The following is a 72,089-nucleotide window of genomic DNA, read 5'->3' on the forward strand; positions in this document are numbered from 1 at the left end:
CACATCTGCACGCCTTCTCCATGCTGTCCTCAGCCTTGTTATAAAGCTCCAGGACCTCCTGGGATGGCCCACTTTCTAAATCAATCTTGCTCCCAATTGCATGGTACCAGCAAAGCTTTGAAGATGGTACGCGAGAATCCATACTTGTTCTGGTTAACACTGCCTACGAGTGGGCAAAAAATGAGTACATTAAGGCAGGAATCAGGTATGAAGAAGCTCTGAAGATGAAACCAGACTTCTATGAAGGTCTTCTTGCACTTGGGCAACAACAGTTTGAGCAAGCAAAGCTTTGCTGGTACCATGCAATTGGGAGCAAGATTGATTTAGAGAGTGGGCCATCCCAAATTTGACAAATACAAAGATCAGTTGCAGAAATTGGGTTTGGATGGATTGCTTAAAGATGCATCTCCAGAAGAAGCTGCAGAGCTGGCTCATCAGTTAACGACGCCCGTCCACAAGCTGTGGACGGCCGTCCAAAGTGTTTTTTAATTTTCATATTTACATTATGGATGGCATCCCTTATTTGCGGACGTCTGTCCAAAATTAAGGGACATTCATCTATAACTGATAACCGGTCGTCCATAAATATTTTTTAATTTTTTAAAAAGACGTCAATTAAAATATGAACATCCGTCCAATATTTAGAGACAGTCGTCCATAATCTATGAACGATCGTCTCTAATTTTTATAAAAAAAAATTTTATTTTACTAATGGACGGACGTCCTTTAAATGGGGACATCCGTCTATAGTAAATAAACCCCTATCCATATAATATGAACAAAAGTTCATATAAGTAAATAGTCTGATGTGAATCAAAGGACACGTAGACTAGTATAAGATTTTGGTGTAAAAATACCCGTGTTGGTAGCATTATTGGTAGGAAAAACTACCCATCCAAATTGCTCTCTTTTTAATAACCAATATGTACCGTCCATTCTTCCACGTCTTTGATCCGCCTCCTCTTCAATCCAACGCCCCACATCTCAGCAACAATTCACACACGCACTGACAGATACCACTTAGCCTGACCACTGCCATCATTGATCGACGTGCCCGCAGCTCGTCCCGACTCACACCCCCCGCCCCCAATTAAAACAAGAGAGAAAAGCAAGAGAAACAGTTGGACCCAAAAAAAAAAAAAGAGAAAATTAAATCAGGTTTAATAACATTTTAACCCCCTATAATTATATACTTAATTATTTGAAACAGTTACAAATACAAATATACCTTGTATTATATTAATGATAAGTGGCGGAGTCGGTATTAACCAGGGGGGGCCAATACTATTCTTGAAATTTTAAAAAACCTAAGGGTCGTTTAAGAGTTTCGTAGTAACGGCTATTAGATCTAGCAAAACAGGTGAGTGGATCGGGTTGGGGTCAAGTCAAAACGGGTACGATCCCACGGGAATGGGCTCAAAACGGGTTGATTTATATGGGTTTAAAAAATTTAAACCTAAACCCTATCCTATGGGAGTACGGGTGGACCGTGGATGCCCATTTTTTCTCTCTTCAGTTTTTAATTTTTGTAATTACACCCCTAAAATTTCCTAAAGTTTTTAGTTTTTGTAGTTAACCACCACAATTTTTTACATTATTTTTTATATGCCGTCATGTTTCTGGCAACACCCGACACATCATTTGACTGGATAGGTCCTTGTTGTATATATAATATTAGAATATTATATTAATTATAATTTCTTTATGTAATTATAATAGCTTTCAAGTTCTTTTATTACTTAGAATTGGGTTTTGGTAATTTTTGTTAACTAAAAATGAGTGTTTAAAACAAGTAACAGTGAACCACACATAACAATAAACATGTGAACATTGTTTCCAATTAATTCATCTTCATCTGCACTTTCCTTCAACAATACAATACAATATACAAAATACATACACAACTTCATCTCAAACTATGACACATCCTGATTTTGCCCTCCATTTTTAATAAATAAAAGGGAGAACGACTTACACGTATCCAAGGTTTATCGTAACGACAAGTTGGTATCCAAAAGGTTTTGAAATGACAAATAGGTACTTTCCGTCATGTTCTGTTAGTGATTTCTGTTTATTACTGTTTATTAACAGTGAAAAGACTAAAATGCCCTTAAAAGTTTGAATTTTAGTTTTTTATAAATTTAAAAACTTTTAAAAAACCCCCTAAGTTTACAAATTTAACTAAATACCCCAATATATAAAAATTTTGTAAAATAACAAAAACACCCCCGCCACCTGCAGTGCCAGATTCCGGCCATCACCGCCGGAATCTGGCCGAAAAGTTGCGTTACGACACAGACCCTTCGGATCTGTGTCGTAACGCGTCGATCTGGCCTTTTTCGGCCAGATCCGTGGCTGATCTGGCCGGAAAAGGCCAGATCTACGGCCAGATCTGACTGTTGCTTCGACGGCCAGATCCGTGGCGGATCTGACCGGAAAAGGTCAGATCGGCACGTTACGACACAGATCCGATGGATCTGTGTCATAATGCAGTTTTCCGGCCAGATTCCGGCGATGGTGGCCGGAATCTGGCACTGGGGTGGTGGGGGTATTTTTGTAATTTAACAAACCTTTTATATATGGGGGTGTTTAATTAAATTAGCAAACTTAGGGGGTTTTTTAGAAATTTTTAAATTTATAAAAAACTAAAATTGAAACTTTGAAGGGCATTTTAGTCTTTTCACTATTAATAAACAAAAATCACTAACAGAACATGACGGAAGGTATCTATTTGTCGTTTCAAAACCTTTTAGGTACCAACTTGTCATTACGGTAAACCTTGGGTATGCACAAGTCGTTCGGCCTAAATAAAAATATCTTCTAGTGGGTCATTGGCAAAGTCATGTTTTAAACAAACATGTTCAACTTGGACTGAATTATACCAATACCTGTACTAGAGCAAAAGGAAAAACTAAAGAAGTAAAACAAATAGAACAGCCCTAGAGCAAGCTGACGAACAAGCTCTGCTTTCTACCGAGATCCTTTGAAACCATAAAACAAATAGAATTTTACAAGGCAAAAACTTCAGTACAATAATAAAAACCCACATATATTTCAAGATATTCAAGTTGCCCACCAATCGTTTGTTGTTTCGTTGCTATGGAACTCGTCATGCCTATCTAATCCATTCATATTATAGTTGTTATCATCATACCAGTATACCACTACACTAAGCAAAAAAGCAACCCCAAAAATCATCAAAGAGGGAAACAAAATGAGTCAACTAGTAATCAAGAATCAAAACACCCCAAAAATCATCAAAGTAAACCAACCTCCATCAAGGGAAACAAGAATAATCAGCAAAAGACCAAAGACGAAAACATTGCTCAGGTAGTGTGAGAGAGGAGATGTCGACGGCAAAGATGATGATGTGAGGGAGGAGAGTTGCATCTGTGTGGGAGGGAGGACGGCCGCGACGATATGACTATGTGAAAAAGGAGATGGCGACGGCGATGACGTGGGAGAAGAGAGTTGCGTCTATGTTGGAGCCTGGGAGGGAGGAGAGTCGAGATGAGTGCGAGTCTTTTAGGATTAGGGATTTCAATTTTCAAACTTTAATTTAGTTTTTTTAAAAAATAAAAAAATAAACGGGCACTCGCGAGTTTACCCGTGTAACCCACATGAAATACTGGTCGAGTATGGGTAGAGTCCAAAACACTAGACCCATACCCTATATTTTTTACTCGAGTACAAACTGACCCACTAGTCTAAACTTGTTTTTTCAGGTCTAGCAATTATGAGGGTAAACCACCGTAGCATTTTGAGGACAAATCATCATAGCAGTTTTGAAGAGTTTTTAGTAACGGTTTTTAAAACACCCAACTTGTATTTGAGAGTTTATTTTCTAGCGGTTTTGATAATTTTTTTAAATGATAAATTTACATATATGGCCATAAAAATATCCCATCTTCCACTAGTACTTGTGATTTTTGTTTTTTTTTTTTCAATTACAAGGTAAGAGTTATTTATTTGTTTTCTATTTATTAATAGTTTATAACATCAAATGTGATAAAGTCTCTTTATCCTTCTTCGCCATTTGTTTTAGAATTTGAAATGATTGAAAAATTGTAGCTCTACTTCTTCGAGAAAGCATCTAGAAATGAGATTTTAATAAATTTTTTTTTATGATTGCTTAAAATTATTTTATATTGAATATGGTTGGAGACGGGCATAATATGGTTAATTTTTTTTTTTTATATATATATATAATTGGGATAGTTTCGTAGTGGATAGGATATTTGTGGAATAAAATTTTAAAACCAACCAAAATCTTTAAAAATACACTACACTAGTTTTGGGGGGTTTTTGAGCCAGTCAAAACCGATGCATAAAAATCTGCTAAGTAATGGTTTTAGAACACCTCAAAATCAGTTTAATTAAAAACCCCTCAAAACCAGTGGAAAAAAAGCTCCTAAGCATACCCTAATTTTTTTTTTTAAACTTACAATTACACCCTAAATAGTGCATATCTTTTCTAAATTACCCAATCCAATAATAACGTTTGAAAACAAAATAAAGAAGGTAGTTAGATTATAAAAAAATAGGGTCCATGTTATAGAAATTTAATTGAACTTATTACATGTAAAAGAAATTGTTGAGCGAATATTCTTTACTAAACTTAATAGATTATGGGTTTGATGTAGCTGTGGGACAAATCCCTTATTATCTTATGAATTATATTCTAAATGATTTTTAATTTAGTTTACTTTTAAGAATATAGGATTTTTATGTGTGTTTTTTATGTTAGTATAATTTTTTTTATTTGATTTATTTATAAGTGTTGCAATAATGGTTTTCAAAATATTAAAACACGTTGAAAACAATTGTAATTATATGGAATAAAAAAGGTAATAATAATGATTAAAATTTTAATGTTTATCGTTACGTTGAAAATAATAAATTATATCATTTTTTGAAAATTCTCCCTCCCTCACTTGAATTCTTAGCTCCGCTGTTTATGATATTGAAGATTATTTTGAGATTTTAGAAACAAAATAGGACTATTGTTTTGTAATTTTTTTTTTTTTGAAAAAAATACCGGTAAAGGGAAAATGTTCCTTTTATTCATTTTTTTTTAGTATAAGGAAAATTTTCTCCTATATGGCAGTTTATTGGAATTGTTCGAACAATCAAATCAAAATAAAATCTTATTTATTCATATATTAACCTAGAAATTTAGCTTTTCAACTGCCAACTATCATATTACTACTCATCAACATTAAATCTTTAAACTAATCTACAAACCATTAACATACTGCTAAAAGAGATGGGCGCCCGTCTATTATTTTATTTTAAAAATTTTATAGACGAGCATCCATATGAGGTAGATGTCCGCCAATAATAAATGGACTCTGGTCCAAATAGTATAGACGAAAGTCTATTGTTATTTTCGTAGATGCTTATCTATTCGTGATGAAAGGTCGTCCATCAAATATGGACGAGCGTCCATAATTGTTGGACGGTTGTTCATTCACGAAAGACGTATGTTATTTCGACGTGGGCGCATCTGACTGGATGCTACATTGTCGGTACCAAATTCGGTGTAAATTGTGGTGTCCGTAGATATATATAATATATCATAATATATATATATATATATATAGTAAAATCTCTCTATAATCATAATGGTGAGACTAACTAATTTTATTACTATGAGGAAGTTATAACTTAATAGAGGTGTTGTTAAAAAATTTTTTTATTTCATAATTCATGTTTTAGTAGTACAATAGTAGGATTTCAATTCATGTTTTAGGAGTACAATAGTAGGATTTCAATTCATGTTTTAGTAGTACAATAGTATGATTTCAATTCATGTTTTAATAATATTAAGGTTTCAATTCAGCGCTTCAATTGCCTACTTTTGAAACGGATGGAAGATTGTGTTTTGAAACCAACAAAGATAACCGTCCTTGATGAAATTGTAAATGTAGCATGTCAACTGATGTGAAGCTACAGACAATTGCTAATTATTTTTAGCATGTCAACTGATGTGAAGCTACAGACAATTGCTAATTATTTTAAGTATTACAAAATTAGGACCCCCGATGTCAATGAATTGAAAGTTACAAATGAAGTGGATGAGAAGAATCAAAGAGTCATTGTAGAATTGAGTGATCAGATTCGACAACTTCACTGCACTAATTAATCGAATGAATATTAATGTCTTCCTTAATCATCCAAATGAATAACAAGTCATGTATGTTTTAACAAAAGAAGAAATTATTTCTACAATTAAACAAGAAGAGAACGGAAATAATTATGAGGATGACAGTACGGAAATACAAAAAGTTTCATGTCAATAAACTCTAAACATGCTTGAGAAGCTAGAAATGTTTTGGCTTTAACAAGAAAATGTCCATGTTAGTGAGTAATGTACCCCCAATTTAAAAGATGTAATAACAACTTTAAAGCATAAATTATTGTCCCAAACAACTTCAGATAAATATTTTATTTCATCTTAAACCTTTAATATAACATACCATTTTTTTTTTTTTTTTTGCAATATACAGATAATTATTACTATGTAGAGGCAACTTTCCTTAAGACGAGAATTAGAAAAATTATAACTTATTACAATGTGGAGTTTATTCTTATTTATAACTATCCCAAATTGGGACTATAATTTTTTATGACTATGTAGAGTTTATTCCTTTATAGAGTATCACTATAGAGAGGTTTTACTGTACATATAAATTTGAGATAGTTATAAATAAAAATAAACTTCACATTGTAATAAGTTATAATTTTTCTAATTCCCGTCTTAAGGAAAGTTGCCTCCACAGAGTAATAATTATCTGTATATTACCAAAAAATATATGTTTTGTTACATTAAAGGTTTAAAATGAAATAAAATATTTATCTAAAGTTGTTTGGGACAATAATTTATATTTTATAATTGTTACCACATCTTTTACCTTGCTAGTATGTAATAACTTGCTAGCGTGAACATCTTTTTGTTGAAACCAAAATATTTTTAGCTTTTCAAGCATGTTTAGAGCTTCATGGCACGAAACTTTTTGTATTTCCGTACTATCATCCTTAGAATTATTTCCTTTATCTTCTTGTCTAATTGTAGTAATGATTTCTTCTTCGGTTAAAGCATACACGATTTGTTGTTTATTTGGATGATCGAGGAAGACATTAATATCCATTCAATTAGTGTAGTGAAATTGTCGAATTTGAACACTCAATTTTGCAATGACTCTTTTATTTTCCTTATCCACTTCATTTTTAACTTGCAATTAATCGAAATTGGGGGTCCTAATTTTGCAATGCTTAAAACCATTGGCAATTATTTGTGACTTTACATCAATTGACCATGCATTAACTGTATTTATAGTTTCATCAATGACACTTATCTTTGCTGGTTCCAAGACACGATCTTCTATTTATTTCAAAAGTAGACAATTGAAGGGCTGAATTGAAATCATAATACTACTGAAATATGAATTGAAATCCTAATACTGTACTACTAACACATAAATTAAAAAAAAAAGAAATCAAAACTATAATTTTTGTAACTACACCTCTATTAAGTTATAACCTCATTATAATAATAAAATTAGTTGGTCTCACCATTATGACTATAGAGATGTTTTACTGTATATACATATAATACTTATGATAAGGTATTTAAAAATTACAAACAGATATATACTTATGATAAGGTATTTAAAAATTACAAACAAATATATTATGAATATTCAATTTTGTCTTATTCATCCAGGGTTATTCATTAGTCACCCATATACAATTACAAAACAAGTATCAAACGCTAAATAACTTTTGCCACTTAAGTTATTTTGTATTAAGACTTAAATGTGGTCATTTGTGAAGGAGTTTACTGCAGTTTTTGTTAGAATAATGCTCTGGTCTACAGGGAAAGTCCTGGTCAGTAGGGACATTTGCTTGTAATTGAATTGTTCCAAGTTTCTGTTACCACTTGACTTTATTTCCGCTAAGTAGGCTGCTTTCTCATTTATGTTAAGATTGTGTATTGAATAACTATTTAAGCCTGATAAAACAAGGTCATTCAATTTAACTTGTTGTGTTCTTGTTCTTAGTTTCATTTCATCTCAAAGTTCCCAACAATTTGAAATAATTTTACTTTGGAGACTGGACCTTTAATTTTGTAATTATGTGCATATAGTTATCATTTTATAAATTTTTTGAAGAAATCGTTATATATTTTTTTTAAATATAGTAATTTGAAAAATATTTCACGTGTTTATCTCGCTCTCTTTTTAAGCAAACAACCATTATAAAACACATAAAAAAAATGACTTGTGAAAACGTTCTTAATTGATAAAGTTGGTCTTTTCTTTACCAAAAGACTGGGGGAGTAATGTATTGACTAAATTTAATTAAAAAGTATAATTAATAAATTAAGAAAAAATAATTGAATTTAAAAAAATGGATTTGATCTTCGACTCATTAGATATCCATAGGGTTACGGTGGGCCATTCATTTAAAGATTTGGTAGTTCACACTTTCACAATCACGTGTGAAAACATTATTGAATTGAATAATAAGTCACAACAATTTAAAATAGGAAACTAAAAAGCAGTACGTGGAAGTTTCATTTGAATCCGTGATTCTAGACTTTAGAGGAATCTGATGAAGAGTAGAAGCTTCCTTGTTTGAAGTTTAATAATGAAATACAAAATTGCATTAGTAATTGGGTGACTACTGACTTGTTTCACAAGAAAAAAGCCATCTGGGTTTGTCTTTTTGACAAAGTCGTTATAACCAAGTTTATGTGAGACTCTATTACTAACCAACAAAGACTAACAGCGACACCAGTCGTGACCCTGTCAAATTTATATAATTTCAATATTAACAAAATCTCTTATGCATTATGTATTTTAGGTCTTCTTTTAATTTTTTATTTATTTTGTTATAATTAAGTTTTAAATATTACATCAAATAATATAATAACATTACTATGATATATCTCATAAATATTTTCAATTATTATTATAATATTTCTCCCTTGCACAGAACGTATCAATGTGTTTGCTTAGCCAGTTAACCTATATCCAGCGAAGCAGCAACAAAAGTGATTGCTTAAATTTACCGCTGCCAGGTCTTGCTGACGTCACTCATGATTCTTCCTTAAAAAACATTAAGCATGAAGATTCCCGAAACGCGGTCGTCTCACACATAAAATATGAAATATCCCCTAAACGGGAATGCGTCTCACCTGTTTTAATTGGAAGCCCAAATCAAACCCTACATGGGATGTGCGTGACCTACAAGAATCAAAGCTTAATATAGAAAAATCAAATATTTTTTCAAAAGAAACAGCTCAAACATTTGCGGAGAGTAAAAAAGAGAGAGATAGACAGAGAGGCGGTTGTTGCGATAAAAGCTTGGCGGAGTCGTTTTCCATACTCTTTTGAAGGTCAGAGAAACAGCGAAACAAACCACAATAGAAACAGTCGCGTTGCGTTCTTTATAACATGCTGTTTTATATATACCTGGCCGCTGACTCTTCTCTGATCTCTCCACCAACTTACTGCTTCTAGGGTTTTCTCTCTTTTTTCTTATTTCTCTTATTCAAGGTAACTCTTCATTCTTGCCGATTTCTCTTTATTATTTTTTCTTACATTTCTGTCTCAATTTTTTTTTTTTTTGGTTGTTGAGACTTTTTAAGAAAAGTGACTTATATTTTGAATTTTCTTGAGTTATTGTCGTCTTTAGTTTTCAAGTCGGATAGTCGTATTAACATTTCTCCCCTTTTTTATTTTTATTTTTATTTTGAATGTTACCGTTTGTTTGGTTGCTTTTACACAAGAAAAATGACTAGGAATTTTAATTTTGTTCAGTTTTTTTTTTTTCGTTTTGATTTCTAAAGGCTGTGAATGGAAGAGCTGTGTTAATTTCTTGGCTTTTAGTTTTTATTTATTTATTTGTTTTTCAATCTTTGGATGTTACTGTCTGTTTGATGGCTCAGATTATTTTAGGAAGGTGATTCAGATGTTGAATTTTGTGCAGTTTTTTGTATTCTGGTTTGTAATTAGCTGCTGAGCCAAGTAGCTTTATTAATTTCTCAGTTGAAAATTGGAGTCTTTAGCCATATGTGTATGAATGAAGTTTTAGTTTTAGTTTTGGGTTTCATTTTTTAAAATCGCGAAATCTGGTTAATTTAAATTTTCTTATTTGTTTTAAATCTAGGTTTTTAATAAATAAATTTAAAATTTAGAGTAGCTTGTTTGGTGGCATAATAGTTTTAACTTATACTCCATTTGGGTTATAGGAGGAAATATACTACCATTTGTCATAATTGAACTTTTTTCACCTCTTCCTGGTTAAAAAGGCAACAACATGGTTGAGATGTTTGTTTATCATTTATTTATTTCCAGCTTCCCCCTTTTCGAGCTTTTTCTACTGCCAAACTGACCTGTAACGTATGATTATGCAGAGCCATGCCAACGTTTACTGCTATAGCTTTTGATAGGCTAATAGAACCTAGAGAGTCCAAATCTGTTGACATGCCAGTTCCCAATTCAAAGCCGCCGTTTAAATCAAAACCTGCTCCTCATCCAAATTCGAAGTTGGAGAGGAGAAATAGTACTCCAGTGGTCATTGGAAGGAAAGACAATCGTCCTCCAATAACACCAGCACTCTACACAACTCCTGAGCCGACTCCACTTCCTGATTCACCAACTTCATTCTCTCCTTCACCTTACATTGTCAATCACAAGCGGCGTGGGCCGCGGCTAGTGAAGAGTTTCTCGCAGGCTGATGTGGCCTTATGTGGAAAACCAGAAGATGAAGGAAAGGTCATTAAGAATGCTACAAAAAATGCTGAAACAAAGAGTGTTGATTCAACCAATGATGCTTCTGTCTCTTTCACTATTCCTGTACCGGTTGAAGGGGAACGCAAGAGTAATGTCCAGAGTAGTCCTGCAAAGGAACTTGTGAATGGTTTCCATGATGGTCCTACAGAAAAGGAGCATGTGAATGGTGTGCATGATGGTGAGCCTGGAAGCAGTAATAGGCAACTTGAGAGCAGTAACAGGGGACTCCCAAGCAGTAGTGCGATTAATGCTTTTTCTGGGAAAATTGATGTGCCAAAGCTTATTGGATTCAAGTCAGAGAGTAATAGTGAGTGTGAAGATTTTTTTGATCCACAGGAATCAATGAGTGTTGCAAGTAACACAGATGGAGAAGATAATACCTGGGCAGAAAGTTCTGCAAAGCTTGCTACTCCGAAGGGAGAGTTTTATGATGCTTGGGAAGGTATTTGGGCTTTATTTATCTGTTCATAATTTTAAACTTTATCTTTTTGGATACACATACATGCATTTATATCTTTCTTTTGTGCGTATGGGGATGCTGTCACCACATAAGTTATTTTTTCCTGTTTTTTGTTGATCTTCACATATTTTCTTGTGCCAACACTTGGTATCAAGAGTTGCATTTGATGTAAAATTATGTGTTTCAATTGGTGAAAGAGAATGTTTGGGTTTTACAAGAGCATAATTTTGTTTCACATGTCGGTAATAGCATTTATTACTTGAAGAATTTAAATGCAAGGTCCTCTGCATCATGAGTTTTGATTTGTATACACCTACATGTGGGCATTTTTCATCATTAATTTTGCGTATAAGATGCTCATAGGTAGAATTAAATTTTTTTCAGAATTGTTTTCATATGAGATTGGTAATTCCGAAGATTTGGAAAATATATAATTATTCTTTGTGTATGTAAAGCTTTTAAGTCATTATGCAAACAGCATTGGAGCATCACGGTTTCATAGTTAAACTATATGGCTAAGCATGCTCACTTTTATTAATTCCTCCAGAGTTATCATCTGATGGTGGGTCACAATCTTTTCCTCGGGATATTGAGACTGAACTGCATGAAGTAAGATTGAGTTTACTCATGGAATTAGAGAAGCGAAAGCAAGCAGAAGAAGCTCTGAATGATGTGCGAAGTCAGTGGCAGGGGGTTAGGGAACAGTTAGCTCATGCAGGATTGACACTGCCTGCGGATCCCACTGTTGTAGGGGAGGATGGACAACTGAATATTAATCTTGCAGAAGAGCTTTGCCAAAAACTTCATCTTGCTCGATTTGTATCAGAATCTATTGGGAGGGGCATTGCAAAGGCTGAGATGGAGGCAGAAATGGAAGCTCAGATTGAAGCGAAGAACTTTGAGATTGCCCGATTGTGGGATCGGCTTCACTATTATGAGGCAATGAATCGAGAAATGTCGCAGAGGAACCAGGAAGCTGTTGGTAAGAGTTCTGTACCTTGGATAATCTTCTTTCTATCCAAAAATTAGTTGTTTCAAATTATTTTTCTAGTCATCTTGGTCATAATTAATTTCTGATCTTTACAGTCATGTTTTTGACTTTGATTGCATTATTCTTCTCCTTTTTGTATATTCATATGCTCAGACATGCAAAAGTTGAGGCATAAGATCTGCTGTTTGATTTATGTTGAATGCTTCCCTTCACTTGACTTCGAAAAGGAATTTTATAATGCTTGCCGTGAAGACTTTCTATCTTTTAATTACTCAATTCCTGATATGCCGATGCAAGGATAAGCTTTTTTGTTCTCAGGCCAAGCAATTGAATATCTAAGGGCCCATTCTGAACACAGTGAATCTTCGTTTTATTTTAGCATTTAATCAAATAATATTTGAGTAAACCGTGTGTTTGTACCTGCTTGTATGTATGCTCATGTTACCACATTCGGTCTAGGTCACAATTTCTATCATGGTATGATTATCATGAAATTAAAATTCAATGTTGTTGGATTTGTAAATGAGGAGTTCATCTTTTAATTTTGTTATCTGTTATTGTTTTGCATAGAGATGACACGGCGTAATAGACAAAGAAGGAAAAGAAAGCAGAGGTGGGTTTGGGGCTCAATTGCTGCTGCAATTACCCTTGGCACTGCAGCCTTAGTATGGTCTTACCTCCCAACAGGGAAAGAATCAACTAGCAGTGATCCTGGTGCGCCTGAGCATGATGATGCAGCCAAGTAGTGAATCAAAAATTGAAGTTAGATCTCATGAAAAGAAGTAATGAGAATAAAAAGGTCATACATGCTACTTTGTGAATAGCAAGGATCTCTTGCTTTTATCAGTTGCAATTTTCCTGCTTGCAGAGGATGTATATTACCAATTAAATAATTCAAATATCTCAAGTTATGCCCCTTACTGGCAATCTTGGAGGTGCTGAAATTCGAATTCGATAGCCCCGGTTATCAAATTAATATTTGTTTTGCTTTTGTGCGCTTTAAAGACCGCACATGTTTGTTCACACACCCACATACACTCGAAGCTTGATGATTTTGTTCTATTTAGCCTCAGTGTTGTGGCTGTGACTTGAGGTGGCAATCAGGTTTTGGTTATTTGTGCATTATATGAGAGTTGAATTATTTCATTGGCATATCATATATATATATTTTCCTGTTGCACTTAGCAGTAAGGTGTTTTAATTTTGAATGAAGATAGGCTAAGAAACGTTTTTCACAAACTTTCTTTCACAAATCTCACATGACACTTCACTTGGCAGCCTCTATTTGAATTGTCATAGAATGATTTCAACTAGAACTAAGAAACATGGAGGAATGGTCGTTTCTTGGATGGAACGACCATTCCTTAGGGAATGGCCATTCCAACTCCAAACAACGACTATTCTGTCTTATGGAATGACTATTCCACTTAGAGGGACGGCCATTCTATGATGTAATGGTCATCTTTCTTACGGAACAGTCATTCATTCCTCTTGAAATGGTTTTTCTTTATACGGTGAACAACCGTTCATCCTTAAGGAATGATAATTTCTTATATAGTGAATGACTATTCATCCATAAGGAACGATCGTTCATGTCTAGTTAAAGCCGTGAATTAATGTGGTAATATTAACTCAATGTCATATCGGATTTGTGAGAGGAAGTTTGTGAAATTCGATTCTAATATTACCCGTTAATTTTATCACACCTTTAGTTCTGCACTGTTCTCGGGAAGACAATGCTTTAGAAGCAACGCGGGAATGAGATGAAAGGGTTCTTTTCGGTGTAGACGGAAGTGTGAAGTTGGGTACTACATTCATTTAGATTTTTCATACTATTTCAAGGGAATGATTTTTACCGGTACCAGACTCTGGTTCTATATAACAATATTTAGGTAATTCAAAAAAAATTTTAATGACCGTCTTTTCGGTATCAAATTAGCTGGTTTTAGCTTTTTCTTATGGAAACAAGATGAAATTCACATATGTGGTAATTGTTATAAAAAAAAAAAAAGGAGATTTAAAAAATAATTTTGAGTTGTGTAGAGTAGCCCATTAATCTTAAATATTATGTATATTAGGTTTTAATTTCATTATCATATTGATGCGTATGATCTTGTAATCAATGTTTATATATCTTCGTATTACATCAATGATATATATCTTTAAATGATACAAAGATGTAAAGATTTGGACTTAGGTGCAAGACTTCTGTGCAAACTTGATGGCAAATAATCGAAACGACAACGCATCAATAAACTTCATCCATCAGGCCCAACGCAAAAGATAAGAAGAGACAAATGAAGCAATCTCGAAGCGAAGCTCCAAGCATGGAGCTAACTCTACACATTTGCTCATTTCCTCGCAGTCTCTACCCTTGCAACAATATAATCCCATCTCGGGAAACTCAATTTCGATTAGCAAGGTTACGAAGGAAGAGTAGTTTCAGTTGTAGGAACAGTAACAACTCAAGCCTTCTATTCGCAGAGAAAGAGCAACAACAACTTTGGAGTGGCCAACAACAACTTGAATTAGATGAAGAAGAGGAAGAAGAAGTGTCTGAGGATGATGCGTCGTCGTTTCTGTCTCTTAATGTGAAACCAGACAGGAACATGGCGTTGCTTGACGACTACGAGATGGAAGAACTTGACTATACCTCTGACCCTAACCATAAAAGCGGTTAGCTCCTCTTTTGTTCATAATGTGGCAATTTTATGATTTTTTTTATAATTTTTTTGAAATACTTATGTATATATGGGTGAATTGCAGGGTATGTGGCTGTACTTGGGAAGCCAAATGTTGGTAAGAGTACGTTAGCCAACCAAATGATCGGTCAGAAGCTGTCAATTGTTACAGATAAGCCTCAAACGACTAGACATCGTATTCTTGGTATTTGTTCTGGTCCAGAGTATCAGGTTTGATTTTTAATGGTCAATAATCTTATGTTTCATTCGTTTTACATGTTGATATCAATTGTACTGGTCGTATATGCTATTTGAGTGACTGAGCTGGAAGCAAAATTTCAATCATGTTAGAAAAATGAAACTAACTGGAAATAAATTGATCACTGATATTGGACTTCCTATATTCCATGTAAGTGTATGTCAAATTTATCTTATTTAGTTATGAGTGATGCTGTTTTTTCTTTTAGTCTCTCCTTCTCTCTCTTCTTCCTTCTTTCCTGTGCGTGTATGTGTGTCTTATACTAACATTTAGCGTAACTGTGTTAGATTGTTAACTAGAGCTTTGCTTGCAGATGATACTATATGATACTCCTGGTGTTATTGAGAAGAAAATGCACAAGTTGGATTCTATGATGATGAAGAATGTTCGTAGTGCTGGGATTAATGCTGACTGTGTTGTAGTTCTTGTTGATGCATCTAAAGCTCCCCAAAAGGTATGCTTCCTTCTTCTTCTTTGTTGTTTTCTTTTTCAGTTTTATTGGAATGAGTGTGATATGTTGCATTTTTCTTTTTCTTTTTTTCTTAATAATTTATTTATTAAATGCAGATTGATGAAGTGTTGGAAGAAGGTGGTGGGGACATGAAAGATAAGTTGCCTATTTTGCTGGTATTGAATAAGAAGGATCTGATCAAGCCTGGTGAAATTGCAAAAAAGCTTGAGGTCATAACTTGTGGATAGATGTGTAAACATTTACAATTGCAATCTTTGCTTCTGGTCGCTGAAATTAATAATGTTTTGCTTACAAGTGAGTTATACAATCGGACAAAAATTGCACAAAATTCATGTAAAATGATTACTTTGTCCTTTGATTTTTGTCTAGTTGTATGACTTAGTTGTAAGCATAGTATTGCTCTGCTGAAATTGTGTTTTCTTACTTTTTTTTTTTTTTTTTCAATTGGGTTGTGAGAAAAATCAATAGTTTGTTAATCTTGGCACTAATGTCATCGAGAAAATGAAGGGTGAATTAGCTTATTGTACACATGTTGCTAACATTTTTAAAGTTGTACAGACACCGTATTTGGTTCAATAGACAGTAATGCGAGCCTTCTAGTAAAGGAAGAGGCTTCTACTGAAAGTGCTGTCATTTTTAAATATAGATAGATGATAATGAATCTTACTTGACAACTACCAGGTGGTTGACAACACGTACACTCCTTCTCATTTCTTAAATTGTTTATACATTCCCTTAATTCACCTATGTGGACTCAAGTTGCTCTTCTGTTAACATTCCAATTATGCTTCTGACATTTTTGTTTCTTTTGACAACTTTGCATCCTAATAAAAATCACATGTTTTGCAGTGGTATGAAAAATTTACAGATGTTGATGAGGTCATACCTGTGAGTGCAAAATATGGTCATGGTGTCGAAGATGTCAAAGATTGGATTTTATCGAAACTTCCTGTTGGGCCAGCTTACTATCCAAAGGTATTCAGAAAGATTAGACTCTAGATTTTCTGTTTTTGGTTGTCTTGTTTAATTACTCCTTCAGGCAAAGAGAATTGTTTGTCTGTTCACCGAACTCTTGTTGGTAATCCCTATTGTTTCATATAAGCCTTATCCCAAGTTTTTAAACCGGGTGCATTATTTAGAGACAAGATTATACATGTCTGAAATGCATGTTGTACAAGGAGATAGGCAACAGGTTTTATAAAAGGGAAAAGAAAGATAAAGTTCATTTGACAACTAATTTCCGTTTCTGGTCCTTTCTGATCAACTATCTTGCAGCATCTCTTTTGTTCACATGATTTTCTTTTAATACTTTTAAGGGCATTAGATTAGTTGCTTCTATAACGCAAATGCTTATTTTGTTGTACTGATGAGCTTCAGGACATCGTTAGTGAGCACCCAGAGAGATTCTTTGTAGCTGAGATTATTAGAGAAAAGATCTTTATGCAATATCGTGATGAGGTCCCTTATGCATGTCAGGTGTGTAGCTGGTTTTTTACAATTGCTTTTGCTTATATTCCTTTATTCCTCTTTTAAGTTTTGGGTGTGTATTTTAGAACTTTGGTTTCTGATATCTGAATCCTCCAGGTGAATGTTGTAAACTACAAAACTAGGCCAACTGCGAAAGATTTCATACAGGTGGAGATTGTTGTAGAGAAGAACACACAAAAGATAATCCTTATAGGAAAAGTGAGTACAGTTTTTTTTTTTTTTTTTTTTTTTTTGGTAAATACCCTGCATCATTGCTTTGGTACATAATTCTTTCTTTGTGATGTCTTGAGTTGGCTGGTGCGTAATATATGGGTGGGATGAAATGAGGACCTTGGCTTGGACGGGGACTAGAGCTGTCTAAAGGGAAGACAAAAGATGAAGGGAAGCAATAACAATTTCTCATTTGAAGGATAATATTGTCTTGGCCTCAAAGATCTAGGATCCAGCCCACTTAAAATGAGATTAATAATGCAATTCTATAATAGTTACCAGCGTGCATTAGCCTGCAATAGAATGTGGATGAAGATTTACGTGTTATTTGCTCCCAAACATGTTATCCTGAGCTTAATTTGATGTTTCTCAAATTCAAATTGGTCAAAGATTGATCTGGGGCATAAGCATCTGCACATATGCCCTACCAGTCTCTGATGTGGTGTACATATGCACACTTAATACTATCTTTGATGTGGTTTTCTAATTTTTTTTTATATAACGGAGCACTGTAGGGAGGGAAGGCTCTAAAACTACTGGCAACAGCTGCTCGGCTTGACATTGAAGATTTTTTACAGAAGAAGGTTTACCTTGAGGTGCCTACTTGAACATATCCTTTTATTAATAACAAATGTTCATCTGGGTGGTTTATATGATATTTAATTGTTGGGCTTTCTCCTTCTACAACCACACTCTATTATCCATAAAATCCATTTATTACTTGACTTCTGCATTGGATTTAAGCAATTTTATTAGAAATACTTGTTTTCTGTTTCTGGATTAGAAAATATTAACTTGAGCAGCTGATTTATGAAACAGATTGAAGTTAAAGTAAAGGAGAATTGGCGGCAAGATGAAGGGCTTTTGAAGTACTATGGCTATGGGGGAAAAATCCGGGCACTGTAATATGGAGTTTTGTCAGTTCCGGAATGCTATCAATTTTGATTTGAGATTGTTGATTAATATAGTAATAGAATGGTTTCATCAAATATGGGTTGTAGTTTTCATGTTCTCCGCTGATCTTGGTCTTGGAGGTCTAACATGATAATAAGGTTGTTATGTAGGAGGCATAAAGTGGAGCAAAGGGTTTAAGCTGAAGCCCAGTTCAGCATCTGGGCTACAACTCTTTATAAGGATAGCTGGAGAAAGCCCATAGTTCTCGTATTTAGATATGGAACTAATTTAGAAGTATGCTAAGTACCAATCGGCTATAAGCTCCATGGGCCAGGGCAGTTTGGCTTTTGAGATCCTTTTTCCTATCGTCTTTTGTGAACGAGGAGACATCCCATGCTGCATGTCTCCAAGTAAGTCGATCCATGTATGGTACCAATTTATCCGTCGTCTGCCGGCTATAAAGCTTAAGTGGGACAAATCTCGTGTTTATTAAAGGGTTTTACACACTTTAACAGACAAGCTCCACTCGTTAAATTTTTCTCTTATTTTTTTTCCCCTTCAAATCAAATGGATTCTAAATGTGCAGTTAATTAGTTAAGACAGATCTTTTAGATAAAATATTGTGTTCTTCGAGTGTGTACAAGGATAATGGGGTTGCGTAAGGAGCGAAAGACATAAAAAACAAATACATGAGATTGGGTTTGTGTGAATAAGCATTGATTTGACTGGGAAAGGGGCACATGCACTTCACTATGACATTGAATGAAGAAAATAATGGTGGGACCTCACCTTACCCACAAGACTTTACAACTGATTGGGGCCATAAATTAGGGATTAGATCACAGGTTGCGCCGCGTGTGTTGGGTTAGATTAGATAAAGACATAAAATAAAAGTCACTGGTAAAAGTACTTTTTATTTTATACTCCTATGTTCCATGCCATGACAAAGCTGATTGATAAGCCTTTATGAAGTAGGGTTACCTCTGAAAANACTCTATTACTAACTAACAAAGACTAACAGCGACACCAGTGGTGGCCCTGTCAAATTTATATAATGTCCGACTTACACATACCTAAGGTTTATCGTAACAATAAAGTGGTATCTAAAAGGTTTTAAAACGATAAATAAGTATCTTCCGTTATGTACTATTAGTGATTTCCGTTTGGTAATGGTAAAAAGACTATAATACCCTTGAAAGTTTGATATTTTAGTTTTTTATAAATTTAAAATTTTCTAAAAACTCCTTAGGTTTGCTAATTTAACTAAACATCCCAACATATAAATTTTTTATAAAATATCAAAAACACCCCTGCCACCCACAGTGCCAAATTTCGGCCACTATCGCCAAAATCTGGCCAGCAAATTGCGTTATGACATAGACCTATCAGATCTGTGTCGTAACGCGTTGATCTGGCCTTTTCTGGCTAGATCCGCTACGGATAATGCCGGAAAAGGCCAGATCTACGTCTAGACCTGGCCGTCAAGAGTTTTGCGACGTCGACGGCCAGATCTGGCCGGAAAAGGCTAATATTTCGACCAGATTCGGATGGTGGTGGCCGGAATTTGGCATTGCGGGTGGTGGGGGTGTTTTTATCATTTTACAAAATTTTTATATACTAGGGTGTTTAGTTAAATTAGCAAACCTAGGGGGTTTTTTAAAAAAATTTAAATTTACAAAAACTAAAATATCAAACTTTCAAGGGTATTCTAGTCTTTTTACTATTATCAAACGAAAATCACTAACAACAAATGACGAAAGGTACCTATTTATCATTTCAAAACCTTTTAAATACTAATTTATTATTACGGTAAAAACCTTGGATATGTGTACGTCGTTCTGCCTTCATATAATTTCAATATTAACAAAATCTCTTACGCATTATGTATTTTAGGTCTTCTTTTAATTGAAAATTAAACATTTATTTTTTAACCGTCAATTTGTTAAATGATATCAAAGTGTTTGCTTAGCCAGTTAGCGTAAATCCAGCGAAGCAGCAACAAAAGTGCTTGCTTAAATTTACCGCTGCCAGGTTGCTGACGTCACTCACGATTCTTCCTTAAAAAAACATTAAGCATGAAGATTCCCGAAACGCGGTCGTCTCACACATAAAATATGAAATATCCCCAAACGGGAATGCGTCTCACCTGTTTTAATTGGAAGCCCAAATCAAACCCTACATGGGATTGTGCTGACCTACAAGAATCAAAGCTTAATATAGAAAAATAATATTTTTTCAAAAAACAGCTCAACATTTGCGGAGAGTAAAAAAGGAGAGATAGACAGAGAGGCGTTTTGTGCGATAAAAGCTTGGCGGAGTCGTTTCCCATACTCTTTTGAAGGTCAGAGAAACAGCGAAACAAACCACAATAGAAAGAGTCGCGTTTGCGTTCTTTATAACATGCTGTTTTATATATACCTGGCCGCCGACTCTCTCTTATCTCTCCACCAACTTACTGTTTCTAGGGTTTTCTCTTTTTTTCTTATTTCTCTTATTCAAGGTACTCTTCATTCTTGCCGATTTCTCTTTATTATTTTTCTTCTTTCTGTCCAAATTTTTTTTTTTTTGGTTGTTGAGACTTTTAAGAAAAGTGAATTATATTTTGAATTTTCTTGAGTTATTGCGTCTTTAGTTTCAAGTCGGATAGTCGTATTAACATTTCTCCCCTTTTGTATTTTTATTTTTATTTTGAATGTACCGTTTGTTTGGTTGTTTTACAAGAAAAATGACTAGGAATTTTAATTTTGTTCAGTTTTTTTTTTCGTTTTGATTTCTAAGGCTGGAATGGAAAGCTGTTAGTATTTCTTGGCTTTTAGTTTTTATTATTTATTTGTTTTTCAATCTTTGATGTTACTGTCTGTTTGTGGCTCAGATTTCTAGGAGTGATTCAGATGTTGATTTTGTGCAGTTTTTTGTATTCTGGTTTGTAATTAGCTGCTGACAAGTAGCTTTATTAATTTCTCAGTTGAAAATTGAGTCTTTAGCCATATGTGTATGAATGAAGTTTTAGTTTTAGTTGGGTTTCCATTTTTTAAAATCGCGAAATCTGGTTAATTTAAATTTTCTTATTTGTTTTAATCTAGGTTTTAATAAATAAATTTAAAATTTAGAGTAGCTTGTTTGGTGGCATAATAGTTTAACATTATCTCCATTTGGTTTATAGGAGGAAATATACTACCATTTGTCTAATTGAACTTTTTTCACCTCTTCCTGGTTAAAAAGGCAACAACATGGTTAGATGTTTGTTTATCATTTATTTATTTCCAGCTCTCCCTTTTCGAGCTTTTTCTACTGCCAAACTGACCTGTAACGTATGATTATGCAGAGCCATCCAACGTTACTGCTATGCTTTTGATAGGCTAATAGAACCTAGAGAGTCCAATCTGTTGACATGCCAGTTCCAATTCAAAGCCGCCGTTTAAATCAAAACCTCTCTCATCCAAATTCGAAGTTGGAGAGGAAAATAGTACTCCAGTGGTATTGGAGGAAAGACAATCGTCCCCAATAACACCAGCACTCTACACAACTCCTGAGCCGACTCCACTTCCGGATTCACCAACTTCATTCTCTCCTTCACCTTACATTGTCAATCACAAGCGGCGTGGGCCGCGCTAGGAGAGTTTCTCGCAGGCTGATGTGGCCTTATGTGGAAAACCAGAGATGAAGGAAAGGTCATTAAGAATGCTACAAAAAATGCTGAAACAAGAGTGTTGATCACCATGATGCTTCTGTCTCTTTCCTTTCCTGTACCGGTTGAGGGGAACGCAAGAGTAATGTCCAGGTAGTCCTGCAAGGAACTTGTGAATGGTTTCCATGATGGTCCTACAGAAAAGGGCATGGAATGGTGTCCATGATGGTGAGCCTGAGCATATAGGCAACTTGAGAGCAGTAACAGGGGACTCCCAAGCAGTAGTTGCGATATGCTTTTTCTGGAAATTGATTGCCAAAGCTTATTGGATTCAAGTCAGAGAGTAATAGTGAGTGTGAAGATTTTTTTGATCCACAGGAATCATGAGTGTGCAAGTAACACAGATGGAGAAGATAATACCTGGCAGAAAGTTCTGCAAAGCTTGCTACTCCGAAGGGAGAGTTTTATGATGCTTGGGAAGGTATTTGGGCTTTATTTATCTGTTCATAATTTTAAACTTTATCTTTTTGGATACACATACATGCATTTATATCTTTCTTTTGTGGTATGGATGCTGTCACCACAAAGTTATTTTTTCCTGTTTTTGTTGATCTTCACATATTTTCTTGTGCAACACACTTGGTATCGAGAGTTGCATTTGAAGTAAAATTTGTGTGTTCAATTGGTGAAAGAGAATGTTTGGGTTTTACAAGAGCATAATTTTGTTTCACATGTCGGTAATAGCATTTATTACTTGAAGAATTTAAATGCAGGTCCTCTGCATCATGAGTTTTGATTTGTATACATCGACATGTGGGCATTTTTCATCATTAATTTTGCGTAAGATGCCATAGTAGAATTAAATTTTTTTAGAATTTTCATATGAGATTGGTGATTCCGAAGATTTGGAAAATAATAATTATTCTTTGTGTATGTAAAGCTTTTAAGTCATTATGCAAACAGCATTGGAGCATCACGGTTTCATAGTTAAACTATATGGCTAAGCATGCTCACTTTTATTAATTCCTCCAGATTATCATCTGAGGTGGGTCACAATCTTTTCCTCGATATTGAGACTGAACTGCATGAAGTAAGATTAGTTTACTGAATTAGAGAAGCGAAAGCTAGCAGAAGAAGCTCTGAATGATGTGCGAAGTCAGTGGCAGGGGGTTAGGGAACAGTTGCTCATGCAGGATTGACACTGCCTGTGGATCCCACTGTTGTAGGGGAGGATGGACAACTGAATATTAATCTTGCAGAAGAGCTTTGCCAACAACTTCATCTTGCTCGTTTGTATCAGATCTTGGAGGGGCTTGCAAAGGCTGAGATGGAGCAGAAATGGAAGCTCAGATTGAAGCGAAGAACTTTGAGATTGCCCGATTGTGGGATCGGCTTCACTATTATGAGGCAATGAATCGAGAAATGTCGCAGAGGAACCAGGAAGCTGTTGGTAAAGTTCTGTACCTTGGATAATCTTCTTTCTATCCAAAAATTAGTTGTTCAAATTATTTTTCTAGTCGTCTTGGTCATAATTATCTCTGATCTTTACAGTCATGTTTTTGACTTTGATTGCATTATTCTTCTCTTTTTGTATATTCGTATGCCCGACATGCAAAGTTGAGGCATAAGATCTGCTGTTTGATTTATGTTGAATTCTTCCCTTCACTTGACTTCGAAAAGGAATTTATAATGCTTGCCGTGAGACTTTCTGTCTTTTAATCACTCAATTCCTGATATGCCGATGCAAGGATAAGCTTTTTTGTTCTCAGGCCAAGCAATTGAATATCTAAGGCCATTCTGAACACAGTGAATCTCGTGTTTATTTAGCATTTATCAAATAATATTTGAGTAAACTGTGTGTTTGTACTGCTTGTGTGTATGCATGTTACCACATACGGTCTAGGTCACAATTTCTATCTGGTATGATTATCATGAAATTAAAATTCAATGTTGTTGATTTGTAATGAGGAGTTCATCTTTTAATTTTGTTATCTGTTTGTTTTCATAGAGATGACACGGCGTAAAGACAAAGAAGGAAAAGAAAGCAGAGGGGGGTTTGGGGCTCAATTGCTGCTGCAATTACCCTTGCACTGCAGCCTTAGTAGGGTCTTACCTCCCAACAGGAAAGAATCAGCTAGCAGTGATCCTGGTGCGCCTGAGCATGATGATGCAGCCAAGTAGTGAATCAAAAATTGAGTTAGATCTCATGAAAAGAAGTAATGAATAAAGGTCTACATGCTACTTTGTGAATAGCAAGGATCTCTTGCTTTTATCAGTTGCAATTTCCTGCTTGCAGAGGGGTATTTACCAATTAAATAATTCAAATATCTCAAGTTATGCCCCTTACTGGCAATCTTGGAGGTGCTGAAATTCGAATTCGATAGCCCCGGTTATCAAATTAATATTTGTTTTGCTTTTGTGCCTTTAAAGACCGCCATGTTTGTTCACACACCCCATACACTCAAGCTTGATGATTTTGTTCTATTTAGCCTCAGTGTTGTGGCTGTGACTTGAGGTGGCAATCAGGTTTTGTTATTTGTGCATTATATGAGAGTTGAATTATTTCTTGGCATATCATATATATATTTTCCTGTTGCACTTAGCAGTAAGGTGTTTTAATTTTGAATGAAATAGGCTAAGAAACGTTTTACAAACTTTCTTTCACAAATCTCACTGACACTTCACTTGGCAGCCTCTTTTGAATTGTCAAGAATGATTTCAACTAGACTAAGAAACATGGAGGAATGGTCGTTCTTGGATGGAACACATTCCTTAGGGAATGGCCATTCCAACTCCAACACGACTATTCTGTCTTATGAATCATTCCACTAGAGGACGGCCATTCTATGATGTAATGGTCATCTTTCTTACGGAACAGTCATTCATTCCTCTTGAAATGGTTTTCTTTATACGGTGAACAACCGTTCATCCTTAGAAATGATATTTCTTATATAGTGAATGCATTCATCCATAAGAACGATCGTTCATGTCTGTTAAACCGTAATTAATGTGGTAATTTAACTCAATGTCATATCGGATTTGTGAGAGAATTTGTGAAATTCGATTCTAATTACCCTTAATTTATCACACCTTTAGTTCTGCACTGTTTCGGGAAGACAATCTTTAGAAGCAACGCGGGAATGAGATGAAAGGGTTCTGTTGTTGTAGCGGAACACGGAAGTGTGAAGTTGGGTACTACATTCATTTAGATTTTTCATACTATTTCAAGGGAATGATTTTTACCGACCAGACTCTGGTTCTATATAACAATATTTAGGTAATTCAAAAAAATTTTAATGACCGTCTTTCGTATCAAATTAGCTGGTTTTAGCTTTTCTTATGAAACAGATGAAATTCACATATGTGGTAATATTAAAAAAAAAAAAAAGCGATTTAAAAATAATTTTGAGTTGTTGGAGATAGCCCATTATCTTAAATATTATGTATATTAGGTTTTAATTTCTTATCATATTGATGAGATGATCTTGTAATCAATGGTATATATCTTCGTATTACATCAATGATATATATCTTTAAAGATACAAAGATGTAAAGATTTGGACTTAGGTGCAAAGACTTCTGTGCAACTTGATGGCAAATAATCGAAACGACAACGCATCAATAAACTTCATCCATCAGGCCCACAAAAGATAAAAGAGACAAATGAAGCAATCTCGAAGCGAAGCTCCAAGCATGGAGCTAACTCTACACATTTGCTCATTTCCTCGCAGTCTCTACCCTGCAACAAATAATCCCATCTCGGGAAACTCAATTTCGATTAGCAAGGTTAGAGGAAGAGTAGTTTCAGTTGTAGGAACAGTAACAACTCAAGCCTTCTATTCGCAGAGAAAGAGCAACAACAACTTTGGAGTGGCCAACAACAACTTGAATTAGATGAAGAGAGGAAGAAGAAGTGTCTGAGGATGATGCGTCGTCGTTTCTGTCTCTTATGTGAAACCAGACAGGAACATGGCGTTGCTTGACGACTACGAGATGGAAGAACTTGACTATACCTCTGACCCTAACCATAAAAGCGGTTAGCTCCTCTTTTTTTCATAATGTGCAATTTTATGATTTTTTTTATAATTTTTTTGAAATACTTATGTATATGATGAATTGCAGGGTATGTGGCTGTACTTGGGACGCAAATGTTGGTAAGATACTGTAGCCAACCAAATGATCGGTCAGAAGCTGTCAATTGTTACAGATAAGCCTCAAACGACTAGCATCGTATTCTTGGTATTTGTTCTGGTCCAGAGTATCAGGTTTGATTTTTATGGTCAATAATCTTATGTTTCATTCGTTTTACATGTTGATTCAATTGTACTGGTCGTATATCTATTGAGTGACTGAGCTGGAAGCAAAATTTCAATCATGTTAGAAAAATGAAACTACTGGAATAAAATTGATCACTGATATTGGACTTCCTATATTCCATGTAAGTGTATGTCAATTTATCTTATTTAGTTATGATGTGTTTTTTCTTTTAGTCTCTCCTTCTCTCTCTTCTTCCTTCTTTCCTGTGCGTGTATGTGTGTCTTATACTGACACTTAGCGTAACTGTGTTAGATTGTTAACTAGAGCTTTGCTTGCAGATGATACTATATGATACTCCTGGGTTATTGAGAAGAAAATGCACAAGTTGGATTCTATGATGATGAAGAATGTTCGTAGTGCTGGGATTAATGCTGACTGTGTTGTAGTTCTTGTGATGCATCTAAGCTCCCCAAAAGGTATGCTTCCTTCTTCTTCTTTGTTTGTTTCTTTTTCAGTTTTATTGGAATGATGTGATATGTTGCATTTTTCTTTTCTTTTTTTCTTAATAATTTTTATTAAATGCAGATGATGAAGTGTTGGAAGAAGGTGGTGGGGACATGAAAGATAAGTTGCCTATTTTGCTGGTATTGAATAAGAAGGATCTGATCAAGCCTGGTGAAATTGCAAAAAAGCTTGAGGTCATAACTTGTGGATAGATGTGTAAACATTTACAATTGCAATCTTTGCTTCTGGTCGCTGAAATTAATAATGTTTTGCTTACAAGTGAGTTATACAATCGGACAAAAATTGCACAAAATTCATGTAAATGATTACTTGTCCTTTATTTTTGTCTAGTTGTATGACTTAGTTGTAAGCATAGTATTGCTCTGCTGAAATTGTGTTTTCTTACTTTTTTTTTTTTTTCATTGGGGTGTGAGAAAAATCATGTTTGTTAATCTTGGCACTAATGTCATCAAGAAATGAAGGGTGAATTAGCTTATTGTACACATGTTGCTACCATTTTTAAGTTGACAGACACCGTATTTGGTTCAATAGACAGTAATGCGAGCCTTAGTAAAGGAAGGGTTTCTACTGAAAGTGCTGTCATTTTTAAATATAGATAGATGATAATGAATCTTACTTGACAACTACCAGGTGGTTGACAACATGTACACTCCTTCTCATTCTTAATTGTTTATATCATTCCCTTGATTACCTATGTGGACTCAAGTTGCTCTTCTGTTAACTTCCAATTATGCTTCTGACATTTTTGTTTCTTTTGACAACTTTGCATCCTAATAAATATCCATGTTTTGCAGTGGTTAGAAAATTCACGATGTTGATGAGGTCATACCTTGAGTGCAAATATGGTCATGGTGTCGAAGATGTCAAAGATTGGATTTTATCGAAACTTCCTGTTGGCCAGCTTCTATCCAAAGGTATCAGAAAGATTAGACTCTAGATTTCTGTTTTTGGTTGTCTTGTTTATTACTCCTTCGGCAAGAGAATTGTTTGTCTGTTCACCGAACTCTTGTTGGTAATCCCTATTGTTTCATATAAGCCTTATCCCAAGTTTTTAAACCGGGTGTTATTTAGAGACAAGATTATACATGTCTGAAATGCATGTGTACAAGGAGATAGGCAACAGGTTTTAAAGGGAAAAGAAGATAAAGTTCATTTGACACTAATTTCCGTTTCTGGTCCTTTCTGACGACTATCTTGCAGCATCTCTTTTGTTCATCTGATTTTCTTTTAATACTCTTAAGGGCATTAGATTAGTTGCTTCTATAATGCAAATGCTTATTTTGTTGTACTTATGAGCTTCAGGACATCGTTAGTGAGCACCCAGAGAGATTCTTTGTAGCTGAGATTGTTAGAGAAAAGATCTTATGCAATATCGTGACGAGGTCCTTTGCATGTCAGGTGTGTACGGGTTTTTTACAATTGCTTTTGCTTATATTCCTTATTCCTCTTTTAAGTTTTGGGTGTGTATTTTAGAACTTTGGTTTCTGATATCTGAATCCTCCAGGTGAATGTTGTAACTACAAAACTAGGCCAACTGCGAAGATTTCATACAGGTGGAGATGTTGTAGAGAAGAACACACAAAAGATAATCCTTTAGGAAAGTGAGTACAGTTTTTTTTTTTTTTTTTTTGGTAAATCCCTGCATCATTGCTTTGGTACATAATTCTTTCTTTGTGATGTCCTTGAGTTGGCTGGTGCGTAATATATGGGTGGGATGAAATGAGGACCTTGGCTTGGACGGGGACTAGAGCTGTCTAAAGGGAAGACAAAGATGAAGGAAGCAATAACAATTTCTCTTTGAAGGATAATATTGTCTTGGCCTCAAAGATCTAGGATCCAGCCCACTTGAAATGAGATTATAATGCAATTCTATAATAGTTACCAGCGTGCATTAGCCTGCAAATGAATGCGGATGAAGATTACGTGTTATTTGCTCCCAAACATGTTATCCTGAGCTTAATTTGATGTTTCTCAAATTCAAATTGTCAAAGATTGATCTGGCATAAGCATCTGCACATATGCCCTACCAGTCTCTGATGTGGTGTACATATGCACACTTAATACTACTTTGATGTGGTTTTCTAATTTTTTTTATATAACGGAGCACTGTAGGGAGAAGCTCTAAAACTACTGGCAACAGCTGCTCGGCTTGACATTGAAGATTTTTTGCAGAGAAGGTTTACCTTAGGTGCCTACTTGAACATATCCTTTCATTAATAACAATGTTCATCTGGATGGTTTATATGATATTTAATTGTTGGGCTTTCTCCTTCTACAACCACACTCTATTATCCATAAAATCCATTTATTACTGACTTCTGCATTGGATTTAAGCAATTTTATTAGAAATACTTGTTTTCTGTTTCTGGATTAGAAAATATTAACTTGAGCAGCTGATTATGAAACGATTGAAGTTAAAGTAAAGGAGAATTGGCGGCAAGATGAAGGGCTTTTGAAGTACTATGGCTATGGGGGAAAAATCCGGGCACTGTAATATGGAGTTTTGTCAGTTCCGGAATGCTATCAATTTTGATTTGAGATTGTTGATTAATATAGTAATAGATCGTTTCATCAAATATGGGTTGTGTTTTCATGTTCTCCGCTGATCTTGGTCTTGGAGGTCTAACATGATAATAAGGTTGTTACGGAGGAGTAAAGTGGAGCAAAGGGTTTAAGCTGAAGCCCAGTTCAGCATCTGGGCTACACTCTTTATAAGGAAACTGGAGAAAGCCCATAGTTCTCTAAAATGTCTATCCACCGAAAAGTTGCATCGAAAAATTGCACCGAAACACGTGGAGACCGCCACGTTGGACGATTGAATCCGGACATATGGACGGCCGTCCAATGATTTCGGACGCCGTCCATACATCCTGGACGGTCGTTCGTAGTGGAATGGACGACCGTCCATAAAAAATTGTTTTTTAAAAAAAAAACAAGACACCCGTCAATTCTATGGACGGCGTCCAGTAAATATGGACGGGCGTCCACAAATAAGGGACGCCCGTCCTTAACCCAAATATGAAAAAAAAAAAAAAAAAAAAAAACTTTGGGGACATCCGTCCACAATTTGTGGACGGCGTCCCTTGCGATTGGACGGTGTCCGTAATAAATGGACGCCAGTCCATTATTTTCACTTTATAAAAAAGGGTATATATTAGAAGTCTTTTTCTAGTAGTGTTGCTTTTTGCCTAAAAAAGAACTCCAAATATGTTCTCTCTAACTTCATTTTCTTCAGGTGGCTGAAAGGGCCCTTTTTTGGTGGAGCAACATCAAATTGTCAACTTTGATTGTACATAACCGGCGGGTGGTTCTGCCTGTCATATTTCCAGTTTTAGAGAAAAACGCTCAAAACCATTGGAACCCGCAATGTTAACCTCACTCTGAATGTCAGAAAGATGTTCTCAGAGATGGATGACGTACTGTTCATGTTCTTGCCACTCTCAGTTTAGGGAAAGAAGAATCAAGGCAAAGCTTGGTAGCTGAGAAGCGAAAAGAAGCATGGGAGCGACTAGAAATGCAGCCAGTCACCAGCCTCTAGCGAAAATACAGCTGTTCTAGTTACAGCTTTGCCTGTTAACACCGCTTTCCCTCCAGCGTGAATGCAGAAATGCTCGAAAGCCAGCTTGAAATCGGGAATGTATGGTTTTATTTTCATGTGGAACACTTTTCTTGCTACTAAATTTTTTGAAGGAATCCTTTGCTTTCTCTCTGTAAATTTTTCCTTCTTCTTCAACTATCACCAACAGTGGGAAGAGCCCCATTTCCATTGAAGGAGTTGAAGTTTTCGCCATGTACTTGTCTGAATTCAAGAAGTTGGTTCTTTCCAAGCCCGACGACGACGTTGAAATTTCCCTGGGAAGTCTGTGCAAGAAATTATGCTCAATGGGAAGTTTTGGGCTGTTTGCTTAAGCCATTCTGTGTAGTTAACATAACTCATGTAATCATGAAGAGAAGAAGCACAAGGGAAAATTCATCCCAAAAGGAAAGAGAAATTAGTAATAAGTGTACTTTATTACTTGGACAACAATCTATGTCTTGTACAAAAATGCCACAAACACGATGAACCAGCGCAGATGGAAGAAAGAAGAAGAAGACTGCTGCCCTTTTTTTTTTTTAAACCAAATTTTTTATTTTAATTAGAGGTGGGACGTCCGTCCCTAAGGAATGGACGGCTGTCCATAAGCCGTCCATACTTAAGGGACAGCCGTCCATTCCTTAGGGATGGGCGTCCCTTAAGCATGGACGGATGTCCAAACATTTTTTTTTAAATTTTTATATTTTAAAAAAAGGACGGGCGTCTATTATTTAATGGACACCTGTCCAAAATTAAAGGACGGGCGTTCATCAACAGATGAACGCCCGTCCCTAAGGAATGGACGGCTGTTCATAACCTATGAACGGCCGTCCCTAATTTTTTTTAATATTTTTTATTTGTATTTAGCAATGAACGGGCGTCCTCTAAATTAGGACGCCCGTTCGTAGTAAATGGACCCCCGTCCATATGTTATGGACGGCCGTTCATTAGATAAAGTTTAATAACGCTAAAATACGTTGGATGGTTGAGCCAGCATATACGTCAACCGGTACAAAATTTCGGTGTAAAAACACCGGTGTCTGTGACATTGTTGATTTAGATATGGAACTAATTTAGAAGTATGCTAAGTACCAATCGGCTATAAGCTCCATGGGCCAGGGCAGTTTGGATTTTGAAATCTTTTTTCCTGTCGTCTTTAGTGAACGAGGAGACATCCCATGCTGCATGTCTCCAAGTAAGTCGATCCATATATGGTACCAACTTGTCCGTCGTCTGCCGGCTATAAAGCTTAAGTGGGACAATCTCGTGTTTATTAAAGGGTTTTACGCACTTTTAACAGACAAGCTCCACTCGTTAAATTTTTCTCTTATTTTTTTTCCCCTTCAAATCAAATGGATTCTAAATGTGCAGTTAATCAGTTAAAGACAGATCTTTTAGATAAAATATTGTGTTCTTCGAGTGTGTACAAGGATAATGGGGTTGCGTAAGGAGCGAAAGACATAAAAAACAAATACATGAGATTGGGTTTGTGTGAATAAGCATTGATTTGACTGGGAAAGGGGCACATGCACTTCACTATGACATTGAATGAAGAAAATAATGGTGGGATCTCACCCTGCCCACAACATTTTTCAACTTATTGGGGCCATAAATTAGGGATTAGATCACATCACAGGTTGCGCCGCGTGTGTTGGGTTTGATTAGATAAAGACATAAAATAAAAGTGACACTTCTTTTTATTTTATATGTTCCATGCCATGATAAAGGTGATTGATAAACCTTCATGAAGTAGGGTTACCTCTGATAATTATCATCCCATTTGAACTTTTGAGTGGTCACGAAGCCTAGCACCACCATGGTTTTTTATTTTATTTTATTTTTTTATGATCAAAAATGTCTAAGTCAGCTTACGTGCACATCAACTAATCTTTTAGGATTTTAAAACTGTCGATCGGGTAAGAGCTTTAGTGGTTATCCCTATTAACACTCGAGAAGAGATTCGAACTCAAGCCCTTTTGAATGATATATCAAAAAATTCATATTGAATCATTCGATCACCGAAAGATAGTTACTATCATAGTTCTTACTAAACTTTGAGGTTTTGCTCCTAAACTTGGTTATCAATAATTAATGGAGTTGTCTTGTTGTTGGACTGCACAATACATCCAAACTCACCTTATACCCAAAATATTTATTTTCCTACATCTTTAATACTAACCTTACCCTCACTCTCACACCATCTATATTCTACAACTTTAATAATTTCTTTATTCTTTTATACAATACTGAATCGAAATTATTTGAGTTTTTCACTTATCTCACTTCATCCTTCATCATTTAACTATCTCTTCTAGTTATTATGTAACTACTTTTATTCATTGTTTGAGACCCACAATTTTTTTTTTTTAATTTTCATAATAATTTTGAACTATCATGTCCTAAATCTTCTTTTAAGTTCTAATAAAATAAAATAAAGAACTAAATTTTAAAATCATGGTATAAAGGAACTAAAGTATAAGATCATGATATAAAAGGAAAGCCAATTTCCTAGAAAATCCTAGTTAGAACATATTTAAAATGTTATATTAGGAATTATTTTATGATAAAAATAATTGAGTGTCGGTGTGGCTGACAAATTTGTGAGAGAACCAATACAACAATATTAACTACATTGTTTTTTTTCTCCTTTGCCTAAATTATTACTAATTTTCATTTTCTTTTAATAATTTAGAGTAATAATATCAGGATCTCCGAATAAATAGAGCCAAATGAAAGATATTGCTGTCAATTGCTTGATACCCTGGTGGTTCAAAAGTTGTGTTTTGGGCCTTCAGAACCCGGGTTCGAGGATGACAATTGACACCCTAAAAAAAAAAAAACCGAAAAAAAAAAAAAGAAGAAGAAGGTTGAAGAAGAAGAAACTAGATAACACAAAAAAGAGGTATTCTAAAATACCTCCTTTTTGTAATGGAGTGATTTAAAGAATTTGTGATGATCAATTGGTGTAAAATTAAATATAATTTTAGCAGTTGTATGAAGACAAAATGACTGCTTTAAAGTTTAAAAACCTCATCTTCTAATTTTACTAACGCTTCAAAACACTACCTTTTTCTAAGCCTTATATTTTATCCACACCATTCCTTCCTCAACTCAGACAAACGCATACAAAGAGTTAACACAGATGAGGCATTTGGCTTTGGCTCTTTTGTTGGCCATATTGATCCACCACCTATGTTTTCATATCCATGTTGAAGCGGGAGATGGTTTTGTTAGAAGCAGAGGAGTGCATTTTCTGTTGAATGGTAATCCTTACTATGCAAACGGGTTCAATGCCTACTGGCTCATGTACATAGCTTCTGATCCATCTCAAAGATCCAAAGTATCAACTGCTTTTCATGAAGCTACAAGCCATGGCCTCACAGTGGCTCGAACTTGGGCTTTCAGTGATGGTGGTTACAGACCCTTACAGTATTCTCCTGGCGCCTACAATGAGCAAATGTTTAAGGTCTTTCTCCTACTCACCTTTTTGATTTCTTCTTTCTAATCATAAAACTTGATAATGTTGATTATATGGATTTGTTTTTGGTGATTTGAAGGGATTGGATTTTGTGATAGCTGAGGCCAGAAGGCATGGGATTAAGCTGATATTGAGTTTAGCGAATAACTATGAAAGTTTTGGAGGGAAGAAACAGTATGTGAACTGGGCTAGAAGTCAAGGCCAGTACTTGACATCTGATGATGATTTCTTTAGAAACCCTGTGGTTAAGGGTTATTACAAGAACCATATCAAGGTTAGTAAAAATAATGTTTATATATCTTTCGTTACATTCTTTCAAAGTTTGAGTCTATTTATCATTCAATTTTAGCTTCTCTTTCTGATTGTAGATTCGTTCTTCTTGTTTGTTCCTGTGATTTTTCTGGATAACAACTTTATATTGTTTCTAAAATTGTTGTGGAATCAAAAAAGTAGATAAAAATTTGCTTCTCTAGTTGGATGATGGTTTTGATGGAGGGTTTCAGTTGATCATGATGAAGTTTCTTAGCCTTTTCTTGTGTGCGAGATGGGATATCTTACTTTATCTCTGCTTTCTGCAGACTGTTCTTAATAGATATAATAGCTTTACGGGAATTCATTACAAAGATGACCCTACAATCATGGCCTGGGAACTTATGAATGAGCCCAGGTGCACATCAGATCCTTCTGGAAGGACCATTCAGGTTTGATAAGTGATATCCTCCACTCTTCTTGTTAAGTTTCTTTGGTTATCTAATCTTTACCACGTTAGTTTCACTTTACATTTCATTAGTAGTCTACTTCCTTTTAGCTTGATTTATTCTCAACCTGACTCAAACTTCTTCAAGCTCGATTTGCTTGTAAATCTGGTGTCAGTTCTGTCAATCCCTTAATCAGAAGTCTCAAATCATTACTTGATTAGTTATGAAGGGTTTACATATCCCCACTAATTGGCATTTACCCCCCAATCGCTTGAGGGTTAGACCCCAATACTTATGAATGTTACAGTTGGCGAAAGTTAATTTCTTTTTTCAACAACTATGTCTAAATGCATTATGATTTCGATTTGATTTTTATCATCACATAATTCATGCTTAACTTGTTGCAATTGGTGCTTGTATGATAGGCTTGGATAATGGAAATGGCTTCCTATGTGAAATCCATAGACAGAAATCACTTGCTGGAAGTTGGTTTAGAAGGATTTTATGGACAATCAACACCTCAAAGGAAGAGGCTCAATCCCAATCTTGATATTGGAACAGACTTCATTGCTAATAATCGAATCCCTGGCATTGATTTCGCAACTGTTCATTCATATCCTGATCAATGGTAAATTTGTTATTTATGACTTGACAGTAAGCTGTAATAACTAATTTCAAGGAAAAAGGTCATTTCCTTAACTAAGTGTCTTAAAGCGAACAAATTACAAATGAGATCATAGCAGTGTTAAACATAGAGAAAATTATTTGAGTTTAATATGGCTGTATAAAATATAACAAAGCTTTGCCTTGCTTTTTTAATTGGAAATGTTAACAGTTTTGTTGCATGAGCAGGTTATCTGATTCCAATGATCAATATCAACTTTCTTTCTTGAACAACTGGCTCAACTCTCATATGCAAGATGCACAATACATTCTTCGGAAGCCAATACTAGTGACAGAATTCGGGAAATCCTGGAAAGATCCAGGTTACAACACCTACCAAAGAGACTTACTATTCAAAACTGTCTACTATCATATATACTTATCAGCTAAAAGAGGAGGTGCAGCAGCAGGAGGCCTGTTTTGGCAACTTTTAACAGAAGGCATGGACTCTTTTCGCGATGGATATGATATAGTTTTGACTCAAAGCCCCTCAACTGCCAATGTGATTACTCAACAGTCTCACAAGTTGTATCAAATTGGTAAGATTTTCACAAGAATGAGAAATGTGGAGAGGTGGAAGAGGGCAAGGGCCAGTAGAAGGGCTCAGTGGCATGGCAAAAACAGGGGAAAGCATATTGGGAACTGAAAAGATGCATTTGTGGCATATTTAAGTTTTAGTCAAGAGCTTGTTTGTGTTAAACGTATTAAGGTGACGTTTGGGAAGTGGGTTCTCTCTTAGAGATGATTGTCGTTCGTCCAGGAGGCTTACTGGGACATACACTATACGTTATTTCTATATTTCTTGCACTTTTGTTGTCTACTGAATTGTTTAGAGTACTCTTTGTTGGGGAATTGAAGAACCTTAAACTTATTGTTGGCTTGTTGAGTGATACTAGACCTTGTCCAAACAGATGTTTAAGTTTTATCATAAAAATTAGAGCAGAACGACATTTTCCCACCCAAGCTTTGGCGAAAGGACCCTTTCCCACCCTTTAAGTTTCAAAATGACACTTTTCCACTATTTGTTAAGTTCTATTAATATTTGACTGAAGAAACGAAAATACCCTTTAATATTTGACTTTATGAATTTTTTTATTATATTTTAATTAGCCAAAAAATCAAATATTAAAAAGTCAAAAAAGAAAAAATTGTTAGCTGCAACTAAAAAGTTAGGATTAATGTTATATAATTATTTAAAGTTAAATAACCTTAATGTTTATTTATAATATTATCAATATCCTATCATTATTATTCAATAATCTATTAAATTTATAAATTCTTTTTTATAATATAATGTTTTTTATTTTTACTAATTAACATAGAAAATTAATATTCCTAATTAATTAAATAAACAAAGGAAAAAAATATATCTTTACACTTAAACTAATAAATAATTGAGTAAAAACTTTAACTTAACTAAATTTTAATTTATAATAAATTAATTAAGAAATAAACTATTTAAGGATATTTTCATATTTTTAGTCAAATATTAATAAAAAACATTAACAGAACCTGATAAGGGTGGAAAAATGTTATTTTAAAACTTGACGGGTGGCACTGTTGTTTCACCAAACCTTGGGTGGGGAAAGTCGCTCTCCCTATAAATTACTGGCCTACTGGCTACAGATTTTAATATTGAACAGGGCCACAATAAAATTTCTGGACTTCAGACGTAAGTTCTCCATTTGTCTCATATAATGTATATGAATAATATTTTTCATTAATCAATTCTTAAATGTAATGACCTAATTGAGATTGCTCTGAAAACGGTTTTGACTACAATTTTAAATATGAAAAACACAAAAGAGTATATTTAAGTCTACAATCTAATCTTACAACCTTGATGTGATAGTTCGTAATTGGTTAGCTCATAAATGAGTTTGCCTGTTGTTTGCAAGCTGACCAATATGAATTATCATGTCAGAGGTTGTGGATTAGATAGGCATGACAATGGGGTGGAGATCTCATTCACAAATCCATCCCTGCCCTCAAAATCACTTCACCCCGCCCGATCCCTGTTACGGGGATGACAGGATTCCCTTTCTCGCCCAAAGGGTAATGTTGGAGGTCATCCTAACGCCGTTAATTTTACATAAACATAAATTAATTTGAGCATTACTAAAATATAGTTAATTTCGTCCACATACACAATACTTAAATTAATCGTTTAAACATAATAATTATACATAAATATGAGTTAGGGTTTGTTCTTATTCAATTGTTTAGGGTGGGGAAATTAGGAAAATATGAGTTTATTAAGTAGGATAATTATAATTATGTGAAATAATTATTGAAAAGTGTATAATTATATAATATTATATTATATAATAATATATAATTTGTAATTTATATATTATATATGAGGCCGGACGAGGGGTGCAGGGGAAAGGCATCACCACCCGCCCCATCCTCGAGGACGGGGATTAAAAGCCCCCTGCCCCTATCCAAAAAAAAAACGAGGCTTCCCCGCCCCATATGGGGTGAGGCGGGATGGGTACCAAAATCGGGGAACATTGCCATGCCAGATTGGATTGTGGATCTAGATTACTGTAAAAAAAAAAAAAAAAAAAAAAAACTATTGAAATTTAAAAAAGAAAAAAAAAGAATTAAAAGTTATGGATACCTTTGTAAAGAACGGGCCTCATAGGCCCAGGATAGGTAGCGATGCGGTTTAATTGTTAAACATAAGGGCTTAAAATTGGACTCTGAAATCTCAAATGAACTTTCGAAAATTTCAGTCAAGTGGCATGCATGGCGGCTGCTAACTACACCATGTCCTATCCAGTAGGTCTCGTATTATCAGGAGACTGTTTACAACTAGTCAGCCATTGCATGCACTGAACATGGAGACCTTCTTATCTTGCCTCCAAATACTTACCAAATGTCGGTAAAGTAAAACCCAATTGCCCTGTCATGTAAACATGTTGAAGTCAATTTCAACTGAAGGAACTAGTCAAGGCAGGTCACTTAAAGGATGCGCGCAAAATGTTCGATAAAATGCTCACCGAGACGAGATTTCATGGACCACTGTGATCTCTGGCTATGTCAAGGCCATGGACTCCACTGAAGCTTTGGTGGTGTTTTCAAGAATGTGGGTTGAGCCTGAAATGAACATGGACCCTTTTGTCTTAGCCTTGGAATCAAGGCTTGTGCACAAAATGTTAATGTTAATTTTGGAGAATCATTACATGGGTTTACCGTTAAAACTGGTTTAGTGGAACTCAGTTTTGTTGGTAGTGCCCTTGTGGATATGTACACGAAAATTGGAAAAGTTGAGCTAGGTTGTAGAGTTTTCATGAAATGCCAATGAAAAATGTAGTATCATGGACTGCTGTTATTACGGGGCTTGTTCGTGCTGGTTATAATAGTGAGGGGTTAGTTTACTTCTCTGAGTGTGGAGATCAAAGGTTGAGTGTGATTCATACACTTTGCTATTGCATTGAAGGCATGTGTGATTCAAGTGCTTTGAACTATGGGAGGGAGATTCATAATCAACAATAAAGAGAGGTTTTGATATGAGTCATTTGTAGCCAACTCTCTTGCAACAATGTATAACAAATGTGGAAAATAGACTATGGTTTGTGTTTGTTGAAAGAATGAACACACGTGATGTGGTTTGTGGACAACAATAATAACAACTTATGTTCAGATGGGTCAAGAGGAAAATGCTCTTGACTCATTTTAAGAAGCAAGAATCAGGTGTAAAACCTAACGAGTACACTTTTGCTGCAGTTATCTCTGCACAGCGACCTTGCAAAGATTCTATGGGCGAGCAGTACATGCCCATGTTTTAGTTTAGGTTACAAAATTCTTTGTCAGTGGCCAATTCCATCATGACCATGTATTCAAAATGCGGCAAGTTAACTTCAACTCTATGGTATTTCATGAGATGAGCCGGAGAGATATATTTCATGGAGCACCATAATTGCAGGGTATTCTCAAGGAGTTGTGGAGAACAAGCTTTTGAGTATCTATCATTGATGAGAAGAGAAGGACCAAATCCAAATGAGTTTGCTTTTGCCAGCGTGTGAGTGTGTGCGGAAATATGGCAATTCTTGAGCAGGGGAAGAGTACATGCCCATGTGCTATGCATCGGATTGGAACACACAGCTATGATACACAGTTCTCTAATCAACATGTATCAAAATGTGGGAGTATTATAGAAGCTTCACAATCTTCTATGAAACTGAATGTGTCGATATTGTCTCATGGAGGCCATGATTAATGGGTATGCTGAACACGGCTACAGCAAAGAAGTCATTGATTGTTTAGAGCTTACCAGAGTTGGGTTGAGACCAGACTCTGTGACCTTCATTGGTGTTCTTTCGCTTGTAGTCACGCAGGACTGGTTGATCTTGGTTCCACTACTTCAATCTGATGAGTAAGGAATACCAGATTAACCCTCTAAAGAACACTATGGCTGCATGATGATCTTCTTTGCCGAGCCGGACGACTTAGTGATGCTGAGAACATGATCAAAAGTATGCCGCATCAAAGGGATGATGTTGTTTGGTCAACTCTGCTTCGAGCATGCAGGGTCTATGGTGATGTTGATTGTGGAAAACGTGCTGCAGAGAAGATTCTTGAATTGATCCAAATTGTGCTGGAACACAATTACCCTTGCTAACATTTATGCCATGAGGGGGAGATGGAAGGAAGCAGCAGAAGTAAGGAAGATGATGAGATCAAAGGGGGTTATTAAGGAGCCTGGCTGTTCTTGGATTAAGGTAAGGATCAGGTCTATCCATTTGTTGCTGCTGATAAGCGCCATCCTCAGAATGAAGATATATACCTCGTGTTGGTTACTAGCTTCAAGGGTAGAAGTTGTATCCACGAATTGGATTCTCTTCTACATGATGTTGATGATTAGCAGAAGCGGAGTCATATTGAGGTTTTCTTCATAACAGGGTCGCTTATCAAGGGCTTTTATTACAGTAACATGCCAGCTAGTACATGTTAATAGAAATAACACAACAGCAGTAAGAGCTTGTTTTTGCGTTAAGAATATTATATTGGACGAGTTATGGATTACGAGCGAGAAACTAAAGAATGAGGGCATCCTTGTTGAAGGGAAGGCCTAAGAAATCAAATGAAATAGAGTCTCCATCTGCTTCTTGAACGATTCTTACCTATTCAGGTTTTTTAGTAATCAGAGCAGTGTTTATTTCCTCCAACTGAAGATAGTCTGCCAACTTTGGCTGAAGAGCCTGAATAATCCGTGTTCTGGTGTGCAGCACTCTGATGGGTTCTAAGGCTTTTGGTGCTTTGTACCTAAGAAAATATCGAAGTTAGAGACTGAGTATATTCATGATAGAAAAGATTTACATGGAGCTCATCTTACCATCTGTATTATTATTGTGACAAGTTAATTAGTTTGGAGATGTCGAGGTTTTGTGATCAGAAGTTAGCGTTGACATTACAATACAAGATTTAAACGGGACGACACAATATGGTTGAGTGTGTTGTACAAAGATTGATTTATTTTTGTCTTGGATGGGCGAAAGTTAGATTACTCCATAGCATTCTAACTGTATAACCAGATAATGATTATTACTTTTTTAAATTTCTATTTTGATTTTTTCCATATCCAGATCAAGAAACAATTGTCCAGTTGCAATTTCGTTTACTACTCGATGTTTCTAAATTCATGTGCTCAAGTGTTTTTAAATTGGAACCATTTAATTGGCCACAGCAAAAGTTGTCGGATAATTTAACTTGCTCAAAAACCTTTAACAGTAAAGAATATTGGAAGCTAATGTGAGGTCCTGTCTGGAATTTCATTGGTCTGGCCGCGTTTGATCTGAAAGAATGATATTAAAGCCATTGCTGATGTGTGTACATATACATGCTGACAATCATAAAGTTCAACGTATGAGTTAAGCTCAGTTTCAGAAGCAGAAGATTATACATTTACAAAATTTCATCTTTCATCTCTAAACCAATTGCGAATCACATATACAGCAAAGCCTAGGCAAAAGCCAGCGGCCCTAAAACAACTATATCCGTACCCATAAATTGGAAAGATAAGCTTCCAGCACAAAAGCATGCCATACCAATACACAAACAGTGGAGAAGTAAATCCCACTGCAGCGCCCACGGCCACTTGACTGATTGTATGAAGTGTTGAGAGACTCTAGCCATGACTGCAATCAGAGATGATTAAGTAAGATATAAGCGACTAATTCATTACAGCATGTTAACAGTTGAAGATTGATGAACTTTAAAACGAGTCTATTCTATGGAAATTAATGCATCCATGCATATTGGTTCAACGTGACCTAACAAGTAACCGCTTTAATCATCTCTAGAAACCAGACATGCAGTCTACTTTGAGATTAAAAAAAAAAAAAAAAAGAAAGAAAAGAAAAAAAACGCAAATGCTATGGCCTATGTACTTATTCAAATGGCTCTGTCACCCTTTGATATTGCAAAAAAAAAATATGCACTCTTAGTAATCAAAAGCTAGAGGATTATGAGAAATTAAAAGGAAAAGAAAATAGAGTTATCATTTGATCACACAAGATTTGCTCAACCAGATTTTGCACATGATAAATATTTGAAATTTCACTCACAACATACGAATGGCGATATTCGGGCACTATCTTCTGCCCAGAAAAAATTACATGCATTTAGTGCTGGTATGACTAAAAACCATTCAACTTTGAATCAAGATAAAACTTTTCTAAATTTTACAGTTTTGTCACCACGGAAACAGTTGTTTAGTGGTGCAGTGAATAAATCAAGAATTATACAAATATTCTCCACTTACCAGTTACTTCAAAATTTCATATTTAGTTATGGGCATATATATCTGATGAACTAGTGGATTAATTGTAGTTTATGAACATGAAGAATTTGCAACCATGTACTGACTGGCAAGAAATTCAAATAGCAATAACAATCAAATTTCAAGTTTATATGGACTTAAGTTCACTTGTTAATCATAATGATCTTGAAGAGATTAAATTTTTAGTTTTCACATGATTTGTAGACTTTACAGTTTTCAGCTGATAATAGCAAGGAATCTGCTAAGACTTTTCTTGAACACTGAGACCAGGATCACCATCATATATATACTGCATTAAAGGAGCCAATTATCATATTACCAGATATGAACCACATGCCATGGCAAGCCCACTGATTGCAAATGTAGCTCCACTTAAACCCAGTGCTTCCTCAAAGCAAGATCGTAGAGCAAAATTTTATTACATGTCTAAACAAATCCAGAACAGTGATAATATACTCACTAGTAGCCAACCAGGGATTGACACTCATGCACACACCCTTTCCTCAGAAAGGGGGTCATGGCAGACTCATATAGGAAGAAATAATATCGGATTGCAAAAAATATATTTGATTGTTTCTTATGAATTGAATTGCATTATAAGTCACAATTTTCCACAAACGACAGGAAAAATGAGCCAATGTATTTCTAGAGACTTCATAACTGTAGTTTCTAAATCACAGATAATGTAAGACCAAGTTAAAACACAATGAGTGTGATGAAATTAGTCAGTGTGTAGTTGCAATTTAAACATCAACCAGCTCAATGGTTTAGAATTTTGGAACTTGGCATATGAAGACAATTACATTGCCACCGCTTATGCAGCCAACACTCTTGAAGTTGTCAAATATTATTTCTATTACAGGTGCTAAATTATCCACTGCAATTTGAGGAGCAGGAAGCATACACTTATATAAAGACTACAAGCTTCACACTTAACCAAGCATTTATTAACCCAAAAACATCATTGAACAGAAGACATAAAAGACATATGATTTGATTAATATAAACGCACGAAGCAATTACCTGACAGAATAATGTAAGTGACAATGAAGAAAATAGATTGTGCATGAGAAGATGGCATCCCAGGATGATCTTGAAGTGGAAACAGGTCTCTCTGGTTTAAAATCCGTTTGAGCGTAACTGATAGAATAGCATAACAACAGACCCCATCAAGCCCACAAAGCTTCAGCATCATGCCTCCAAATAATCACTCCACCAAATGATGCAGCCACAATCCACTTGCTCTGTTAATAATCAAATAAACTTATCAATACACTACATAACTTGAATCTACGTCTTTCTAAGTAAAGTTTCTTTGTTTCAAATACACACACATAAATAAGCCGAATCAAAACCTTCCATGATAAAATTGCTCAATCAACAATAATAAAAGATTCAAAGAATGATTGCAAAAATCAATATTGACAAGTTCCAGACAAAAGATCGAACCAGACGATTGAGCGTTGACTCCAGCCGAGCAGCTGCAACTGAGACGACCCATCAATTAAAGTTCTTGTTCAAGCACTCTAACATCTTCCTCGACATCACTGCTACTCCTACTATCTCTAAACGAAGACGTTTTAACCATTTCGGGCATAGTTCTGGAAACAAGTCGACCGCATAAAACGGGCCTTTGGTAGAAATGCAAGAAATAAACTAGGATTCGAAGACTGAAGATTAGAAAAGCGAATTGACAAAGTTGTGTAAGTGGGTTGGTGCAAAATATTGGTGGCTGCTGATGACATCTTTGGTCACTTGAACAAACAAAAGATTTTTAGTGATTTTATTTAATGTGGGATGAATTGTGTAGAATTAATGATTGGTGAGAAGAATCCAAACTGGGTATCTGGATTTTAAGCTTCTGGATTCCCACGCGTAAGCCGATTGGTTTTGTTTTGATTGTCAGGTTGGACATATTTGGTAAGTAAGCCTTTCTCCATTGAATTTATCCAATTCAATCATGTAAAAAAGAGAATTTCGAATGTAAATTAATTGAACTAACTTTGAACTGCACATAATTACAGACAAAAATTCTCAGTCAAGTGGAATAAATACTAAAAGATCAGCTAAAAATATTAAATAAATAAGTTATGTTAATAATTGATACCCATTTTTCCCACACACGTAGTATTGAGAATAAGTTTGGCGTCTAGCAGATTTTGTAATTGAAGTAGGAAAGCCGAAGCAATTTCATGGAATCAAATTTAGGGTGGGTAGGAAGAATTCAATGAAATATGTGGTTTTGGTTTAATTGATTTCTTCAGGGTGGGCTCCAAATCCATGTTGTCCATATGTTCACATATTCCCAGCTAGGTCTAGCATTTAACAGACGATTAAAATAAGTAGTGTAGCATTTGTAAAAGTAAGGAATTATATCAATATATTTTATTAAAAGATAATGAAATTAACTCCTAAGATTTTATAACTATTTATGTCATTTAAATTAAAGAAAATGCTTTCAAGGAGGGAATTTTTATCTAGTTAACAACTACCAAAACAACAATATAATAATCGTTTAATCTATTGGATTATGGTGATGGCATGTTGCTAAGTAAAGTATGTGATTTTGGTTAATAAATTGAGAGTCTATTCATCTCAATTGTTATCATGTGAACATATAAATAATTTGGAAATGACAATTATAATAATAATATATTAAAAGGCCTTACAGTTTACCAACAATTGCTTAATACTTTTAATCAAAATAGAGTTTATAAAGAGTTTTGATTAGCTAACTCTATTATTATTATTTCCAGAAATCTACGGTTTGTACTTTTGCATACGGCCTGTGATTTTTATTTCAAGTGGGGAAGTGATTTTTAGGCCCATCAAATTGATCATCATCCTCTCTATTTTTAATGTATTTTTGTTTTGACAAATTCAACTTAAATAAACTCATTCTCATTTATATTTTTTGTTTAATCATTAACCTTTAATTCACATAAACCCTAAATCTAAATTTTCTAATCATTGAAACATTTTTTTTTTTAATTTCAATTATTCTTTGTTTGAGGTATTCTTAAGCTATAGAAAAAGTAATCCACAATGAGTAAATTTGAATATGAAGAGAAAAGGTAAATTTCAAATTTGAAATTGGGAAAAAAGGAATAAATAAATAAACCTAATTAAAAAATTGGGAAAAAGTTGTGTAAACGAAAACCTAATTAAGTTTGAATTGGGGGAAAAGGAGAGACAATAAACACCCTAATTAAACTTAATTAAGCATGATATTTTCAGTATTAAATGGGGTTTAAAGACAATTTTTAAAATATAATAGAGGAATTTCTAGCAATTGGGGGGGGGGGGGGGGGGGGGGTTGGTAAAAATCACTTCTCTTTCAATAGGCAAAGTTAAATGTTGTCCATATTTGTTGTTGAATGTTGATACAAGAAATCCAACGACAAGTATGTGATTGACAATGTTAAAATCACCATTAGATACTTGCACAATCCTACTGATCAGTGATGAGAAAAACAATTATGTATGAACAACAATTAACATAAAAAACACAAAGAACAAAAGAAGGTATTTAAAGTGGTTCGATTGTTATAATGCAAAACTACGTACACTGTTATGTATTAAATGTATTGCGATTTAAGTGACAAGAGTTATTCAAGTTCTCCTCAAATTCCCTCTTTTCTCAGCATGTTGTTTCTCTATACGTATACCTTGCTGTCCCCCAAGCCATATTAGGGTCTCCCTAAAACACATTAGGGTTTGGTTTATATAGCAATTATTACAAGTTTAAAATATTGGAAATAAACACGGGATCTTTAGAATAGGAAGAAAACTTGATCTTCGGCTTTTGATTCGAGAGTTTGCATCGCATGATATCTCTTTGTCAAAGTTGAGATTATCCTTCTAATTATGAATTATCATTTCTGAATTACCGCATATCATTTGTTAATGGTCCTTGAATCTTTATAAACAAAAGAAGGCGGACTTCAATGTTAAATTATTATTAACTGATTTTCGAATGAGTGATTTTATACAAGAGTGGAACTATTGACTCCTACTATTAAACTAAATAAGCCCCACTTCTAAATATCCCAATCGACACAAAAAAAAAAAAAAAAAAAAAAAAAAATCAATTTATAAAACCCCATATATTTCACAATTATCCTGCATTTACTTCTTTTTCTTTTAAATCTACACCCATAATCTCGTTGTTACTACTACCATTCTTCAGAATTAGTTTAAGATGAATATATAAAAGAAATCAAAAAAAAAAAAATAATCCTATAAATCAAATCCATAAAGTCACCCAATCAACAACACAACCCTAATTGTGAAGCAATTTATTTTTTAACAAAATTCTATCCTTTTTTTTTTTTTTTTGGTAAATGGTAATCTATTAAAAAAAAAAAAAAAAAAAAAATGAAAGAATGAGGCCCCAAATAAGGCGAGCCTTACAAGAGATCATGGGTCCTGGTCCCTGGACAAACCCAGCGACCCAGCAAAAAGTCAAGGATTTACGATCTTCTTGCGTAGGCCTAAATAGCAGACCCGCCGCACAAAAAAAGCAGGTCCAGCAAAATAAAATAAAAACAAGAGCCTGACATATATACACAAATTACATCCAGACACAAAGGAAAGAGACCTCTGCACATCCAAGGACAGCAGTCAGCAGCAAAAGCACCAAGACTGGACTGTAAACGAGCCGGCTCGGCTCGGCTCGGCTCGATAAAAATCGTTTAGAGCTCGGCTCGATAAGGCTCGGTTTGACTCGAACGAACTCGGTTTGTTAACTGAGTCGAGTTGAAATAGTGAAGCTCGGCTCGTGGGCGCGAGCCTGTCTGGCTCGGCTTGATAAGCACTGTACACTTAATAGGGTGTTTTGGTGATTTTTTAACTATTAGGTATTAAACTGATATTTTTTAGTGAAAAAAGTTAAAAAAAATGACAGTTCCCCCCCCCAAAACCAAAGTGCAAATTTGAAATAACACGATACATCAAAACAGAGCATCAATTACTCAATTTCAGTTCCCCATCCCAGTTGCCCTAAATCCCAAATCGCGAACCAGACACTTGAAACAGTAATCTCTTAGGAATGTTATTTGTATATATTCAGAACGTTTTTTGATTTTGTAAGGTAATAGACATTTGTAATGTTCAAAACATATCCTGTTAATTCCACATTGAATGTAAATATGAAATACTGTACGTAGGCAGATTGCTGTAAAAAATGGGAACTTGGCTCGATCAAACCTGGATAAATGGTGGTTTGATCGAGCCTTATCGAGCTCGATAATGAGCTGCGAGCCCTTATCGAGCTTGAGCTCGACAAGGCTCGCGAGCCTGCTCAAGCTCGACTTGAGCTCGAGCTCGAGTCTCAATTTTGAGGCCGCCAGGCTCGAGCTCGAGTCAACATTGTGTAAACGAGCCGAGCCCGATAAGCCAAAAGCTCGACTCGTTTACACCCCTACCCAAGACAGCATCTCAGCAGCTTCAAGCACTAACCCCTAGGAAACCAAGCACCCCAGTTAACTAAAAACAGCACCAAAACTCCCCATGGACAGCAGGACTAAAGACAAGCCAAAACCACATACATCAGCAGTACAGCAGGATTTATGGAACGGCCAGTCAACTTCTCAAGCAACATCGCCCAAGCAGTCTCCCACCACGCAAAATCACACAGAGCAGCAGCTTGCTCACACTTGGGATCACGCCGAAACCAAACCAGAGCCACTCAACGGCCCACAGGCAGCTCACACAAGAAAAAAAACATATAAAACCAACCAACAGCAACTCAGCAAACCATAGACAAAGGCCACATCACAAACGCTAAAAGCCACACCCGAGGAACAAACGGGGCAGAAACAAATTTCTATATTTGCACCACAAATCCATCCACTTAAGCAGCAGAAAAGAATTAAGCATCAGGGTTTAACTCCAAACAATCTATCTTGTTCCATTAATATTTGATAGAATTTGAGGTGGGTTGACTCCTCACCAATAGGCATTTTTCAAATTCTATCATATTGTTAAAAAATTGTCTTCTTCCGTCAAATTTCACTCTCAAAATCCTTATTTTGAAAAATCCAGCTCCTTATCCACAATGCTTGAACCACTTTAAGCCGACACAAGGATTCCCGAGAAACAATTTTCCACAACTAGCTAGGGTTAACTTTACTTCCTAATATTACACACACTTGTGTGCGTGTGTTTTCTATCTTCCGGCTTCGAGATAATATAAATATATGGTACACTGCATATCTTGGATGATTGAAAATAATGTACTGCAAAGAAACAAGGAATTCATGCGAAGGCAAAGAGTATGTGAATACATAATGGAGCCCATGTGCTTGAAATCAAAGGCTTACTATATTCATTAAAATCTCAACCAGTTCCTCCATGATCAGAAGGCTAGCAAGAAAAACAATCAGGTCAACCTTAAATTATGGAGGAATGACAACCAAAATGTATGCCCATTTTCCATTAGAAAATGATACTACTAAACTTTCACTTCGATCCGTAAGTTCAATTATCCTTAAATTAATGCAAGTCTGTACTTAGGTATATTAGCACTTAATTTTGGTCATATAACTTGAGAGAGAAGAGATAAGGAGAAACGCCACAAAAATTCAAAAGAAGACAGCTGAGGAAGTGTAAGGTTGTAGAGTGGGCCGGGGGATTAGGAAGAGGGGCTTTTGACGCGTGTATGTTTGTGGATATAAAGAGGGGAGAGAACCTTTTGAAAAAATCACTTTAAAGAGTAAAGATAGTGGCCAATTGTTCATCAATCAGCCTATCAAACTTCAGTCTAAACGTACGTAAAGAGAAAGGGGTCTACACTCACAATCACGGAGGCCTATTCCAAGAAAAAGTAGGTTGGGCATAAACTAACCGGACACCCCATCATTTGAAAAAAAGATGGGGCCACTGTGTGGTGTCCTCGTTTATTCATGTTGGGTTTCTTTTTCATTATTAACCTGGTGGGGCTGTAGAGCAGTAAACTCTAGTCACATTCAACATTGATGAAGGACTTCTTAGTTTCTGTTCAACGGAAGAGCCATTGTCACTTCGAATCAGCTATCCACCTCCTGCATGACGACATCCAGTTAGCCTTACATGAATATATATGTAACTTTAATCCTGATAACTTTCTGATTTTTCGAGTCTTCTAATCTCTATCCAAATTTCAGTTGTTAAACATGAATCTATGGCCTTCGATTTCATATTTAATTAAAGAAATCATCCACATACAAGTACCAATGCAGTGAGAATCTAGAACTGTTCTTTGGTCGCAGTGGTGTGCTTTCAAACTGTAGGTCTGACTGGCCCATTTTCAAATCTACTTAAATTTTAGATAGTGAAAGGTTTTCAACCGAAAGGATAGTAATAGGCTGAAATCGCCTCACCTCAGAATAAGTTATTAATATTTTACTATAGGGGTTAAGCGTTTGAGATTGGGTTGAATTCTGATATCTTTGGAGTGTATAGAAGCAGAGAGTACTGCATATCAATATGGGCTGGCAGTACTTGTATTAAAAACGAAAGTAAAGCTTGGCCTCCATATCTTACGTAACCATCTCCCGAAGTTTGACAATACTAGGAGCCCTCTTGAGTGTTGAGTCCTAACCAGCTGCTCAACCTCAACCAAACAACATTAATATGTATGTGATCAACACTCTACTTCCATATGACAAAAAGGCTTCTACAGAATTTCGTTAATAGTTTTCCGATCATAACAGTATACCTTTTATATGGGCAGTCATACAATTATATCAAGGATTAGAACATTCTGTTAAAAAAGAGTATCTTTAGCAGAGAAAAATAAAAGCATAATATGTGTTTTTGGATGGAGAAGGGGCTTGAACCAAGGGTAACTAGATTGCCTCATAAAAAAGAGGAAATGAATTCTGCCACACTTGAACTAAGAATCGGTGTCTGACAATCCCATCTGCTTCTCTCTGAACAAAGCATAGTTTTTTTTTTTTTTTAATAAATGCAAAATCTTTCACATATAACCTAACCTAAGCAAAGCAAACACAGGGACTAGTTTATTTTTCAGAAAAGCTGGTCCATACAGTAGTTTCAGGAATCAGGAATGGCCACGTGAACTCACCATAAACACGGCAGAGGTCAGAGTGTACGGCCTTGAACTTGATTACTGATACACAGTAATCTGTGCTTCCATAGTTTCAAATTTGGGCTCTGGTATGGGGTGACTGGTCAACATTGTAGTGTACGCTAATTCAACTTTAAATGAACCTAACAGATCTTTAAGAGCTCAAAATCAACTTCCCTTAACTCCTCGAGTTGCAGAATTAATTAAGCCGTATCTTTCAATAGGGTGCTCAGTAGTTGCTTAAAACAAAAACCAAATAACGTTAATGATATGCACATATTCTAGATTTAATTAATCATTGAATCGCTATACAAAAACTCATAGATAAGTCGAATAGGAAATGTTGGGACCAACAAATAAAAGAAAGTAAATCTCCCCAATTTTTGAGAATTTAGGTTCAAAACTTGGTTATCTATCACAGTAATATTGTGGTTTATCTAATTCTTTGAGTTTGTAGAGTATTCAATGGATATCGGAGATTAGTTGAAGTACGCATAAGCTGGTTCGAACACCCTAACTACCAAAAAAAAAAAAAAAGAAAAAAAAAAAAAGGGGAAGTAAATGGAAAGGGTGGATGATGTCAATCAGTATATCTTTCTCTTGCTCATAATTTCTATCTTTTATTAATCCTAGCGAGATAAAAATTTATGTAAAACCCCACTCTCATGAAATATTTCGAAAGATAGAATTTTAAACCGAATAGGGATGACATTCTGTTCTTTGATCCCATCCAATTCTTTTCTATACAACTTCAGTTTGACAGCAAGGGATTGGTATCCAAGGAATGCGAAACCTGTAAATAGATACATAATGTAAATTTATGAGACTACAATTAAATATAAACTTGTAAGAGCACGAATTATAATAAAAAAATGACAGAATTGTAATATAAAGGGTGAGATTAATAAGTGTTGCCAGTCTAATATTCAAACAAATATTCTAGAGAAGTATATGAGTTTTTAATTAGCCAAGATCGGAATGATGTAGTTTAAACCAACAAGGAGACGTTAGCTTCTTTTAAAATCTGGATTTACGATAGTATATATCTCTACCTTTCTCATTAAATCAAATTAATGATAATTAAGGAAATGTTTCCTTTTCTATAAAAGAAAAATCTATCCACAAGAGTTCTCACTTCTCTCGAACTGCAAAGCTTCTTACTCTAAGAAAAGAAAACAAGTACTTTAAACCTCTTCCTTTTCACTAAACCCCTTAACTACTCTCCTTCTCCTTCTGTGCTAATGGATACAATGATTATACATGGAAGGCCATTACAATCCGAACCAAAAGAGATGGACCGCCAAGAACAACTTGGAGGTCACTTCATTTATCCAAGGAGTTCTTGCTGACTTTATTTTTCTGGTATTTCTCTTGATCCTCTTTTTTTTCCAACACGATGCTTGGCTATTTTGTTCGTCGACTGGTGGCATTGATCATCAACCCACTCTTTCTTTTGACGGTGTTCTGCGTGATCGCATTCTCCTTCCTGGCTGTTGCGAATCCAGCAAAGAGTCCAGGGAAACTATCGCCAACTTCAATGTGGGTGCCCAACTGTATGACGAAGTGGTGAGACCCGTTGAATTTTACGGCCAGCCGATTGCCCTGGAGATGATGCTGCCGAGACAGGCGTTTGTTGGAGAAGTGGTGTACCTGAACCAGGAGGTAATATATGAAACAGGTTCTCACTCACACTCTGTCAACTGGGAAACGAGTATGGTGGTGGTGGGGTGATGATTATAAAGTAGAAATGGAGCAACAAGTGCCGGAAACGGTGCAAGAATGTGAACCAGTCAATGAAGTTGAAGAAGAACAACAGGTAGATGAAGCAGTTAAAGCAGTGCAGGTGGAGCCATCCGAGGAAGCAGAGACAGAGAACAGCGTTGATACCAGCGAGGATATGGAGGAGAATTCTTGTAGTTCCAGGACTGTCCATGATTATATGAAATGGAGGAGTTTAATGGATCATTAGGCTCTACATTTTATACCGGCGGCAGCGGAGTTTTCAGTACGAATATAGGGTTCGAGGGTACCTTGCCATGCTTATTAGAAGAAGGTGAAGATCATTAATGTTTGTATCTTTTTCGGTCTTTTTATTAGCCTCTGTAGTATTGCTGTAGTACTTTTATGATGCTTTATAACAATCAGACTGTGGTGTGTGTTTACTGCTTTTATTTATACTTAGTGTTTAGGTTGTATTAATAATGAATTTAAGAGATGATTTTTTTTTTTTTTTTTTAATCAGAGTACTGTTGGCTGACTTACACATCTAAACTAATTTCTAGAATCTATTAACACTTATAATCCTAATAAACTGTAACTTTAAATTTTTACCTTAGGACCACAAATTAATGGTTAATTTAAGAGATGGTGGTTAACATAAATGATCCTAATTATGTAAAAAAATTTCTTTATGTTCCTATCTATTATTTCATTGGAATTCCCTTAAAGTGATGACATATATATATATATATTTATTTTTTTTTTGCTTTGAACCCTAGCTAGCCTAGTGTCACGGGCTGGGAGTTTCACACCCAAAAGGCTAACTATTAGGTGGAGGGAATCCCCCCATTATAAGCCCAGACCTCCCCAATACGCTTTCAATATGGGATTTGTTACACTAGAGAAGTTCTTCAGAACACCTAAAATATGTGGGAAAGTTCCATACTCAGAATTAATGATTATTACTTCAAAATTCTAAAAAATGGCAACGTGATTGAAACATCGTTGAATAATATAATCTATCCTGGAAAACTAGAATGTAGATGGTGTTGTCGCTAATATGGAAAAAATAATTATGATAATTGAAACTCAAAGAAGCCAAGGTGGTTAAAACATCTGTTCAAGCGTATCTGCAGCTTTTCACCGACATAATCATTATCTAATCATAAACTTGAATCTTAGGTATAAAAAAAAGACTAGTATAGTTTATTTTTAGTACACAAGAGCACCAATTATATAAAAGATGATTTATTTTTTCATTGTTCCTCGGAAAAGTAACTTATAGTTCTCTATCAAGTTAGCGAGACAGAAGTGATGCCGGTTCTTTTTTTGGCCTATCTTTATTTGTTTCTATTCGCTTTACAGTAATGTTAGTTTTATAAAGAAACTTACAAAGGAGGCATACAAAGATAATCTTCATCCTTCATCTTCATCATTTCTCTCTCTCTCTTTCTCTTTTTCCATTTTTTTGTTTTTTTCTTTATTTTGTAAGCTTTCTTTGTAAAGATAGACTTATTCTTCGCTTTATTCCTCTTTCATTTGATCTGTTTCTGTTATAAGTTTTCCACTATGAAGACTATTGGGGTGGTTGAAGCATGTCACCTCTTGTGATTTTAAAAGAGATTTTTCCCAAAATTATGCCACAAGTTTTCCATTGAATAATAGATATGTCAAACGTACGGCATGCATTCTCCTTTCTTTAATTTTCTTTAATCTCTTTTGTGCCACTTACATTCATGGCTAATTGGGTCTTTGTTTTAAGATGTTTATGTTTGTTTTAAATTTTAATTATGGGGTGCTAACAGACAATGTCTTTTAAGAAAGGAATTAAATTATATCTAATTTTTTATATATGAGATTCTATTTTTCTTTAGTATCCAAAAATATGATTCACTAGATCAATTCCGTTGTTTATGTATTGCATGGAGTCTTATGGTGCCATGCCAATCTCAACTTTGGTCATTCTGGTAGAAAAATATTAACACGATCTTCAAGGGTCTATGCTGCATTATTTCAGGATTGAGAATCCACAAAAAAAATAATCAAACATACCAGCAGAAATTAAAGGGACTTGGTAAATTATAGGAATTAATTTTGTGCAGTTTCCTATTTTTTTCTTGATTGCTACACTATCTAGTTTTCTTGTATATTTGTTGTATTCATAAGAACCAAGGCAAATTTATATTTAAACTTTATACAAGCTTTTTCTACCAGCTTGACAAAATCTAGTAAAATGAGGTTCCCATATTCGAGTGAGTTTTTCATAAAAGAAAAAATTCACGAGATGGAGCGCCCAGCACCATTCCCCTAATCAAGTCAGAAGCATCTGCTATAAGTCCGATACTAATAATACTATATAATTAAGGCTCTCTTTGGGGCCTAAATTACAATTGGCCTCAGCCCTAGGTAATAAATTCAGTTTATAAACATAAGAGCAAATGATATATTCCCACCCAAGGTTTGACGAAATCCTAAGTTGGTACCACAAGTTATATTTATTCTAGATTCCTACCCTTAAATTAACACTGTTAGCAATTTTTAGGGTATAAGGCCGCAATTACTACAATGTTGTTAACCATAAAGCCTAGTTAGTAAATACGGGTACGGCAAAAAACGGTACGGGAATTTTACGGGTATAATACGGCAAACAGTGAAAAATACGTTTATAAAAATTCGGTCATAAAATTCGGATACGGAAAAAATACGATACGGGTATATACGGGTTTAATACGGTATATTATCAATAATACGTTTTGAAAAATACGGCAATATTAATCCTAGTTTTGATACTTTTATGGACTAATTATTAATGTATCTTTGCATTGACTTCAATTAAATCTTTTGCTTTTGCTTTTGCCTATGGTAACGTTAATCTTTTCTTTGCCTTAACAAATTCCCAGGCCCATGTCTTGTTCTATCCCACCCCATGTCTTGTTCTATCCCACCAATAGAAAATATATATATATCTTTTTTTTTTTTGTTTATGCAATAGAATTATAAAACGTAATCTACAGTTACAGTGTTGAGTGTTGAAATCCACCACAAACACAAATTAAACACCCATGACCCATCTTGAAAACCCCCCTCCCTCTCTCTTCTTCAATCAAATCATCTCTCAGTGTCTCACGGTCTCACCCACAAAGCCAGCTGCTTCTTCCAGAGTTCCAACAATGGCATCTGCTTTATAGGTTATTTTTTCTGCCAATACTTTCCTTTCTTTAAACTTATTCTTCTCCCCCAAACAAAAACACAAACCCGTTAAAACCCTCAACCAGTTCGCCTTCCACAAATTTATTCTTCTCCCCCAAACACAAACACAAACCCGTTAAAATCTCAACCAGTTCGCCGTCCGAGCTGAGGAAGGAGAAGTATTGGCAGAAAAGCTGAAAACGTCGAAGATCTGAGGAAAAAAAGCTGAAAATGNGAGACTCCTTGCACATCACAGGGACAGCAGTCAGCAGCAAAAGCACCCAAGACTAGGACTGTAAACGAGCCGGCTCGGCTCGGCTCGGCTCGATAAAAGCTCGTTTAGAGCTCGGCTCGATAAGGCTCGGTTTGACTCGACTCGAACTCGGTTTGTTAACTGAGTCGAGTTCGAACATAGTGAAGCTCGGCTCGTGGGCTCGCGAGCCTGTCTCGGCTCGGCTTGATTAAGCACTGTACACTTAATAGGGTGTTTTGGTGATTTTTTAAACTATTAGGTATTAAACTGATATTTTTTAGTGAAAAAAGTTAAAAAAAATGACAGTTCCACCCCCCCAAAACCAAAGTGCAAATTTGAAATAACACGATACATCAAAACAGAGCATCAATTACTCAATTTCAGTTCCCCATCCCAGTTGCCCTAAATCCCAAATCGCGAACCAGACACTTTGAAATCAGTAATCTCTTAGGAATGTTATTTGTATATATTCAGAACTGTTTTTTGATTTTGTAAGGTAATAGACATTTTGTAATGTTCAAAACTATCATGGTTAATTCAACATTGAATGTAAATATGAAATACTGTACGTAGGCAGATTGCTGTAAAAAATGGGAACTTGGCTCGATCAAACCTGGATAAATGGTGGTTTGATCGAGCCTTATCGAGCTCGATAATGAGCTTGCGAGCCCTTATCGAGCTTGAGCTCGACAAGGCTCGCGAGCCTGCTCAAGCTCGACTTGAGCTCGAGCTCGAGTCTCAATTTTGAGGCTCGCCAGGCTCGAGCTCGAGCTCAACATTGTTGTAAACGAGCCGAGCCCGATAAGCCAAAAGCTCGACTCGTTTACACCCCTACCCAAGACCGCATCTCAGCAGCTTCAAGCATAACCCTCTAGGAAACCAAGCACCCCAGTTAACTAAAAACCAGCACCAAAACTCCCCATGGACAGCAGGACTAAAGACAAGCCAAAACCACATATCATCAGCAGCTACAGCAGGATTTATGGAACGGCCAGTCAACTTCTCAAGCAACATCGCCCAAGCAGTCCTCCCACCACACAAAATCACAACAGAGCAGCAGCTTGCCTCACANTTTTTTTGCAATAATACGCGAATAATTCGCGAATTATACGCGAATAATTCACGAATTATACGGGTATTCATATTATACGCGTATAATTTGGAAATTTTTATAACATACGTTAAAACGCGTTTTATACGCGTATTTACTAACTAGGCCATAAAGTAATAAATTATGTTTTAATCCCTAATTTAGTAGAATTATAAAACTTACCATTTTATTTTCAAATTATCTCAATAACACCATCGATCACTGCACACCCTCTCGATTTTTGTCCAATTTGGGCTGTTTCCAATGGCGTCAAACCCCCTGGTCACCTCCATCACCTTCCCCATAGTTTTTTTGTCCAAAACCCCTTTGGTTCCCGACTCATTGGCCCTTCCAATCGTTGATGCCATTAGGCTTAGGGTTTCTCTATTCTTCGCTGGATTTCGATCGATTTTAGCAGCGAAAATCCAATTGGACACCACTACTGCAACCAGTGTCTCCAACTCTATAAAACCCCTATGTCCCCAACAATCGTTTAGTCGTTGTTCGCGGGCCAAGAGTTCGTGTTCATTGATCGTTTTTTGATGAAGTGTAGATGACAAACGGTGAGCTACCGTGGCTGGGAAGGTTAGAGGTTTTGTAGGGAAGGATGCAAGGAGTCAAATGGTGGTGGTGGTTGGGGTTGTCACCATTCAAAACAACTAAAAATCAACAAAAACTAGTAACAATGTTGTAGCTGCTGTGGTTGGTGATCGACGAGTGATGAGGGCTTGTGAAGGGTAAGGTTTTGTAGAGGGGATGATGGGGGTTGAAACGGTGGTGGCAAGGGTGATTTTGGGTGGAAGAATCCCCGGAAAAAGGGCAAAAAACATTGGAGACACCGTTTGCTAACGTGCACTGGAGGACCGTTAAAGGTGATGATCTGCTAACGTGCGTCGTCTATGCAAAATGACCAATTTACCCCTTTACTGTTACATTAAACACTTTTCCATCACTTTAAGGGTGGAAATCTGGAATAAATATAACCAGGGGTGCCAACTTGGGATTTCGTCAAACCTTAGGTGGTGTGGATTAAAGTGTCAAAATTTAGAAGATAAGGGCTTAGTTAATATTTAGCTAAGTAACAACAAAACACTGTCGTTTTGTATCTCTCTTAAAGTGGTCAAATATCTCCTTTGTATCAATTTCCTTCTCTTTACTCTCTGTTTTGCTACTGTTTTCATTTAAGTAGCAAACCCTCATTGTATAATGATTCATTCAATCAAATATAGAAATTGAAGCTTTAATTCCTTTTTAATTTTCTTTCAATTTACGATTTCCACTAGGTATCAGAGCTATCGACTAACATTAATGGCAAATATCTCAAACTCAAATCAGTCTAGCACCAGTCTTAAGAAGATGATTCTCAACTCCTCCAACTCAATCAGCTCGGCATTTCCATCAAGCCTTCAAGTTATTACTTCGAAGCTGACCAGAGGCAACTACCACGACAATTATCGGTTCTGGAAGTCACAAGTTTTGGCAGCGGTGGGAGCTCATGATCTTGAAGATCACCTCACAAGTCTTGTCCCTTGCCCTCAACCTTTAATTAATGCAGATCTTGAACCTTTGAATGAGTTAGGAGAAACTAGATCAAAGGAGAAAGTTAACCCTAACTATATTTCTTGGAAAAGAACTGACAAATTTCTAGTGACTTGGTTGTTAGCGTCGATCTCAGAATGTATGTTTGCTTTTGTGTCGAAATGTCAGGCATCTACATCAATTTGGCTAACCCTAGAAAGTGAGTTCTTAAATGACTCTAAATCTAGAGCACTTCACCTAAAAACCTTACTCCAAGGCACTCAAAAAGGAAACCTAAGTATTAGTGATTATGTTAAAAAGATGAAAGGAATAGCCGAAAGTTTATCAGCTAGTGGCCAAGTGATATCTGATGAAGATTTACTACAGTTTATTTTAGATGGACTAGGTCCTGAGTTTGATGCAGTAATCGTTAATCTTACTTCAAGATTTGGGTCCAAGTTCGACTCAGTAACCTTACAAGAAGCACAATATTGGCTTCAAAAGTATGAAATGCGAATATAGAAGTTTAATTCAGCAGATTTTCTCAATAGCTCTGTTAATAGTTCTGTCAATATGGCTGCTATAAGTACTCCAGGGTCTCACACCTCCACACCTATACCAATGATGTCTACTGGCACCTTTCCTTTGGCACATAATTTTCCCTCTGTCCAAACTACTGCTGGTTCACAAATGTGTAACCAATATCCTGCTTATGTCAGCTATTCAATTCCTCATGTAAATACTTTAAGTGATTAGTTTAATGCCTCAGCCAATATTGGACAGTATGGAGTTCCTATGCAAAACTATAGACCACCTAGTATTCCACCTTTTGGTAGAGGCAGGGGAAGAGGAAATCCTAAAGGAAAACCCATTTGTCGAGTTTGTAACAAAATGGGTCACACTGCTGTGCAGTGTTACCATCGGTATAATTCCACCTACAATGGAACGCCTCCACATTTTGGGAGTACAAATTATGGCAGTAATCAAGTTGGTGTTGGTTCTTCATCATCAAACCAACAAGTTGATTCCCTTGTCTATGGTCCTAACCTGCCTTACCATGGAAATCAAAACCATGAAAACAATGGTGGTTATCAACAACATCGGCTTGCTTCACACTTTACCCATTAGCAACCTGCACCAACCATTATTCGCACACTCTTAGCCTTCAACTTACCTAGCCAACAAACACATACCTCATACAACTTACTTGATCAACACACACCCAATCAGCAAACACATTCCTTAGTTCCTAATCAACAAAAACATTCTTCAGTTCCCAGTCCAACTTATTCTTTAGTTCCCAGTCAAGCTTATTTTGCTGTTCCCCATTCCCTGCCAAATAACATGTCTCATGCTTTTTCCACTCATATCACATCAACTCCCATCCAAGATCCAGCCTGGTATATGGATTCTGGAGTAACATATCATGTTGCTTCAGACTTGAACCGATTAAGTGCAAGTAGGAGCTATGATGGAATATAATAACTTCAGGTTGGCAGTGGTGAGTTCCTTAACATCTCTCATGTTGGGTTTTCCCTTTTCCCTAGTACCTTGTAATCTAAATCCTTATATTTGAAAAATATGTTATGTGTTCCTCGCATTACAAAAAATTTACTTAGCATTTCAAAATTTACCAAGGATAATAATGTTGTGGTTGAATTTTCTACTGAATGCTTTGTGGTTAAGGACAAGGTTACCAATCAAGTGCTGCTGCAGAGAGATCTTAAAGCTGGGCTGTATCAATTGAATTTTCCATCAGCCCTATCTTAACTGTCTCCACCAGTCAATACCTCCTTAGCCTACTCCAAGTCTCCTACTCAAATCACATCTAATAAGTCCACTAATGCAAAGAGTACGTTAGATAGTTTAGATTCTGTTGAAGTTTCTCCCAAAAATAGCACCATCACTAAATTTTCCAATTATGTACAGTCAAAACTCAGTTCTGGTCAATCTCCTTCTATTATATGTGTTGAGAATAAAGATGAATCTAATGTAGCTGATTTCACATCTAATAATTGTACTTCTTTATTGAATAATAAAAATACAGTTCAGTTCAATTTTGTTCCCTTACATTCTACTATCTTGTGTACTGATTCTGATTCTTTGCATTCTTTACATGTTGCTCAACTACATGCTAATAATCTGGATGATACAACTTCTAATAATTCCAAAACAGATGCACTGCATTCTCAATCACTTGCATCACTCTGATTCAATACATGATAGCTTACAAATAGATACATTACACTCTTAGTTGCATGACTCTAGTTTACCATGTTCAGCTGCCCTAGTATCTGCATCTAGTAGAACCAGTAACACTGCCTTAGTTTGGCACAGAAGAGTTGGTCACCCTCATGTTGAGGTGTTTCACAAAATCATGGATCAACTTCCCAAATCACCCTTATCCTTTAAGAACTCCAGTATATCATCTACATTTCCTTTTTGTGATGCTTGTCACCTAGGAAAAATGCATAGGAATAATTTTCCTCTCTCTCACTCAAGAGCCACTTCTCCCTTAGAACTTGTGCACAGTGATGTTTGGGGACCAACCCCTATAATGTTGTTTGAAGGATTCCAATATTATGTTGCATTTATAGATGATTTTAGTAGGTTTACCTGACTTTTCCCTTTAAGGACTAAAGGTGAAGTTAGGTCTAACTTTATTAGATTTCATCACTTAGTTGAGAGACAATTCAACACCAAACTTAAGTGTATACACTCTGATCAAGGAGGAGAACATAAAGGACTTATTTCTTATCTAACCAGTTGTGGAATTCAGTTTAGACACTCTTGTGCTTATGTGCATCAACAAAATGGTAGGAGTGAGAGAAAGCATATACATGTAGTGGAAATTGGTCTAACTTTGCTTACACATGCTTCTATGCCTTTGCAATTTTGGTGGAATGCATTTGATACAACAATATTTTTAATTAACAGAATGCCTTCTTCTATTCTGAATTTTATTTCTCCCTATCAAATTTTATTTCATAATTCCCCTCTTTATTCTACTTTGAAAGTTTTTGGTTGCACTTGCTATCCTTATTTAAGAGATTATCATCAGCATAAGTTCAATTTTCATTCAGAAAAATGTGTATTTTTAGGATATAGCTTGGTTTACAAAGGGTACAAATGTTTAAGCTCTAGTGGTAAAGTTTACATTACACCAAATGTTAAGTTCAATGAGCTAGAATTTCCTTTTGCTCATAAGTTTAATCTATCAACCTCCATTTCCAACACTTCAGTAGAGTCTCATACTATCACACCTATAATTAGCTTTCCTTTTGAGTCTTTTAAAACCGCAAGTTTTTATGATACAACTCCTACTGATGGATCTCTGTCTGCAACTGTATCTTGTGGTCCTTCTAATTCCTGCTCAGTAAGTGATCAGCATGATTCAACCTCAGTAGTTAAATCCTCTTCTCCCATCTCTGATGCATCTCTTGCCTCAAAATCACCTTCATTACAGCCCTTACTTGAAACAGATTATTCTTCTTGTTCAAACTCCCAATCTAAGCCATCAAACTCACTTCAAACTTGTCCTTTAGTTGTGGATTTTACTTCCGACTCAACCTTACCTACTCACAATTCCACAAGTAATCATTCTCTTTCCCACTGCCATTCTGAAACAGTTACTAATCCATCATAGTCTACTGCTGCCCTTCTATTAGTTAGTCACAATAACCATCCAATGACAACAAGAACCAAATCCCAGAGTCTTCCTCCACCAAAAATTGGCTTAATATCTTTCTCTACCTTTGTTGTTGTTCCTGAACCATGCTCTGTCAAAGAGGCATTACAAAGTCTTGAATGGCAAGAAGCATGAATAATGAATTTATAGCCTTACTTAAAAAAAAAAAACCTGGTCTTTAGTGCCTCCTACTGGTGATATGAATATTGTAGGCATCAAATGGGTATTTAGAGTTAAGTATAATCAAGATGGATCTCTACAAAAGTACAAGGCTAGGTTGATTGCTAAAGGGTTTCAATAAACTCCAGGGCTTGATTATTTTGAAACATTCAGCCCCGTTATTAAATCTTATACCATTAGGATAATTGTTACCTTGGCTGTCAAAAATGGGTGGGATATTCAGCAAATAGACATCAATAATGCTTTTCTAAATGGGACTCTAAAAGAAACTGTATTCCTTCGACAACCTAAAGGTTTTGAGCGTCCTGAGTATCCTAGCTTTGTATGTAAGTTAGAAAAGGCCTTGTATGGTCTTAAACAAGCACCCAGGGCTTGGTTTGACAAACTAAAGCAAGCTTTACTAAGTAAGGGTTTTCGGAATTCAATGGCAGATTCCAACCTATTTATTTTTCAAGAAGGTGATCAAAAAACATACCTCCTCATCTATGTAGATGATATCTTGATAATCGGAGGTAACAAGACTTTTATCCACATTTTGATTAAAGACCTTAATGCTCAATTCTTTCTTAAAACACTTGGATCAGTTCACTATTTTCTTGGTATAGAGGCTGTTAAAACTGATCAGAGTATGCATCTCAAACAAACTAAATATATTCTTGACTTGTTGGTGAAAACAAGAATGGCAGATGCACACCCTTCTCCTACACCACTAGCAGTTGGTACTAAGCTGTTTGCATGGGATGGTGAATGCTTAAAGGATCCAACTTTGTATAGAAGCACAGTGGGAGCATTGCAATATCTCACACTTACCAGACTTGATATCAGTTTCATAGTTAACAAATTAAGTCAATACTTGCAAGCTCCTACTGAGATACAATGGCAAACATGCAAAAGAGTTCTTCGCTATCTCAAAGGCACTCAAAATCATGGCCTTCAGTTTAGACCAACAGCTTCCTTGAATATTGAATGTTATGCTGATATGGATTGGGATGACAATCTTGATGATAGAAGGTCTACTAGTGGATATTGTATCTTCTTAGGTCCTAATCTGATTCAATGGAGCTCAAGGAAACAAAAAGGTCGTTGTTTTGTCCTCTACCGAGGCTGAATATATGGCACTAGCTCAAACAGCAACTGAAGTTGCATGGTTGAAGAATATTTTTTTTTCAGAATTAGGCCTACTTTTTCCTTAAGCACCAGTCATATGGTGTGACAACCTTAGTGCAGGGGCATTGGCTGTGAATCCTATATTTCATGCCAGGACTAAACATATTGAGATTGATGCGCACTATATAAGAGATCAAGTCTTGGCTAAGCACCTTTTGGTTCAATATGTTCCTACAAAGTTACAAATTGCTGATATATTAACAAAGGCACTCTCTATAGTTTAGTTTCAAGAACTAAAGGAAAAACTTACTGTGATTCGGTTACCCTGTTCCAGCTAAATGCCCTACTGTGTGTTCTTTGCTGCAATGATTTCGGATGCACTTTTGGAGAACAAGATACTGCCACCTCCTTCGGGCACTAGTATAAATTTTCTGGATAAGTCATCAAGAAAGAGGAAACTAATAGCTGCTGATGAATGGGGAACTGTTAACAAAGGCACTCTCTACAGTTCAATTTCAAGAACTAAAGGAAAAACTTACTGTGATTCAGTTACCCTATTCCAGCTAAATGCCCTACTATGTGTTCCTTGCTGCAATGTATGTTGGGATATATGGTTTTGCTAAAATCTGTGTGTTTTGTGGAATCTGTATGGTTTTTGCACCAAACTGGAATCTGCAGATCTGCTGCAATGGTTGATGAAGTCTACAATGGTTGCTGTAGTCTTATTTTTTTATTTTATTATTTTTTTTTTTTTGTGTGGAATCTATGTGTTTGCTGCAAACTGGGATATGCAGATCATCTACAATGGTTGATGAAGTCTGCAATGATTACTGCAATTTGTATGTTTGGTGAATTTTTTTTTTTTTGCTGCAAACTGATGGTGTTTGTGGATTTTTTAGTCTGCAATGACTAATGAAGTCAGTGGAAATTTCTTTGTGTGTTTTTAAGTGTTTGCTGCAATTTTTGTTGAAGATCTACAATGTCTGGTGCAGCATGTGAATTCTTTTTGGTGTTCTGCTGCAATGTTGCTGCAATTTTCTGGTGCAATGTTCTGGTGCAATCTATGGTTGTTACTTGTGTTCTATTGCAATGGCCATTGGATGTGCAATGTTCTGGTGCAATATGTGGTTGTTACTTGTATTTTATTGTAGTGGCCATTGGATGTGCAATGTTCTGGTGCAATCTGTGGTTGTTTCTTGTGTTCTATTGTAGTGACCATTAGATGTGCAATGTTCTGGTGCAATCTGCGGTTGTTCCTTGTGTTCTATTGCAGTGACCATTGGATGTTTTATTAATGAATACCAGTGAGTGTAGTCTGGTGAAGACATGCTGAAGTTTTATTAATGAATACCAGTGAGTGTAATCTGGTGAAGACATGCTGAAGTTTTATTAATGAATACCAATGAGTGTAATCTGGTAAAGACATGCTGAAGTTTTTTTTTTAGTTTGTTTTTGGAGGCAATTCATTTTGAGTGGGCATGTGGATTAAAGTGCCAGGATTTGGACTAGGAAGTTCAATTTGATAGGGCATGTGGATTAAAGTGTCAGAATTAAGAAGATAAGGGCTTAGTTGATATTTAGCTAAGTAACAGCAAAACACTGTCATTTTGTATCTCTCTTAAAGTGGTCGAATATCTTCTTTGTATCCATTGAGTAATACTACACATACATCATTTTCATACAACATTTCCTATACAATATTATGTGGCAAGATATGATTGGCTAATTTAAAGTTAAAATTAAACTTTCACCCAATCACATCTTGCCACATAATGTTGTATGAGAAATGTTGTATGAGAATGATGTATGTGTAGTATTATTCGTATCCATTTCCTTCTCTTTACTCTCTGTTTTGCTACTGTTTTCATTTAAGTAGCAAACCCTCATTGTATAATGATTCATTCAATCAATTATAGGAATTGAAGCTTTAATTCCTTTTTATTGTTCTCTCAATTTACGATTTCCACTGGTGGGACTATGTCGTCTACTCTAAACATAACCCTATTGACGCAGAGAGAGTACAATTTGAAAGTAAAGTAGACACTTTTTCACATCACCACATGTGATAACTCAATAAATGTTACTTTAATTATCAAGTAACCAGTAAAGAAGGTTATGGAGGCAGAGTAATTGAAGAATCTGATGCATTGTGATAGTGCAACGCTACTGCGGATTCATGGTTACAGGAATGGATGTATTCAAATATATATGCCTTATTATCAAAACTCTGATAACAACATGCAATTTTACCTTTTAAATTGGCATACGCAATTTCGTGTAGAACTTGGGGAGTAGATAAAGTTGTGAAAACATGCATGCGCATTTAGCTAAGAAGATGAAGGGGCGTCGGTCAATACATTATCTGCAAAACCATCATAAATCACCTTGTTTTGGAAAAAGCTTGGAATTGATGTGAATGTTCTTTCACCCTAGCATCAAACCATCATGTTCCCATTCCCAATAATTTTCCATTTTTCAGTAATTAAAAGGAAACCAACTGTACATACTTAATGTCTTATATGTGTTTAGTACAGTAATTAGTAACTTTTGATGCATTATTCAGATCAAGCTCAATACGGGACTCTTTTCAAGTACAACGAGTAGTTGATAAAACATAAATAAAAGATGAGGAGTCCCCATCTCGTCCAGATTTTGAAAAAACAATAATTAATAAGCCGAATCAACAGAGAAACATAAATGATTGTTCATTGCATCAATGAAACTATGTTTAGCCTTATTCAAGAAAATGACAAGACGATTGTTTAACATTTAAATCTAAGGATGGGATCGGTTCTGATCTGTTTCAGTTTTCAATATACTCTTATGTTCGAAAGCTAAAAAGCCTGTGATTTCATTAATTAAAAAATACATATAATATTGTTTAAATTGGTAGTGGTGAAAAGAAATATCTGAATTTCAATGAAAATAATATGCTTAGCTTAGCTCCATCTACAATAGAGAGAGAAAATAAAAAAGGGGTTTCACAAGTTGAACCACAAGCATTGCCATTTGCCCCTAGCTAATTATTTTCCTACAAGTTTGATTGTGGAGTTGGAGGATCTATATGCGTAGAGAGACAAGCTGAATCTGAGGTTAATTAGTTGACCACTGCAATTGACCACTTCATCTCCCACTGCTTTTGCCTGGAGGGTCTGGACATGGGGGCCTATGCTGTATTACTTATAAAGAGCCATGTTAGTTTATGTCATTTTTACAAGCTAGGTTGTCATCATCCAGAAATGCCTCTGGCAAAGAAAGATATTAATTAATTTGATTATCTCAACTTCTGTTGGCATAACGTATAACTTAAATGCATCACATTAATTTTGCATTTATATGGTGACCAAGGCTACGTACTACTCTTCTCTTGTAACATATACTGTATATAAATAACAATTTCAATAGTTATGATTTGGAATTAAGAACTCTAGAGAACTTAGGAGAGAATACGATGAATGGCAAAGGTAGAACACTTGTACGTTTATTTATATACAAACTTAAACTAACTGATTTTAACAACCACCTCACTCTACATTAATACAATATACCACAACATTAACAAAACTTCCTCACTAGTCACTAACACCTTTCTTAGTTTATTAACTAACTTCAGCCTCTTTCCATGGCTTCATCGTCACCTCCTTTCATCTCAATAATATGCACATATATGCTATATGTTTTCTAATATAAATACTATAACATAAAACTAATAATATACTACCTAAAACATTAAAAAAAAAAAAAAATGGCCGCACAAGAACAAGGCTATTCCCTCGGGGAAATAGAAATTATAATAAAAAAATGGAACCGATAGTACCCTAAGAATTAAGAAATAGATAACTTTTTCTCAGTAAAAGAAATAAAAAGAAAAAATGTTTTAGCGTATAGCACTAGGACCCTCACCGTTTTCTGCATGGGCCCCAATCTAAACTCATTCTTGACCCGCACTATGTTCTCTTCTAAGGTCCACCAAAGATCATTCGTTCTCTTTGCATTGCTATGTGTTACCCATTATATAGAGTTAATTTTGTTTCAATTACTTTTCTCTTTGCTCTTCGTTTTCAGGATTGTTTTCTGAAAGCTTTTAGAAAGAAAACTTTCTATCTCTTGGGCAATCTGAAATGCAGAATCTGAAGGCCTCTGGCATTATGTACAGGGGAAACAAAAATCCATTAGACGTTTCAATGTAGGATATGCACTCGGTTAATTAGAAGAAAGATCTAGTCTAAAATGCCCCAAGGATATGTTATTTTTCGCCAAGTTTAATCATTTAGGTTTTGAATTCATTTGGTTATCGACTAATATATAAATTATTTTTTCTTGAGAATTTTTCTTATATAAACCCATATAGATTTTGTCTTCTTTTTGTTTGATTACCACCATTATAATGAAAGTGCTGGACCAATTTTAACATTAGACAAGATATGATTCATTGTTTAAATGTATACAGTGGACACACTAAAAGAACTAAAGAGTGATTGGAATCAAAGAAACAAATAATCATACGCAAATATTGAGCTAGTAAAGAAAAAGAAAATACCGATTTATCTTAATTCACCTAAATCTGGGCTACGTCCAGTTGAGATATTTTCTCACCTCTCTTGTTACAATGTGTTGACAGAAAAGGTTTCAAGCTTCAACTCAACCAATGGTTTATAAGAAGCACACCACCTTTCTTCTCTGCTCAAGTATGATCTTCATGACTCTGGAAATGCAACTTGTAGAATCAACTTGCACTCTGTTAATACAACTTGCCGAACAACTTGCGTTCAGTTAAAGCAACTTGTTAAGCAAGTTGCTGAGCAACTTGCATGCAGTTAATGAAACTTGTTAACCAACTTGCATGCAACAGAGAGAGCATGATCTTCCTGTTATGATCGAATGGTGAAAAATGAATAGCCTTTGTGTTTGTTTGTATTAGAATGAATGGTGTAGATATAAGTTAACAATAATTTGTACTCTACCTTTGGGTATATAAGTCATAATAGTGCCACTGTAGCATTCATTCAAAATGATGAAATAAAAACAACAATTTCCAGATTTTTTTGCTTTATTTTGTTTTTCTTTCTCATGGTATTGACTGTTGACATACGTTAATAGCAGATCCTAAAACACCTCTCACCTCCGTCCTTAACACAGAAGGAAAGGGAATGAATTCGGCTTCCGTCTCAACACTAAACATCACTCTACCTACCATCACTGTGAAGTTAGGAGAACGAAACTATGCTTACTGGAAGTCACAAGTTCTTCCTGCACTGAAAGCTTACGAGCTAGAAGGCTTTGTTACAGGTGATAAACCTTGTCCTCCTACCTTTACTATCTCTAAAACTGATGAATCAAAACAGGTTGTTAATCAAGAAAAATTAGTATGGAAAAGGATTGATCAATTGTTATTTAGCTGGTTGATATCTATCATTTCAGAAACTATGTTCAGGCATGTTGCTAATTGTGAAAAAACATTTGATATATGGCACACATTAGAGATGCATTTTCTAATAGATTCTACGGCTAGGATCTTACACTTAAAGAATCAATTACAAACGACCAGGAAAGATAGCTCTAGCATAAACGATTATGGTCTTAGAATGAAAGAAATTGCTGATTCTTTGACCACCAATGGTGTGGTTGTAATTGATGAAGAGTTGCTTTTATACATTCTTGATGGACTTGGAACTGAATATGATGCAATGGTAGCTACTTTAACTGCTAGGAGTAGTGAAGTATCATTTCAGGAAGCACAATTCCTGTTACATAAGCACAAAATGAGATTGGAGAAACAACACTCTGCCTATATAGGCTTTCATGAAGCCGTTACCTTCTCGGCAAACAAACAAACTTCTAACTCTCAACTGACCACGTCAATGTTGAACACCTCAAGACAACAAACAAATCAACCTATAGACCCTCACTCCCAAAGGCGACAAGAACCTAAACACTCCTACCTAACTACTCAAAATTTTCAACCTTTTAATCCAAATTTTGGCAGAGGTAGATGAAGAGGTCGAAACTTTTACAAACCTAGATTATTTTGTCAATTGTGTGGGAAGAATCGACACATGGCTTTACAATGCTATCATCGCTTTGACATCTTCTTTCAAGGAAATCAGAACCACCGACCATAATTTGGAACATAGTATAATACCTCACAACAACATACTTAATCCACAACTCCTGCACAAGTGTTCTTTACAAACGCTCAGCCTGGTTACTCGAATTACTTTCCAAGTCAATCTTACCAGACTTCTTCACCTATGGCACATCATCAGCAACTCTTTCAGAACAATACTCCAGTAAGCTCTCCTTTTTCTGGACCAAATATGTCACAGTAGTACTATGGACACTCAGGAGAAAGTGAGTTGAAAAAGCAGACTGCAACAGTTCATCCAAATTAGATAGCAACTCCTCTAACAGTTTCGGATTCGAATTGGTTTATTGACTCAGGTGCCACTCATCATATAACACTTGATCTTTAAAATCTCTCAATCAAAAATCAATACACTGGAGCTGAATCTCTACAAGTTGGGAATGGGTAGTGCCTTGACATCTCCCATATAGGTTTGACTATCTTACCTTCCTCTTGTGTGAACAAATCTATTCAACTTAAAAACATACTATGTGTTCCACATGTGACTAAGAACCTACTGAGCATTTCTAAAGTTACAAGAGATAATAATGTGCTAGTTGAGTTCTCTGCTGATGATTGTGTTATAAAGGACAAGACTTCTCAGGTTGTGCTTCTTAAAAGATCCTTACACAATGGTTTGTACCAACTCGACATCCCAAGTGGAAATGGGACTTGCCAACAACAAAGATCTACCTCGTTACAGTCTTCTCATTTACAACAATCACAAGCTAAAACCTCATTTTTTGGACTTTCATGCTTACATAATTACACTAGACATCAAGACTCTAGAGATGTACCCGCCATAGAAGGAAATAAAGGCCAAGCTCCAACATTTGTTAGTGAAGGAGATTTATGGCATAGGAGATTTGGCCATCCTCATGTCTCTGTCCTTAACTCTCTTGTACAAACATTGAATGTAAAAGGACAATATTAATAAAGTTTAGTTTTGCGAAGCTTGTCAATATGGCAAGGTTCACCAAAACTCCTTTCCTTCATCAAATTCTCAGGCAAGTAAGCCATTTGAGTTGATATATGCCGATGTTTGGGGACCTACCCCTATAATTTCAGCTACTGGATTCAAATACTACTTGCTTCTTGTTGATGATCATACTAGATACTCCTGGATTTATCCCCTCAAACTAAAATCAGAGGTAATCTTAATTGTCAAACAGTTCATACAACTAGTAGATCAACAATTTGACAATAAAATAAAAACATTTCAGTCATAATGGGAGGAGTTCAGACCTCTTGCCTTTTTTTTTGCTCTGCAAGGGATCCATTTTTGGCATCCTTGTCCTCATACGCATCAGCAAAATGGAAGGATTGAATGCAAACATCGCCATGTTACTGAAATGGGACTCACATTGCTAGCACAAGCCTCCATGCCACTGCAATTTTGGTGATTTGCATTCCACATAGCCGTATACCTGATTAACAGATTACCATCATCAGTTTTACAACATCAAACTCCTTTCTACCTTGTGTTTCACAAATTACCAGACTATAAGGCTTTTCGCATCTTCGGTTGCCAATGCTTCCCTTTTATTAGACCATATCAAAAACACAAGTTTGCCTTTCATTCTGAGCAATGTGTCCTCCTTGGTTATGAACAAATATTTCCTTTTGCTAAAGATTTTTCTATACAACATACTTCAGAAACGGAGGCATCTTCCATGTCACCTTCATCTCAACCTTGGAAGCTTCCTGTCAACGTTCCTAATCAGAATGTTTCTTCCACAACACCTTCAACAGAAAATCTGTCTGCCAGGTCCACCTCTCAATCCTCGACTCTACCTTTAACACTTGAAGTTGACCTCAACTCTTACACCTCTCAAGTATCTTCTTCCCAAGTTCGGCCTACCACCACAATTGTCCAGAACACACACCCTATGATTACCAGAAGAAAAGTAGCAGCTCTTGTTAGTACCCTCACTCCTGACTCCCATATAGAAGCTACCAGTACAATATCAACTTTAACTAATCCTCTTTGGGTGCAAGCTATGACTACTGAGTATGAAGCTCTCCAACATAACCAAACTTGGTCTCTGGTTCCATACACCGAGGATATGACCCTTGTTAGCAATAAGTGGGTCTATAAGGTGAAACTAAACTCTGATGGTAGTGTTCAACGTTACAGGGCAAGACTTGTTGCCAAAGGATTCCATCAAATTCTAGGTGTTGATTACTTCGAAACCTTTTCTCCTATAATCAAAGCTTCCACCATCCGAGTCATTTTATCACTTGCGGTCAGCCATGGTTGGGAAGTTCAACAAGTTGATGTTAATAACGCCTTTCTCTATGACGACCTTACTGAATCAGTCTACATGCCTCAACCAGAAGGCTTTGTTGATCCTTACAAACCTCAGCATGTATGTAAATTGCACAGGGCACTGTATGGTTTAAAACAGGCACTGCGTGCTTGGTATGACAAACTAAAGGCTGCTCTGTTACAACATAATTTCATGAATTCTATCTCTGATTCCAGCCTCTTCTATTATCATCATGGTAGCAAAGTTGTTTACATTCTTGTTTATGTCGACGATATCTTACTAAAAGGAAATGACAATTCATTAATTCAACAAATAATCACCAACTTGGATAGCACGTTTGGTCTCAAAATTCTTGGTCCTATTAACTATTTTCTTGGAATTTCAGTAGTTCAGACTAGTCATGGAATGCTTCTTAATCAGAGCAAGTACACTCAGGAAATTCTACTTAAATATGGCATGACCAACTACAATCCTTGCTCTACTCTAATGATTCTTGGATCCAAACTTAGCCTTGATGATAGTCCTCTGTTTGAACACCCATCTGTCTATAGAAGTCTTATTGGGGCCTTACAGTACCTCACCATGACTAGACCTGATCTCTCTTTTGCGGTAAACAAACTGAGTCAATTCCTCAAGGCACGAACTCTTAACCACTGGCAGGCCTGCAAACATGTTCTTCACTATGTTAAAGGGACCTTACACCATGGTCTAACCTTTAGTAAAGGTTCCAGTCTACAGCTTAAAGGGTATGCCGATGCTGACTGGGTTGGTAGCCCATATGATCTTAAATCTACCAGTGGCTATTGTATCTTCCTTGGCTCCAACTTGATTCAATGGTGCTCCAAAAAATAGCAAGTGGTTGCCTTATCCTCCACTGAGGCAGAATACCGTGCCTTGGCACATGCTTATACTAAGATTGCTTGGCTTCGGAACCTACTTCAGGAGCTCCATGTCTCTATTCCAGGCCTTCCCATTCTCTGGTGTGACAACACAAGCGTTGGAGCTCTAGCTTC

The 72,089-nt window shown here is 35.8% G+C and overlaps 3 protein-coding genes and 3 pseudogenes across 3 annotated transcripts; 5 read left to right on the forward strand and 1 right to left on the reverse strand.

The window, feature by feature from the left end:
• Nucleotides 1-10,283: 10,283 nt before the first annotated feature.
• On the forward strand, nucleotides 10,284-13,378 carry LOC116113029. The gene is made up of 3 exons (XM_031399166.1): nucleotides 10,284-11,244; nucleotides 11,810-12,244; nucleotides 12,824-13,378. The coding sequence occupies exons 1-3, from the start codon at nucleotides 10,428-10,430 to the stop codon at nucleotides 12,997-12,999; spliced, it is 1,428 nt and encodes a 475-aa protein (XP_031255026.1). The 5' UTR covers nucleotides 10,284-10,427; the 3' UTR covers nucleotides 13,000-13,378.
• A 1,148-nt stretch (nucleotides 13,379-14,526) lies between these two features.
• LOC116113030 (GTPase ERA-like, chloroplastic) lies at nucleotides 14,527-18,515 on the forward strand. Its single transcript, XM_031399167.1, has 9 exons — nucleotides 14,527-14,929; nucleotides 15,020-15,165; nucleotides 15,507-15,647; nucleotides 15,761-15,874; nucleotides 16,515-16,640; nucleotides 17,043-17,141; nucleotides 17,250-17,351; nucleotides 17,879-17,959; nucleotides 18,183-18,515. The coding sequence occupies exons 1-9, from the start codon at nucleotides 14,551-14,553 to the stop codon at nucleotides 18,267-18,269; spliced, it is 1,275 nt and encodes a 424-aa protein (XP_031255027.1). The 5' UTR covers nucleotides 14,527-14,550; the 3' UTR covers nucleotides 18,270-18,515.
• A 4,708-nt stretch (nucleotides 18,516-23,223) lies between these two features.
• Nucleotides 23,224-29,223, forward strand: LOC116113108 (annotated as a pseudogene).
• A 3,775-nt stretch (nucleotides 29,224-32,998) lies between these two features.
• On the forward strand, nucleotides 32,999-36,048 carry LOC116113008 (mannan endo-1,4-beta-mannosidase 7). Its single transcript, XM_031399140.1, has 5 exons — nucleotides 32,999-33,707; nucleotides 33,799-33,993; nucleotides 34,298-34,420; nucleotides 34,843-35,045; nucleotides 35,270-36,048. The coding sequence occupies exons 1-5, from the start codon at nucleotides 33,384-33,386 to the stop codon at nucleotides 35,724-35,726; spliced, it is 1,302 nt and encodes a 433-aa protein (XP_031255000.1). The 5' UTR covers nucleotides 32,999-33,383; the 3' UTR covers nucleotides 35,727-36,048.
• A 1,783-nt stretch (nucleotides 36,049-37,831) lies between these two features.
• Nucleotides 37,832-39,950, forward strand: LOC116113109 (annotated as a pseudogene).
• A 2,158-nt stretch (nucleotides 39,951-42,108) lies between these two features.
• LOC116113110 lies at nucleotides 42,109-43,455 on the reverse strand (annotated as a pseudogene).
• Between the last annotated feature and the right edge of the window lie 28,634 nt (nucleotides 43,456-72,089).

This window comes from Pistacia vera, unplaced genomic scaffold (genome assembly GCF_008641045.1).
Source record: "Pistacia vera cultivar Batoury unplaced genomic scaffold, PisVer_v2 Contig673, whole genome shotgun sequence".
NCBI classification, from domain to species: Eukaryota; Viridiplantae; Streptophyta; class Magnoliopsida; order Sapindales; family Anacardiaceae; genus Pistacia; species Pistacia vera.

What these genes read in the sequence shown, in the direction of transcription:
- LOC116113029 (XM_031399166.1), top strand. Translation starts at nt 10,428, where the DNA reads ATGCCAACGTTTACTGCTATAGCTTTTGATAGGCTAATAGAACCTAGA. An exon ending in GTTTTATGATGCTTGGGAAG is followed by an intron (nt 11,245 to 11,809) that starts GTATTTGGGCTT and finishes TAATTCCTCCAG; the next exon opens with AGTTATCATCTGATGGTGGG. An exon ending in GAGGAACCAGGAAGCTGTTG is followed by an intron (nt 12,245 to 12,823) that starts GTAAGAGTTCTG and finishes TGTTTTGCATAG; the next exon opens with AGATGACACGGCGTAATAGA.
- LOC116113030 (XM_031399167.1), top strand. Translation starts at nt 14,551, where the DNA reads ATGAAGCAATCTCGAAGCGAAGCTCCAAGCATGGAGCTAACTCTACAC. An exon ending in GTTCTGGTCCAGAGTATCAG is followed by an intron (nt 15,166 to 15,506) that starts GTTTGATTTTTA and finishes CTTTGCTTGCAG; the next exon opens with ATGATACTATATGATACTCC. An exon ending in AGAAGAAGGTTTACCTTGAG is followed by an intron (nt 17,960 to 18,182) that starts GTGCCTACTTGA and finishes TTTATGAAACAG; the next exon opens with ATTGAAGTTAAAGTAAAGGA.
- LOC116113008 (XM_031399140.1), top strand. Translation starts at nt 33,384, where the DNA reads ATGAGGCATTTGGCTTTGGCTCTTTTGTTGGCCATATTGATCCACCAC. An exon ending in ACAATGAGCAAATGTTTAAG is followed by an intron (nt 33,708 to 33,798) that starts GTCTTTCTCCTA and finishes GGTGATTTGAAG; the next exon opens with GGATTGGATTTTGTGATAGC. An exon ending in CATTCATATCCTGATCAATG is followed by an intron (nt 35,046 to 35,269) that starts GTAAATTTGTTA and finishes TTGCATGAGCAG; the next exon opens with GTTATCTGATTCCAATGATC.